Source organism: Dipodomys merriami, unplaced genomic scaffold (genome assembly GCF_024711535.1).
Source record: "Dipodomys merriami isolate MVZ:Mamm:240054 unplaced genomic scaffold, mDipMer1.0.p SCAF_47, whole genome shotgun sequence".
NCBI lineage: Eukaryota > Metazoa > Chordata > Mammalia > Rodentia > Heteromyidae > Dipodomys > Dipodomys merriami.
Window position 1 is genome coordinate 89,149 of NW_027206035.1, and position 72,089 is coordinate 161,237.

General features: G+C 40.4%; 1 long non-coding RNA gene across 1 annotated transcript; it reads right to left on the minus strand.

The window, feature by feature from the left end:
- Positions 1-4,137: 4,137 nt before the first annotated feature.
- On the minus strand, positions 4,138-36,353 carry LOC138808700 (uncharacterized). Its single transcript, XR_011366579.1, has 3 exons — positions 35,984-36,353; positions 29,301-29,420; positions 4,138-4,324 (listed from the first exon to the last, which is right to left on the minus strand). It is a non-coding gene; the product is annotated as an uncharacterized lncRNA (long non-coding RNA).
- Between the last annotated feature and the right edge of the window lie 35,736 nt (positions 36,354-72,089).

The following is a 72,089-nucleotide window of genomic DNA, read 5'->3' on the forward strand; positions in this document are numbered from 1 at the left end:
TATTTATTTTATTATTGTGAAAATATCATACAGTGGGGTTACAATTACATGGGCAAGATAGTGAGTACATTTCTTATCAAGCATTTCTGCCTCCTCCTGTGTTTCTCCATACCATCCCTTCCCCTCTCCACCGCCACACTCCCAAACCTCCACACCCCCCTACCACCAGTCCTCGACCTCTCATCCCCCACCGCACCAAAGTCATAAAGTTCATTTTTCAAAATAACGTGTTGTACATCTCATTGTTGTAATAGGTTCACCTGTAACCCTATTCAAACAATTTGTTTTTTCCCTTCACAAATTATATCAACATCAAATACAGAGATATCAGGGCTTATAACATGGGGGAGGTACATACAAAGCAACACATAAATCATCTTATAAAAATGTTAGAAAAACTAGCAAGAAATAAAAATCATTTGGGTCCTTATCTTGGGGTTCATTTCACCTAACATCAACTTATCTGACCATTTCTGCTTGTCTCAAACATATACTAGTTATTGCAATTAAGGGAAACCATGGGACCTGTGTTTCTTTGGGCCTGGCTTACTTCACTTAATATAATTTATTCCAAGTCTTTCCATGTACTAACAAATGGGGCACTGCATTCTTTCTGATGGAGGCATAGAATTCCATTGTATAACGGGAAACAAAGGAGGAGGCAATAATGCTTGTTAAGAAATGTACTCATTACCTTGCCCATGTACTTGTAACCCCTCTGTACGGTATTTTCACAATAAAAAAATAAAAAGAATAAAAAAAATAAATAAATAAAAAAAGACTTACAGAGAAACTTGTCTGAAGAGGAAAGTAGGATGGCCAATAGACACATTTAGAAATGCTCAACATCCCTAGCCATAAAAGAAATGAAAATCAAAACAACATTGACAATCCACCTAACCCCAATCACAATGGCTATAATCAAGAACTCAAAAACAATAGATGCTGGAGGGGATTTGGACCAAAGAAACCCTACTGCATTGTTGGTGGGAGTGTAAACTTGTTCAACCACTTTGGAAAGCAGTATGGAGGTTCCTCCAAAGACTTCACATAGAGCTACCCTATGACCCAGCAATCCCACTTTTGGGCATTTACCCAAATGATCACATCCAAGACCATACTAAAGCTACCAGCACAGCTATGTTTATTGCACCATTATTTACCATATCTAAGATATGGAACCAACCTAGATGCCCTTCAGTAGATGAATGGATAAATCACACTTTTGCATGTAATTTATCATCTTAAGGAGAGTCTGCTTCTACATCTTTCATCCTATATGACAAACCCTTATTTTTTGTTTCTCTGTTTGCTGAATAAACGTATTCCTGGAAATAGGATACTCACAGCAAATCTGGGTTTAAATTTCACTTTTTACATTTCAAATATAATAAAAACTTTGTTTTTACTAGTCGTTTTCTAAAACTGAGTGATGTTCGTGCACACTGATATTTTGGTGCCTTTAAGTAAATTGAGACTTGATGTAGTTTTCGGGTCTATCCATTAGATTATTCATTTATAAACATGTGCATTGCAGTTTTTATTCATTTATTTATTTATTTTGTTGGTCTTGGGGCTGGAACTATGGGCTTGGGTGCTATCCCTCACCTCTTCAGCTCAATGAGAACTCACTGCTGCTTGAGCCACAGCACGATTTCCGGCTTTCTAGTGGTTTATTGGAGATAAGCGTCTCACAGACTCTCCTACCCAGGATGGCTTTGATCTCAGCCTATTGAGTACCTAAGATTACAGGCGTGATCAACTTACACTCGGCTTTTTAAAATTTATTTGTATAAAATAGTCCCCAAGGATTTACTTCAAATTGATAATGGGAGAGTTTTTCTTCCTGTTCCAAACTTTATATTTATTTCAGGAAAAGCACTAGAAATACATGTTGTTTACTTGAGCAACATAAAAGATGGAAACATATTTCTAAAGAGAATGGATTTATTGATTAAAACATAGAAAAGAGTTAAATTATCAGGTTTCAAGCTTGGTACTACATAAGTTTCATGAGAATGTAGCTCATGATGAGAATCAGAGATAAATTCATATTAATATTACAGAGATTTACATCACAATATGAGCAATATAGGTATATTAAGGAATTGGTCATTCAAAGCCCTAGATACCTAATGGATGAAGAATGGAATTCAAACAAGTAGAGGTAAGCAATTTAACATGCAGCTATTATGACTGTATAATACAAATATGAAAGAAATGGAGCTTTTTCCTTTCTGAGGAAGAAAGTTTAGCAAGTAAGTTCAATGTAAGGCATCAGTTGAAATGAATCTAAAGTCTTTTACTCCAAGATATCCAGAGTACTCTACTCATCTTCTGAAAAGTAAATAAGTAATTATATTAATTTCCTTTGCTTAATATTAATTTACTTGTAGCAAATAGGTTAAAATGTCTGTTCTCTTTCTTTCAATGTAGTAACGTACATTTCATATTCTTTCTCTCTTCATACAAGCCTGACATCACTATTTCAAAGTAACACAAACAGAAAAACAAAAATCACCTGGCACAATAATCACAAATCCTAAATTATGTGAAAAAACCTATAATATAAAAATTAAGGGGCTGGGAAGGTGGCTCAGTGGTAGAGTGCTTATCTTGCATTCCTGAGGCCCTGAGTTTGAATACTCAGCACCACATAAGCAAAAAGAAAAAAGCCAGAAGTGGCAATGTGGCTCAAGTTATAGAGCACTAGCCTTGAGCTGAAGAGCTGCTGGACAGTGCCCAGGCCTAGAGTTCAGGCCCCACGACTGGAACCCCCCCCCAAAAAAATGAAACCTGTTGGTTCCGCGAAGATGGATGAAAAGCTGGAGGCTAAACAAGCTCTCACATAGAAAGCAGTTTTAGTGTTCCCGTGAACAGTCCTAGGCCAAAGAATTACACTAAGTGTGCCACCATAGTACAGAGAGTTTGGCTAGAGAGGGAAAATGCAGGCAAGGAGACAGATCTGAGCACTTGCCAGCAGTCAGGGGTGAAGCAGCAGTGGTGGCAACCATACTCGTCATACCTACAATACAGAAAGTCCCGGACAAAGGTGCCAGATAGAGCGAGCAAGTGCATTCTACACAATATCAGCAAGAACTGACAAGGAGCAGATATCTTCATCCTGCAGATAGCAGACCAGAGATTACCCAGGAACCAAGACTCCGGGTGTGAGTAGAACCCTGACATCCTTACTCCTTCTCAGGGAGCAGAAGAGGGAAGGCCACTCCTCCAACGCCACAACTTAAGATTTCCATCATTTTGTGTGTGTGAGAATACCATACAGAGGAGTTACAATTACATGGGCAAGATAATGAGTACATTTCTTATCAAGCATTGTTGTCTCCTTTTGTTTCCCCTTACCATCCCTTCCCATACTCTCCCCCCCCAATGTTCCCCTTAACACCTACCGAAGTTGTTAAGTTCGTTTTTTGACATAACAACTTGTACATCTCATTGTTGCAATGGGTCCACCTGCATGCATAGCTAAACAATTTGTTTTTACCCTTCCCCTCCACAAATTATACCAACATCAAATACAGTGAAAGCATAGGTTATAGTATGGGGGACTGACATACAAAACAACAAAGAAATCATCTTATAAATATGTTAGAAACATTTGCATGAAAGAAAAAAAACATTTGAATAGTTATCTTGGGGTTCATTTCTGTAACATCAACTTATCTGAACTTTTCTGCTTGACTAAGACATATACTAGATATTGCAAATAAGGGAAACCATGGGACCTATGTTTCTTTGGGCCTGGCTTACTTCACATAATATAATTTTTTCCATATCTTTCCATTTCCTAACAAATGGGGTAATATCATTCATTCTGATGGAGGCATAGAATTCCATTATGGATATATAACACATTTTCTAGATCCATTCATCTACTGAGGTGCATCTAGGTTGGTTTCATACCTTAGCTGTGGTAAATAATGCTGCAATAAACACAGTCATGCTGGTAGCTTTACTGTGGTCTTGTTTGTGATCATTTGGGTAAATGCCCAAAAGAGGGATTGCTGGATCATAGGGGAGCTCTATGTGGAGTCTTCTGAGGAACCTCAATACTACTTTCCAAAGTGGTTGACCAAGTTTACACTCCCACCCACAATGGAGTATGGTTCCCTTCTGTCCACATCCCCTTCAGCATCTGTTGTTATTAGAGTTCTTGATTATAGCCATTCTAACTGGGGTGAGGTGGTATCTCAATGTTGTTTTGATTTGCATTTCTTTTTTGGCTAGAGAGGTTGAATATTTCTTCATGTGTCTACTGGCCATCCTTCTTTCTTCTTCAGAGAAGTTTCTCTTTAAGTCTTTTCTGTATGCCAAAAATGAGAGAAATGTTGCTGAAATCAGGAAAACAATTACATTCAGAATAGCAACAAAAAATAAAATACCAAGGAATTAACTTAACCAAAGAAGTGAAGGACCTCTATGATGAAAACTTTAAAAACCTGAAAAAGGCATTCAAAACAGAACTTAGGAAGTGGCAAAAACTCCCATGCTTGTTCCTGGATTGGAAAAATCAACATTGTGAAAATGGCAATACTTCCCAAGGCTATCTACAAATTCAGTGCAATACCTGTCAATATTCCAACCTCATTCTTCAAGGAAATAGAAGAAGCGATCCAAAAATTCATATGTTACAATAAAAGACCCTGAATAGCAAAAACAATCCTTAACAGAAAAACAGTGCTGGAGGAATATCAATACCAAATATCAAACTCGAACAATGGAATAGAATTGAAAACCTAAAAATGAACCTAAAGACCTATAGCTATCTAATCTTCAATAAGGGAGCTAAAAAAAAAATAGAATAGAAGAAAGACAGCCTCATCAGTAAATTGTGCTTGCAAAATTGGTTAACTACTTTTAGAAAACTAAAGCTAGATCCTTATATATCACCCTGCACCAGAATCAACTCCAAATGGATCAATGTCAAAGCAGATACTCTGAAAACATTACAGAATGGAATTGGAGAAACCCTAGGTCTCCTTGGCACAGGCTGAAATTTTCTTAATAGAGACCCAGAAACACAACAAATCAAAGAAAGGTTGGACAAATGGGATTGTTTCATATGTAAAACATACCTGGAACTTAAAAAACTAAACCCCCCAAAAACAAATCTTCAAAGAAACAAGATCTCCATCTTGATGGAAATCTAGCTAGCTGTCCGGCTGAGCAGCTAGCTTCAACTCAGGCCTTGGAAGAAAACAAAAGAGTCATTTAGCAAATCACAGGAACCTGACCTGACCTGCCATAATCAGCTCCACCTAGGGGAAAGTAACCAAGCCCAGGCAGTAGAAGCTCCTCCCCCTCAGGAGTCGCTTTCTTCACTGTGTAAACAGAGCCAGAGGCTGCCCCTCCCTACAGCATATTAGACAATTAAAGGAAATTCAGTAAACATAAACCCTGACAATGGCTCCAGGCTGGACTCTGTGAGTGTCTCAGAAGCTAGGCCCCCAAGGAAAACCTATAGATTGCTGAAAGGCCTCAACTCTACCCAGAACCAAGCCTAATCACAGCATCTCCCAACTAGAGGAGAGAGCCATCTTCCTGTTTTGTGATACTCAAAGCAGATCTCCCTCCCACTGAACTAGCCTGGGAGGAGGATTACAAAATCCTGGGTAAAGCAGAGCATTTTTCTGCCTGCTCAGACAAACTGACTTAAGAAACCAATCAAAGCACGTGAAAACCAAACACCATAGCAGACCAGAGACTCAACCAAGAGAGTTGATACAGACAAAAGTGAGAAACAGGATCTTCCCCTCCACCTCCCCCGATAAAAAAACAAATCAAAGAACTATTTTTTACCTATTTTTTATTTTTAATTTTTTAAAAATTGTTTTCTATTAATCTTTTATTTTTCCTCTTAAAATTTTTATTTAGGTGTATATGTATGTGTGCTGTTTTTGTCTCTACTGACCTTTCAGTTCTTTTTTTTCTTTCTCATTTTCTTCATTTTTCTTCTCTTTTGTCCTTTTGTGCGCGACTTAATTGCTGTTCTGCTCATCCTCAGATATATCCGTCGTCAATTATTACACCTTATCTACCATACTGTACACACTTAATACAGAAATTTATTACTCAATTCAAATACTCTCAGGCTTAAATTCCTTAGTAGCAGTATTATATCTTTATGCCTATATAATTTTTTAAGAATGAGATGTACAAGTCATTATGTGGAAAAAGGAACTTTAGAATTTTGGTGGGTGGAAGGTTTGGGTGGGGGGGTGGGAGGAGGATGGGAAGGGATGGGAATGGGAAACAAAGGAGGAGGCTACAATGCTTGATAAGAAATGTACTCATTATCTTGCCCATGTAATTGTAACCCCTCTGTACAGTATTTTCACAATAAAAAAAATAAAAAAAAGAATTTTTATTTTTTAGTTTTTCAAGTGTCCTTTTAATCCCACTCCTCCTCTCATCCTATCCTCATTCTCTCAATTTCACCTTTAAAATTAGATAATCTTCAAGTTTCAATTTTTAAATTAATTTTTTGTTTTTCCATTTTTTCTCGTCTCTTTTTTTTCTCTCTCCTATCATTCGGTCCAGCATATTTCACTCTTTGAGATTTGGACTTGGTTAATTTCACTCTCTTTGGCATTTCCCGATCGATTTAATCCTAATTTTCACCATATTTCTCCCTAAACATAATAATTTCTGGTTTGCCAAATTTTCCTTGCTGCTCTTAGCCCATTAATCCATAGTTGTTTGATGTTGAACAGATTTTATCTGTTAAACTAGATTGTATCTGCAGCCTTTTCCCTGTGCAACTATAGGACTCTGGTTGATGCTTGCCTTAAAATAGTTTTCTAGCACAAAGTTGGTGTTACTTTCATACCAAATGGGCAGAAAAATCCGGAAAAATGGCAAATCCCGGTATCTCCACTCCCACTCATGGTAATCAGGTGACAGAACAAATAATGAATAATCCAGAGGAGAGTTCCCAAAAAGCTGTACAAACAATACTGGTAAAAATGGTGAATGTAAAGATCAAAAACCTTCAAAGACTGAGTGTGAGCCTGATAGGGAGAGAGAGGATGCAAACCAAAGATCAAAACAGCAATCTCTTAAGTGTGAGGAAGCTACTCAATGAGTGATTCAGGAATTGCATGAGCAGGTTGAGAACACTCAAAGAGAAATAAATGAATTGTGTAAGCAGGCTGAGAACAGTCAAAGTGATAGATAAGGATTGCGTGAGCAGGCTGAGAACAGTCAAAAAGAACTATAGGAATTGCTTGAACATGAGGAAGCTAATCAAAGAGTAATACAGGAATTGCGAGAGCGGGATGAGAATAGACAAAGATCGATAGAGGAATTCATGTAATACATAAGCAGACAACTGAAAAAATTCAGGGAGACCACAAAAAGAATGATTAATGGAACCACACAGAAGGAATAAAAGTCCAAGGAAACCATAAACAATCAACTAAGTGATTTGAGAATAAACACGGAACACCAAAGTAAAGAAGTAAAAAAATTATACAAGATCTAAAAAAAGCTCCAACAAAGAATTGGAAGCCATCAAAACTAAAGCCATTTCCTCTTAACTCTGGAACAAAACAAGGATGTCTACTCTCTCCACTTCTCTTCAATGAAGTATTAGAATGTCTAGCTACAACAATAAGACAAGATGCAAACATAAAGAGTATCCAAATAGAGAAAGAAGAAGTAAAACTCTCCCTCTTTGCAGATGACATGATCTTGTATTTAAAAAATCCCATAGACTCCACTCCCAAATTACTCAAGCTGATTCAAAATTTGGCAAAGTAGCAGAGTGTAAAATTTACCTCCAAAAATCAATGGCTTTTCTGTATGCCAACAATGAGAAAAGTGGGGCTGAAATTAGGAAAGCACCTCCATTTGTAATAGCCCCACAAAAAATAAAATACCTAGTAATTAACTTAACTAAAGAAGTGAAGGACCTCTATGATGAAAACTTTAAAAGCTTGAAAAAGGATATCAAACCTGAACTAAGAAAATGGCAAAAACTCCTATGCTCCTGGATTAGAAAGATCAACATAGTGAAAATGGAAATACTTCCCAAGGCTATCTACAAATTCAATGCGATACCTATCAAAATTCCAAACTCATTCTTCAAGGAAATAGTAGAGACAATCCAAAAATTCATATGGAACAGTAAAAGACCCAGAATAGCAAAAATGCTCCTCAACGGAAAGAACACTGCTGGAGGAATATCAATACCAAATTTCAAACTCTACTATAAAGCCATAGAAACCAAAATAGCTTGGTACTGGCACAAGAACAGACCTCGGGACCAATGGAATAGAATTGAAAACCCAGAAATGAACCTACAGACATATAGCCATCTAATCTTCGATAAGGGAGCTCAAAAAATAGAATGGAAGAAAGACAGCCTGTTCAGTAAATGGTTCTGGCAAAATTGGTTAATTACTTGTAGAAAACTAAAGCTAGATCCTTATATATCACCCTGCACCAAAATCAACTCCAAAATGGATCAAAGACCCCAGAGTCAAAGCAGACACTCTGAGAACATTACAGGATGGAATAGGAGAAACCCTAGGTCTTGTTGGCACAGGCTGAAATTTTCTTAATAAAGACACGGAAACACGACAAATCAAAGAAAGGTTGGACAAATGGGATTGCTTGAAGTTGCAGAGTTTCTGCATGGCAAATGACATAGCTAGAAGATCAATAGAAAGCCCACGTAGAAAATCTTCACTAGCCATAAAACGGACTAGGGTCTCATATCTAAAATGTACTTGGAACTCATAATATTAAATTCCCCAACAGGAAATCCTCAAAGAAACAACTCCCCAATAAATAAGAGGTCTAAAGACTTAAAGAGTTCTTGTTTATAGCTATTCTAACTGGGGTGAGGTGGTATCTCAATGTTGTTTTGTTTTCCATTTCTTTTACAGCTAGGGAGGTTGAGCATTTCTTCATGTGTCTATTGGTCATCCTTCTTTCTTCTTCAGAGAAGTTTCTCTTCAAGTCTTTAGCCCACTTATTTACTGGGCAGTTGTTTCTTTGATGATTTGTTGTTGGGGGATTTAATTTTTTTAGTTGCATGTATATTTTATATATGAGACCCTTGTCCGTTGTATGGCTAGTGAAGATCTTCTCCCTATCTGTGGGCTATCTATTGATCTTGCTAGCTATGTCCTTTGCTATGCAGAAGCTCTGCAACTTCATGCAATCCCATTTGTCCAACCTTTCTTTGATTTGTTGTTTCCGGGACTCAATTAAGAAAATTTCGGATGTGGTTCCGGGAAGATGGCGGAGGAGAAGCTGGAATCTGAACAAGCATTCGCATAGAAAGCAGTTTTAGAGTTCCAGTGAACAGTCCTAAGCCAGAGAATCACACCAAGTGTGCCATCACAGGACAGAGAGTTAGTCAAGAGAGGGGAAGCCAAGGAGACACATCTGAGCGCCTGCAGGGTCGCGGCGGTGACCACCACCGCAGGGTCATACCTGAGACACAGAGATTCCGGGACGAAGGAGCCAGACGCAGCGGACGAGCAGATTCTACTCAACACCAACAAGACCGACAAGGAGCGGACATCTTCATCCTGCAGTTTGCAGACCAGAGACGACCCAGGATCCAAGACTCGGCGTGAGTACAAGCCGGACGTCCTCACTCCTTCTCAGGGAGCAGAGGAGGGAAGGCCACCCCTCTCCCCACAGCACCGGTGATCTCCATCTTGGATACCGACAAAGCTCGGAGGAGCTGCAAGCTCCATCTCAGGCCTTGGAACAAAACGAGTCATTTAGCAGGTCACAAGAACTTAACGGTGAAGTGACCTGCCAGACTCGGCTCCATCCAGGGAAAAGTCACCCAGCTCAGGCGCCAGCCATTGGAGTGGCTTGCCTCACTGGGTAACCAGAGCCAGAGGCTGCCCCTCCCTCTAGCAGCCACCACACTCAATTGAAAAACAGAAACCCTGAGAATGGCTCCAGGCTGGGCGCTGTGAGCTTTATCACAAAATAGCCCCAGGGAAAAGCTATTGTTTATTGAAAGGCCTCACCTCTACCCAGAACCTAGCCTCATCACCGCATCCCCCTCTTTTGCGATTCTCAAAGCAGATCACCCTCCCAGAAAACTAACCTGGGAGGGGGATCTCAAAATCTTAGGTAAAGCAGAGCATTTTTCTGCCTCTTCCAACAAACCGACTTAAGAAACCAATCAAGCCACAGGACCTCAAGCTGACCAGAGTCTCCAACAAGAGACTGGTTACAGACAAAAGGGAGATACAGGATTCTTCCCACCCGTCCTCCCCCCAAAAAATCAAAAGACTTTTTTTTCTTTTTTTTTCTTCTTCTTCTTTTCTTTTTTTGTTTTTTTTTTGTTTTTTGTTACCTTATATATATATATATATATATATATATATATATATACATAAATTTTTTTCTCTTCTAAAACTTTTATTAATCTTTAATTTTTGCCTCTTCTGAAAAAATAATTGTTTTCCAGTAACGTTTTTTTTTCTCCTCTTATAATTTTTATTTTAGGAATATGTGAATGAGCGTTTTCCTTTCTTTTCTTGTCTTCTTTCTTTCTTAATTATCTTTTTGTTTTTTGTCTAGCTCTACTGAACTTCTGATCTTTTCTTCTCCCCTTCCTATCCTTAAATTTTTCACATCTCCTCTATGTCCCTCCCTTTCTCTAAACATATTCACATTCCTCTCTAAATAGACGGTCTTTTAATCTCTATAATAACATTAACTTTTATGTTTCTATTTTTTTTCTGGTCTCTTTTCATTCCTCTTTCCGTCTCTTCTTTTTCTCTCTCTCTCTACTTGCATCCTACCCAACCCATTTCCTGCATTATGATTAGGACATAGTTAACTCTCCCTGTGCCTCCCCACACCAATCTATTCCTATTTTTTACCCACATCTCTCCCTAATCCTAATAATTTCTGGCTTTCCAAATTTTTTACTGCGGTTCGAAGTCCTTTAACATATAGTTGTTTGATGTTGAATAGATCTATCTGTTGAACTAGATTGTATCTGTAGACTATTTACTGTACAAACGCAAACTTTGGTTGATGGTTGCATTCAGATAGTGTTCTAGCACAAAACTGGTGCTATCTTCATCTCAAATGGGCAGAGTAAGCCGGAAAACCACAAGAAAAATGGCAAATTCGGGCATCTAAATTCCCAATCTTGATAATCAGGGATTAGAACAGATAAAGAATAATCCAGAGGAGAGTTCCCAAATAGCTCTACAATCACTACTAGCAAACATGATAAATGAGAAGTTTGACAATGTACAAAGGACTCTGTATGAGCGTGATAGGGAGAGAGAGGAGGCATCCCAGAAGTTTATACAGGAATATCATAAGCGTGAGGAAGCTACTCAAAAACTGTTACAGGATTTGCGTGAACAACTTGAGAATACTCAAAGAGAAAGGGAGGAATGGCGTGAGCAGGCTGAGAACACTCAAAGAGAACTGCAGGCATCCCACGAACGGGAAGAAAGAGAACTGCAGGAATCCCACAGACGGGAGGAAGCTAATCAAAGAGTAATTCAGGAATTGAGAGACCAGGTAGGGAATACACAAAGATGAAGTCAGGGAGACCACAAAAGGAATGCTGAATGGAACCCAACAGAAGGAATGGGAGTCCAAAGAAACCATAACCAATCAACTAAGTGATTTGAGAACAAACACTGAACACCAAATTAAGGAAGTAAAGAAATTCATACAAGACCTAAAACAAAGCTTCAACAAAGAACTTGAAGCCATCAAAGCTGACAAATTAGAAGGAAAAGAGATAAAAAACAAAGTAGAGAGTCTTGACAACAGGTTAGACCATGCAGAAGATCGAATCTCAGGGATTGAAGACAGCCTAGATATTATAGAGAAAGAACATACAACCATCCAAGACAAGTCCAAGAAATATGAGAGGTCTATCCAACACCTGGAAGACACCATCAGAAGGCCCAGTCGAAGGACAATGGGTGTAGAGGAGCACCTAGAAACAGAAGTTAATGGTCTAGGAAATTTGTTTAACAGGATTCTAGCAGAGAACTTCCCAAACATACAAAAAGATAGGCCTATTCAGATACAAGAAGCTTTTAGAACCCCAAATAGACCAGACCAGAATAGGATATCCCACCGTCACATTATAATCCACACAGGATCAACCCAGACCAAGGAAAAGATCCTTAAAACTGTCAGGGAGAAAAGGTTAATCACCTATAAAGGGAAACCAAGTAGAATTACCAAAGATTACTCAGCAGAGACAATCAAAGCAAGAAGAGCCTGGAATGACGTATGCCATGACCTAAAAACAACCAACTATCAACCAAGAATACTGTACCCAGCTAAACTCTCCTTCATAACTGAAGGCCAAATAAAAACCTTCCATAAAAGAAAAATTGAAACAATTCATCTCCACCAAACCAGCCCTGCAAAAGATTCTTAAAGATGTCCTACACATAGAAAACCAACAAGACCGCAACAAAGGCCAAGAAACTGCACCCAAACTGAGAATCCAAGAACCTTAGGAAGAACCCAGGTTTCGCAGCCCCCAAGAAGGTAGATAACATGGCAGGAACTCCCAAATACCTCTCAGTCCTATCTCTTAACGTTAACGGACTGAACTCTCCAATTAAGCGACATAGACTGTCTAGTTGGATTAAAAAACAAGACCCTTCTATCTGCTGCCTTCAGGAGTCACATCTTGCCCGTAAAAACAAACACATTTTCAATGTTAAAGGCTGGAACAAAATCTACCAAGCAAACGGCCCCCATAAACAGGCCGGAGTTGCAATCCTAATATCAGATAAAATAGACTTCAAATTAAAATTCGTGAGAAGAGATACAGAAGGTCGCTACATACTAATGAAAGGATCTCTCGTTCAGGAGGATATTACAATTCTAAATATCTATTCGCCAAACAAAGGAGCACCCAAATTTATCAAAGAAACACTACTTTCCCTCAAATCCCATATAGATCCAAAGGCATTAATTGTTGGGAATTTTAACACACCACTCTCCCCACTAGATAGATCAACTGAGCAAAAACTCAACAGAGAAAACGCAGATCTAAACAGCTGCATAGATCAACTAGACTTAACAGACATTTACCGAACATTTCACCCAGCAGCCTCAGAATACATATTCTTCTCAGCAGCACATGGAAAGTTTTCTAAAATAGAAGATATTTTAGGCCACAAAGCAAACTTGTCTAAATTCAGAAACATTGAAGTTATACCTTGCATTCTCTCTGACCACAAGGGAATAAAATTAGGACTCAACACCAAAAGCCACCAAAGAAAGTCCGGTATCATATGGAGGCTGAACAACACAATGCTGAATCATGAGTGGGTCATGGAAGAGATTAGAAAGGAAATTCAAATGTTCATGGTATTCAACAAAAATGAACACACAAATTACCAGCTCCTCTGGTACACAGCAAAGGCAGTACTCAGAGGCAAGTTTAGAGCTCTGAGCTCCTACATCAACAAATTGGAGAGATCTGAAACTAGAAATTTATTGACACATCTAAACCTCCTTGAAAAAGAGCAGCAAGATAAACCCCAATCCAGTAGACGGAAAGAAATAATCAAAATTAAATCAGAATTAAATGAACTAGAATCCAAAAAAAACTATAGAAAGAATCAACAAAACAAAGAGTTGGTTCTTTGAAAAAATTAACAAAATTTACAGACCCTTAGCAAATCTTATCAGAAAAAGAAGAGAACACACCCAAATTAATAAACTCAGAGATGAGAATGGAAACATCACCACGGAAACAACCAAGATTCAGAACATTATAAGGGAATACTTCTCAAAACTTTATGCTAATAAGTTCGACAACTTCACAGAAATGGACCTCTTCCTAGCAATTATTGACATGCCAAAACTAAACCAAGATGAGTTAAACTATCTTACCAGGCTCATATCAAGCATTGAAATAGAAAAAGCAATAAGAGACCTCCCAGCTAAGAAAAGTCCAGGACCAGATGATTTTACAGTGGAATTTTACAAGGCCTTCAAAACAGAGCTCACACCAATTTTCCTCCAACTCTTCAATGAAATTGAAAGAGAAAGCTCACTACCGAACACATTCTATGAAGCCATCATAACCCTCATCCCAAAACCAGGCAGGGACTCATCAAAGAAAGAGAACTATAGACCCATTTCTCTGATGAACATTGATGCAAAAATTCTCAACAAAATTTTGGCCAATCGACTTCAACAATTCATCCAAAAAATCATAAACCACGATCAAACAGGATTCATTCCAGGGACGCAAAGCTGGTTCAATATACGCAAATCAATTAATATTATTCATCACATCAACAGGAGCAGAAAAAGCATTGGACAAGCTCCAAGACCCCTTTATGATGAAGGTTTTGGAAAAATTAGGATTCCATGGAACATTCCTCAATACAAGAAAGGCTGTATATGACAAACCTACAGCCAGCATTATACTCAATGGTGAAAAACTAAAGCCATTTCCTCTTAACTCAGGAACAAGACAAGGATGCCCACTCTCTCCACTTCTCTTCAATCTAGTATTAGAATGCCTAGCTACAGCAATAAGACAAGATGCAGACATAAAGGGGATCCAAATAAGGAAAGAAGAAATAAAACTCTCCATCTTTGCAGATGACATGATCTTGTATTTAAAGAATCCCATAGACTCCACTCCCAAATTACTCAAGCTGATTCAAAACTTTGGCAAAGTATCAGGTTATAAAATTAACCCCCCAAAATCAATGGCTTTTCTGTATGCCCACAATGAGAAAAATGTGGCTGAAATTAGGAAAGCAACTCCATTTGTAATAGCCCCACAAAAAATTAAATACCTTGGAATTAACTTAACTAAAGAAGTGAAGGACCTCTACGATGAAAACTTTAAAATCTTGAAAAAGGAAATCAACACAGAACTTAAAAAATGACAAAACCTCCCATGCTCCTTGATTGACAAGATTAACTTCGTGAAAATGGCAATACTTCCCAAGGGTATCTACAAATTCAACACGATACCTATCAATATTCCACCCTCATTCTTCAAGGAAATAGAAGAGGCAATCCAAAAATTCATATGGAACAATAAAAGACCCCGAATAGCAAAAACGCTCCTCAACGGAAAGAACACTGCTGGAGGAATATCAATACCAAATTTCAAACTGTACTATAAAGCCATAGTAATCAAAACAGCTTGGTATTGGCATAAGAACAGACCTCAGGACCAATGGAATAGAATTGAAAACCCAGAAATGAACCTACAGACCTATAGCCATCTAATCTTCAATAAGGAAGCTAAAACAATAGAATGGAAGAAAGACAGCCTCTTCAGTAAATGGTGCTGGCAAAATTGGTTAACTACATGTAGAAAACTAAAGCTAGATCCTTATATATCACCCTGCACCAGAATCAACTCCAAATGGATCAAAGACCTTGAACTCAAAGCAGACACTCTGAAAACATTACAGAATGGAATAGGAGAAACCCTAAGTCTCCTTGGCTCAGGTCGAAATTTTCTGAATAGAGACCCGGAAGCACAACCAATCAAAGAAAGGTTGGACAAATGGGATTGCATAAGGTTGCAGAGCTTCTTCAGGGCAAATGACATAGCTAGCAAGATCAAGAGAAAGCCCACCGATTGGGAGAAGATCTTTACTAGCCATACAACGGACAAGGGTCTCATATCTAAAATATACTTGGAACTCAAAAAATTAAACCACCCAACAACAAATCCTCAAAGAAACAACTGCCCAATAAATAAGTGGGCGAAAGACTTAAAGAGAAGCTTCTCTGAAGAAGAAAGAAGGATGGCCAATAGACACATGATGAAATGTTCAACATCCCTAGCCATAAAAGAAATGCAAATCAAAACAACATTGAGATTTCACCTCACTCCAGTTAGAACAGCAAAAATCAAGAACTATAACAACAACAGATGCTGGAGGGGATGTGGACAGAAGGGAACCTTACTTCATTGTTGGTGGGAATGTAAACTTGTTCAACCACGTTGGAAAGCAGTATGGAGGTTCCTCAAAAGACTTCACATAGATATCCCCTATGATCCAGCAATCCCACTTTTGGGCATTTACCCAAATGTATACAAACAAGACTACACTAAAGCTACCAGCACACCTATGTTTATTGCAGCATTATTTACCATAGCTAAGATATGGAACCAACCCAGATGCCCCTCAGTAGATGAGTGGATCAAGAAAATGTGGTATATATACACAATGGAATTCTATGCCTCCATGAGAAAGAATGACATTTCCCCATTTGTTAGGAAATGGAAAGGTTTGGAAAAAACTATATTAAGTGAAGTAAGCCAGGCCCAAAAAACCTAGGTCCCATGGTTTCCCTTATTTGCAATATCTAGTATAGGTATGAGTCAGCGGAAAATGTCAGATAATGTGATGTTAGGAAAATGAACCCTTAAATATGTATTTTAATGTTTTCGTTTCTTTCATGCATGTGTTTCTAACGCATTTATAAGATTATTTCTTTGTTGCTTTGTATGTCCCTCCCCCACAGTGTAACCCCCGCTTTCACTATATTTGATGTCAGTATAACATGTGGAGGAGATGGGGACAAATAAGTCGTTTAAGGATTCAGGTGGACCTGTTGCAACAATGAGTACAAAATGTCATGTCAAAACCAGGTTTACAATGTCAGTGTGGGGGGGGAGGGGGTATAATTGGCTGGGGGGAGGGGGGAGGCTGGGAAGGGAGGTGAAGGGTAAACAAAGGAGGAGGCTGCAATGCTTGGTAAGAAATGTATGCATTATCCTGCCCATGTAATTGTAACCCCTGTGTACAGTATGTTCACAAATAAAATAAAATAAATTTTAAAAAAAAAAAGAGAAAATTTCGGCCTGAGCCAAGGAGACCTATGGTTTCTCCTTTTCCATCCTGTAATGTTTTCAGAGTGTCTGCTTTGACTCCGAGGTCTTTGATCCATTTGGAGTTGATTCTAGTACAGGGTGATATATAAGGATCTAGCTTTAGTTTTCTACATGTAGTTTACCAATTTTGCCAACACCATTTACTGAACAGGCTGTCTTTCTTCCATTCTATTATTTTAGCTCCCTTATCGAAGTCTACTTGGTTATAGGTCTGTAGGTTCATTTCTTTCTTTCTTTAATTTAATTTTATTTGTGATTATACTGTACAGAGGGGTTACAATTACATGGTCAAAGTAATGCGTACATTTCTTACCAAGCATTGCAGCCTCCTCCTTCGTTTACCCTTCACCTCCCTTCCCAGCCTCCTCCCTCCCTCCAATCCTTCCCTCCCCCCCCCGCTCCCCCCCACCATCATTGTAAAGCTCCTTTTTGACATGACAATTTGTACTCTTCATTGTTGCAACAGGTCCACCTGAATCCTTAAATGACTGTTTTTCCCCATCTCCTCCATAAGTTATACTGACATCAAATATATTGAAAGCAGGGGTTATACTGTGGTGGAGGGACATACAAAGCAACAAAGAAATAAACTTATAAATGCGTTAGAAACACATGCATGAAAGAAAAAAAACATTAAAATACCTAAGGATTCATTTTCCTAACATCACATTATCTGACTTTCCGCTTGACTCATACATATACTAGATATTGCAAATAAGGGAAACCATGGGACCTGTGTTTCTTTGTGCCTGGCTTACTTCACTTAATGTAATTTTTTCCATGTTTTTCCATTTCCTAACAAATGGGGCAATGTCATTCTTTCTGATGGAGGCATAGAATTCCATTGTGTATATATACCACATTTTCTTGATCCATTCATCTACTGAGGGGCATCTGGGTTGGTTCCAGATCTTAGCTATGGTAAATAATGCTGCAATAAACATAGTTGTGCTGGTAGCTTTAGTGTGGTCTTGTTTGTAAACATTTGCGTAAATGCCCAAAAGTGGGATTGCTGGGTCTTGTAATTTTCTAAATAAAAAATAATATGAGATTTGGGAGCCAGTGGCTGCTGCCTCTAATCCTCGCTACTTAGGAGGCTGATTTCTGAGGATTGCAGTTGGAAGCTAGACTGGACAAAGAAGTATGTGAGACTCTTGAGATTCTTATTTCCAATTAACCGTTAAAAAACCAGAGGTGGAGTTGCAGTTCAAGGGGTAGAACTCTAGCTTTGAGTAAAAAGCTCAGGGACAAAACACAATCGCTGAGTTCTAGGCTCAGGATGGAACAAAAAAAGATAATATTATCTGCAAAAAAGATAATTACACTCCTTCCTATCAACACAGATATTGACATTTCTATTGTCAAATTGATTTTCCTTGCAAATCTAGTTCCTACAACTTACAAGTGGTGACAGTAGATATGGTACCCTTGTTGCTGATTTTAGGAGAAAAGTATATGTGGTTTCACCATTAAGTAGGACACACACACACACACACACACATACACACACACACACACACACACACACACACACACACACACACACACACACACACACTAGCCTAAATGTGAAAAAAAACAAGAATGATAAATGATTGGTGAGTTGAGAGATAACAAGGAATATATATTTGGAGGCAAATGAAATTGATATCTGTGATGGTTAATCTTGAGGATGAGCTTCAATGGGATTGATTTGATTTGGTTTAGATGCGCCCAGCTAATAATTAAAGCATAACTCTGGGTGTGTTTGGTGGGTTTCCATAACAGATTAACCAAAGCAGATATCCCTCCTGCACATGGGTGGCACCATCCGGTATGCTGGCTTTCCATACTGAGTTAATGAAGAGAAAAGAGAATCTTCCCAACGAAGCACTCCCTTTCCCTCTCTTACCCCTCCCCATGCTCCATGTCCTCCATGTTCTTCTCTGCCATTAATCCCTGAAATCTATGACACTGAGCAAAATAACTTCCTAGGATATTTCTGTCAAATATTTTGTCATAGCAAGAAAAAAATACATGGCTAACACACAACCGAATCTTCCACTTGTACTCCTTGTTTTATTGATTGACTGATTGATTTAGCCATACCTGGAACTGGAACTCATTGGTTGAGCACTGTCCCTGAGCCAAATTGTGCTCAATCAAGGGTGGTGTTCTACCCCTTGAGCAACAATGCCATTTCCAGCTTTTTTTGAGTACTTTATTAGACTTGAGAGTCTCAGAGACTTCTCTGCCCAGGCTGGGTTGAACCACCATCCACAGATCTTAGCCTTCTAAGTAGCTAGGATTACAGGCTTGAGCTGCTGGTGCCTGGCCACATTCTACCGTTTCTTCTTCCTTCTTCTTGATTCTTCCTCCTGTCCCCTCCCAAACTTCCTCCTCCACACCATGCTAAATAAGTATAGGCTTTACTATTGAGCTGGACACCCAGCCATAGGCTGCCATCTTTACTCAATGAAATAAACAGCTGACATCAATGGGTTGCTGAGTATATGCTAGGCACCAACCCACCTTTTTCTTTGTGAACTTGGTAATAAACCTATGAGATAGGTAATCATTATCTTAGTCTTAAAGACCAGGCTACTGGAACAAAACCAATGATTTGCCAGGGCCAAAAACACAAACCTTTAATCCCGGCCCAACAAACCTCTCAATCCAACTTCAGTAGTGAAGATGAGACTCAAACCCAGGCACTCTCTTCATTAGACAGAGCCTGTACTTAATCACACCTGTGGGTGTTTTTGATTCCTTGCTACAATAATGTGAGGGTAGGGGATAACAAAGGCAACACATTAATGGAGTATTATTTGAGGGTGAGATTTGCCATTGGAAAGACCAGGATAAAAGACCCAGCTCCAGCATTTACTAACGTTTGACATCATAGACAAGTCATTTTAATTTGTTTGCCTCTGTTTCTATATCTGGAAAATGGAGATAATCAGAATGCCTTCCTTCATAAAGGAGCAGGTTCCCAGCAAGGTGTAATTGACTCACACCTGAAATCCTAACTACTAAAGAGACTGAGATCAGAGGATCAGGGTTCATGGCCAGTCTGAGCAGTGAAGTCTGTGATACTTTATTTCCAATTAATCACCAGAAAACCAAAAGTAGTGTAGTAATGAAAACTGGTAGAATGCTAGCCTTAAATAGAAGAACTCAGGTACAGAGCCTGGGACCCAAGTGCAAGCCTGACAACCAAAACCAACAACAACAAAAGAGCAAGTTCCAATCATTCTTTAAGATAGTATAATAAGCTTTAAATCTGATTATTGAAGTTCAAATCCAGCCCAGGCAGCTAAATCTGAGAGTTTTATCTCCAATTAACTTAAAAAGAGCCAGAAGTACAGATGTGGCTCAAATGATAGAGGGCCAATTACAGGTAGCCACCCACTGCCTTTGCTCCAACCTGTCATAAGCCCAGCACAAGTGGCTCAACAGCAGATATTTGTTGGTGGGAAACTGAAGGAGTGAACACTATAAGGGCCCTCGCCTCCTGCTATCTTTTCTTGTCCAGGCCCTCCCTGGCTGTATTGTTATCTATTCTCTCATCCTGGGAAAATAACCATAGCATAAAATGTGTCATCTCAACCAGTTACAATTGTACACTTCAGTGGCTTTAAGTACATTCAAATTTTTATGCACCCTCTCTGATACCAACTTCTAGAACTTTCTCAGAATCCAACCTGAAATTAAGCACTTATTAAAGACCACCTTCCATCCATCCCTTTCCACAGTCTCAGGAAACCCACCATTCTACTTCCTGTCTCACAATTTGACTGTGGCAGATCTCCTGTGACAAGAGTCATGATATTCTAGTGATAGTGGTAGTAATGGTGTGTATGTGCATGTGCTTATATGTGTGCATGTGTGTGTGTGTTTGTGTGTTCATGCTCATGCACACACAGTTTTATTGCTTGTACTAGGTCCTGGGCACCATCCGTGGGTTTTTTTTTGCTTAAGGCTAGCACTCTGCCACTGGTACCATAATTCCACATCAGTTTTTTGAGATAGTTAATTGGAGATGAGTCTCATAAAGCTTCAGTCCTCAGCTCTAAGCTTCCTGAATAGCTAGAATTACAGCCATGAGCGAACAACTCACGGCTAGAGATGGTGAATTTTAACACATTAATTCTGCTAGCATGTAGTGCCTCATGTTTTAGTCAAACATCAATGTAAATGTTGCTGTGAAAAGACTTTTGGAAGCAGGGGTTATACTGTGGGGAAGGGACATACAAAGCAACAAAGTAATCATCTTATAAAGCTGTTAGAAATAATCGCAAGGAAGAAAAAACATTTGAATCTTTATCTTGGGGTTCATTTCGCCTAACATCAATTTATCTGACCGTTTCTGCTTATGTCAGACATATACTATTTGTTGCATATAAGGGAACCCTTGGGACCTATGTTTCTTTGGGTCTGGCTTACTTCACTTAATATAATTTTTTCCAAGTCTTTCCATTTCCTAACAAATAAAAAACAAATTGTTTAAATAGGGATACAGGTGGACCCATTGCAACAATGAGATATAAAAGTCGTTATGGAGAAAAACAAACTTTACATCTTTGGAGGGAGGGGGGATTAAGGGTGGGTGGGTGGGAGATGGGAAGGGATGGTAAGGGGAAACAATGGAAGAGGCAACAATGTTTGATAAGAAATGTATTCATTACCTAGCCCAAGTAATTGTAACCCCTCTGTACAGTATTTTCGCAATAAAAAAGGAAAGAAATTAAAAAATTTTTGGATGTGATTACCATTTTAATCACATGGGTAAATTTCAATAGATAAATTTAAATAATTTTAAACTTGGAGTAAAGAAGATTTATTATGGCCTGGGAATGTGGCTTAGTGTTAGAGTGCTAGCCTAGCATGCATGAATCTCTGGGTTTGATTCCTCAATACCGCATGAACAAAACCTAGAAGTTACTCTGTGGCTCAAGTGGTAGAGCACTGTTCTTGAGCAAAAGCAGCTCACTGACAGTTCGCAGGACCTGAGGTCAAGCCCCAGAACTGGCAAAAAACAAAATCATAACAAAACAAAGCAAAAAAAGATGATTACCCTTCCTAAATAGAATGGGCTTTGTCCAATGATTTGATGAATTTCAAAATTTGAGTATCCTCACTTAACTGCAGTATAGAAATTCTGAGTCTCCATCTACAGGCTGAATGATGGAAAAATTTTCTCTTGCTTGAGATATCAGTCCTGATATCCCCCAATCAACACATACACATATGTGTATACATACATGCATGTTACATATGTGTGGACACATTTTATATATGTGTATATAGATATACGCACATATACATATACACACAAGTTTATAGTGGGGAGGCTTGAACTCAGGGTTTAGACACTTTCCCTTAGCTTATTCTGCTTGAGACTAGTACTTACCTCTTGAGCCACACACACCTTCAGGTCCAGGTTTTTGTTGGTGTGTGGGAGATAGTCTTGGGTGAAGGTTATGAGCCTTTTTTTTTGTTTTTAGTTTTTGGTGCCAGTACCAGAGCTTGAACTCAAGATCTGGGCACTGTCCCTTAGATATTTCACTCAAAACTAACACTCTATAACTTGGGCTACAGCTCCATTGCAGGCATTTTAGTGGTTAATCGGAGATCATGGCTGTAAACCATGATCCTCAGACCTCAGCCTCCTGAGTAACTAAGATTACAAGCATGAGATACCAGCACCTGCCTCAGAAAGTATTCTTATGTTTACTATTTGCATTTTGAGCTGTGTGGCTCTAGTCAGTGGCTTAATTTCTCTGAATACCATTTTCTGATATGTGAATGAAGTTTAAGAAAGAACATCAATAATAATAAATACTCCATGGGGTGGGTATGGACATTTGATGGGGTAAAAATAAAATAAATGAAACCTTCATGTCTCAATACAGGAGTTGTTAGTAATCAATATTTATTATTTGTCATTATTATTTGGCCTGACCTTGATTTGAGAAGCCTTATAAGGTGCAGGGCAGAGAAGAGAAGTCCCACTGCAGCCTCTTCCCTGCCCCATCTCACTGGCTTTCTTTGAGGTCACTAGAGGCCCCCAGCCTTGATAAATGTCCTAGCCCTATATGTTATGACTTGCTGGCAGATTTGAATTTGACTTTAATCACTCGTGTTCTGGCTGTGATTTTGAGGAAAATGGCTAAATACTGTTGGTGCCAATGGGGAGATAGCAGCCCATTCTATACTCTGGTCATTGAAGACTCCCCAAAACAATAGAGGGAGGGAGGGAGAGAGAAGGAGAGGGCTGGCAGAATCTGTGCTGGACCAGGACTGTCAAATGGGATAGAGAGACCCACCCTAAAGCCATTGAGGGGGCTCCCTTTCTTTTCCTGGAGTGCTGGTGATGTAGGTATTTTTTAGATGATAGAATAGAAGGATCAGAGTAGGCATGTCACTGAAAGGATCTGATTTCAAGGAATGGATACCCATGTCTTACTCTTCTTGCCATGAGAGGTCCTTGATGTCCTCGGGTTCCTAGTCTTTACAAATGAAGCAAAGGCTAGATCTTCAGTCCCAAGGCCCAGGGAGGATTCAATAGGCCTGAACTCAAGCACAGCATGGACTCTGTAGGGGGAATCTGACTGTCAGCACCAGCCAAGGATTTGTGGTTAAAAAACTATGCCTCCTGGTTGTCTGTAGGTTCCCGGATACCCAGAAGTTTCTATTTCACTCAACTCTTGAACTAGATCATTCCTTCCTTCCCTTTCTCCTTCTATCCCCTCCCTCTCTTTTTTGTCTTCTTTGGACTTGATCACAGGGCCCGTGTCTGAGCTTTTTCGCTCAAAGCTAACTCTCTACCACTTTGCGACACAGTTCCACTACTGGTTTGCTTTTACATATCTGACCAACTAATGCCATAATTCTTCTCTCCCTCTTTCCTTCTCCTCCTGCCCCTACTCCCTTTCTTTCTTTCTCTTTCTTTCATTTTGTGTTTGTCCTATGGTCTGAAAAGAGGGCTTGGGCACTGTTTCTGAGCTCTTCATTCAACGCTAAAATTCTACCACTTGGGCCACAGCCCCACTTCCAGATTCTTACAGTCTTTCCTGCCCAGGCTGGCTTTGAATAGCAATCCTCAGATCTCAGCCTCTTCACCAGCTAGAATTAAAGATGTGAGTCACCATCACCTGGCTTACTTTTTCTTTTCAAAAACTTTCATCACAGGCAGAGTAGTTAGTGCTGTAATGAAGCAACAGCCAGACTCTGTAATAAGGACATACAAGTCTCAACTGGCCTAGGGTCAAACATTATTAAAACCAATTCACACTGAGGAAACCAGGTAAGACAGATTTACCCAGAAGGGTGAAGAATCTATGCCTGATGCCAATAGTTACATCTAGACTCCTAGTTACTGAGGAGGCTGAGATCTGAGAACCATGCATGATTCAAAGTCAGCCTGGGCAGAAAAGTCTGTGAGAGTCATCTCCAATGAAGAACTAAAGACCAAGAAGTGGAGCTTTGGCTCAAGTGGTACAGTGTGCCAACCTTGAGAATAAAAGCTAAGGGACAGAACCCAGACTCGAAGTTCAAACCCTAGGATTGGTGCACACACACACACACACACACACACACACACACACACACACACACACACACACACACACACACACCACAGAATGGCTGTAACCTGTTTGTCTCTTGGTCCACAGGTTTATTCCCAAAAAAGTACTGGGACAGGGGCATGGATTTGAGGTCTGAGTCCACTGACACACCAGGAATTTTCCTCCTCTGTAATATGGAAATAAGCATACCTGACTTTTATGGTTGTTGGGAGCATTAGATGAGCTAACAAAAAGGAGCGTATGTGTGTTTGAGTGTGTGTGTATGTGTGTGTATTTGTTTGTTGTGTGTGTGTGTGTGTGTGTGTGTGTGTGTGTGTGTGTGTGTGTGTGTGTGTGTGTGTGTGTGTGCCATTCCTAGGGCTGTCCCTGAGCTTTTTTGCTCAAGGCTAGCACTCTACCACTTGGGACACTGGTCCACTTCAAGTTTTTTTGATGTTTAATTGGAGATAAAAGTGTCATGGACTTTTCTACCCAGTGCTGGCATTGAACCACAACCATATATTGCTAGCCTCCTGAGTAGTTAGGATTACACATGTGAACCACTGGCTTCAACTATAATGAGGTTTTAATGAAGGGGAGCTGGTGATATTCTTCAGTTCCTATTTGATGGTGACCTCCCCTGAGATCCCTAACATGGAATCAAAAGATGGGGCTCTGCCTTCAAGGAACCAGGATGAGTCAAAAACAGCCAAGCAATGTTGCATTGACATACAGCCCGGTCTTATTTCTACTCACAACATGAGATTAAGGTGAGTCATTAGGAGCTTCTTTTCTTCCTGTGAGGGACACTGCTCAGACACACTTACAAGAGCACTGACAAAGAAAATGAACGTAGACTTCAAACTGATTGCAGCTTCTACATATATTGCAATCATGTGATTGTACCTAGCCTTGAAATGAACAGAAATGTATAAGTCTATCATGTTGCATGTGCCGATGTTGTAGGTTGGCAGACATGTATGTCAGCAACTGCTCACAAGTGTTTTAGACCCATGGATGATGACTTGCTTTATCATTAAAAAAAGTTTTAAACTGGTAGTGCAGAGTAGGACGTGAATTCAGGGGCTGGGCCCTGTCCCTTTGCTATTTTTACTTAAGGCTAGTGCTTTACCACTTGAGCCACAGCTCCATTTACCTGCTCAGGCTGGCTTTGAACCGCAATCCCCACCTCTTAGCCTCCTGAGTAGCTAGTATTACAAGTGTCAGCCAACAGTGCCCAGCTGACACATAAATGTCTTTTGTTTAGTGACCTAGGAAGATGGCTCAGTGATAGAGTATTTGCTTCTCATGCATGAAGCCCTGGGTTTGATTCCTCAACACCACATGAACAGAAAAAGATAGAAATGGTGCTGTGGCACAAGTGGTGGAGCATTGCCTTGAGCTTAAAGAGCTGAAGGACAGTGCCAGAGTTCAATCCCCATCACTAACAAAAAATATTTTGTTTACATATGGTGGAGTTCCTTTCAATGTATATACTATTTTAGATAAATATGAAGAAGCACTTAAGCACCTTACATTGTATAAAGATAAGCGTTATGTATTTCTGGGAAGAAAGTCATTAACTTACATTATGTAATGGTGTGTGTGAGGCACCAAACGGTCTCTACATCTTTGTCATTCTCCTGAAATTTGCCTTGGGTGCAGTGCAATGTTCAATGCTCAGACCATCTCAATAGACACATTTGGCATTTGTCAAAAATGACAAATCCCAGAGTGGTACTGGTGGCTCACAGTTATAATCCAATCATGAGGTTTGCAATGCGAGGATTGCGTTTAAAAGCCAGCCTGGGCAGGCAAATCTGAGTCTCTTACGATTAATTAACAATGAAAAACTTGAAAAACAAAAAATGGAAGAAGCCAAATCACCAGTGGCTCACGCCTGTAATCCTAACTACTCAAGTGGGAGATCTAAGGACCACAGTTCAAAGCCAGACCAGGCAGGAAAGTCCATGAGACTCTTTTGTTATTGTTGTTGTTGGGTCTGGTCCTGGGGCCTGAACTCTGGTTCTGAGCACTGTTCCTTATCTCTTCAGCTCAAGGCTATCTCTCTACCACTTGAGCCACATTGCCACTTCTGCCTTTTTTTCTTTTTGCTTATGTGGTACTGAGGAATAGAATCCAGGGCCTCTTGCATGCAAGGGAAGCCCTCTACCACTGAGCCACTTTCCAAGCCCTCCATGAGACTCTTATCTCCAATAAATCACTAGAAAACCAGAAATGGCACTGTGGCTCAAGCAGTAAAGTGCTGTCTTTGAACTGAAGACCTCAGGGACAGCGCCGAAGCTCAGAGTTCAAGTCCCATGACCGACCAAAAACAAACAAACAAATAAAGGATCCCTTGTAGGAAAGTCTGTAAGACTCTTATCTCCAATGAATCACCAAAATGCCAGAAGTAGAGATGTGGATCAGGTGGTAGAGCACTGGTCATGAGTGATAAAAACTAAGAGACAGAACCCAGGCCCTGAGTTTAAGACTGAAGATCTGAAAACACACACACACACACACACACACACACACACACACACACACACACACACACACACACACACACATACACACAGGAAGAAAAATTGCTATTTTAGTCCAAATGCACGTACAGATGTGCAGGTACATAAGTTTCAAAGAGGCAGAATCAAATATAATCACAGTTTGGAATACCAAAAAATACCATGTCCCATCAGTTCCTGGCAGAGAAGGAAGGCATGTGGCATTCCACCCTCAGGTAACTGCTCTTGGGGACATTCTGGGAAATCCCTCCACAGGAACACGTCTGGACTACTGGAGAGTCAAAGGTGGCAAATTCCTCAAGAACCAGAAATTCACATTTCACTCCCTCCAAGGGGCCTACAGCTCCAAGAGGGTCTTTGCACTCACTCCCCAATCAACAATACCTAAAATACAGATAGGATGGGGAAGAGTGAATAGGGAGAATTAGTGGGGAGGCCTAGCGTCCCTGTGCAAGTGGTTAAATGGGAAAAGGACTGACCTGAGTAGAGACACAGGATATGCAGGTGGAAGTTAGGGAGGGGAGCAAAGATGATGAGGGCATCAGTCCTACAGGATACAGACATGTGCAGACAGGGTACACTCCAGAAAGAGAATGCTGGAGGAGGTCAGGGGACAGGAGAGGGCAATAGAAAGAACTGATTGTAAAGTATGGTAAGTAGAAATAAGACTTCCATACTGGGGCACCAAGGGCCCTGGGTTCTATTTCTGACTCTACTGAGTGGACAAATCCCTATCCTCGCAGCCTCAATTTACCCCACCTGGGAGAAAAGTAGGAAGAAGCACAGACTGTTCTGGTGCTGCCACTGAGGTCACAGAGGAGGAGAAAGGAGAAGCTGCAGGTTTGAAGTAAACCCAGACAGGGGTGGGAGACTGGGGAGCAGCATTCTCTCAGCACCATACTGAGGCACTCAGTTATCTGCCTCCAAACCCCTCGGGGTGCCATCAGGCTGCCGATTATGGTGCAGAGCCCCAGCCCCACGTTGAGCAGGAAGCATAGGGCTGCCAGTAATAGAGTCACTGCCTGCAGAAGTGACACCTTCTGCTTCTGCACAGCCAGTCAGCCCCACCTGCCCTGTAACCTTGCTCCAAGCCTAGGCATGTCCACATGGTGGCAACAGTAACAACTCAGCAAAAGAGTGTGGCCCAGGCACCAGGCCACTCCACAGCCCACCTTCACTTCTTCTGTTTACAGGCTAGCAACCCAGATGCTACCACTTAGTCACCACCTCAGGGGGGAGTCGCAGCCACCAACCCACAAGTTGGGGACTATGGAGTCCTCACAGTCAAGATCCCCACTTCCACACTTGTTAGACAACGAATATATCTGTTACCTTGGCCTTCTGGAGAGTTCCAGTCTATCTAGGTGTGATGTGTGGGTCTGATATCAGATATATCCCTCCTCAACTGAAATGGTGCATCTTGCTCCTCCATGGCTCCCCCCCTTGCCAAGTGAGGTGAGAAAGAGCCAGAATTGGATTGTTGGGCTATAAGCCGTACGTGCTTGGTGCTAGTGAGCAGGGTGCGTTTTGGTGGTTCAAGTGTACCCCAGGGATCTATCCCTCTTCACAGCCTCCTCTGCGTCTGTGAGCTATCCTTGAGGAGTCGAGCTTCTCAGGCTTTGCAGATACTGCTGGAGCCCTGCCATTGCCCTGCCTCCAAGGTCTCAGACTCCCCACTGCTGTTGGCCAAGGCCTGAGGACACCAAGACCCCAGGATTTCAGTGTCCGCAGCCATGAAATGGGGTCCATGCTGTGATCAGTGTGTACTGTTCCACTAATGGGCCACAGATGTTGGGTGTGCATGCACATATATAAAACAGAGAGCATTGCCTGCTGCCTGTGACATCTGTCTGCCATTTCTACCAAAGTGTTAGGGAGGCAACATGAGACTGTCCTCTGGCCTCTTCCTCATGAAGGTACAGTCCCATGCATGTCCTCTGGACACTAAGTGCACGCCGATCCCTTCCAGAAACCTCCAGTTTAGTGTTTGTCTCTATCCAACCCCATTAGGCAACCATCAGCCAGCACCAATGTGGGCTAGACCCTGTGCCAGGCTCCAGGAGGATGTGCAGGAAGCCCCAAGCCCTAAGAGTTCAAATGACTGAGGGCTGAAACACTAAACAAACATGGAGTGACCCAAGACAGGCTAATGTGGTGAGGGCTCTGAAGAAAGACTTTCTGCACCACAGAGAATCTGGTCCTCCTGATCCACTGCTCATCCCGAAACTGCTTATTCCCTGATGCCTTCCTGTCTGCCATGTTCCACATGTGCCCTCTTGATTCTCTTCTTTCCAGCCTGCCACTAATCCTGGTGATTTACAAGCCACAAACATAGATAACTCTCACCTCCCGTTTCTTTTGGTTCCAGGCTGAACAGTAAGGTCAGTATTTCTGACATCATAGCTTGAGTCAATATCTGTAACAAAACTTTGAAGGCTTGGGTCACCTTGGCTTGAATCCACATTCCTGGGGATGACACACAAGAATTAATCAAAATAGGCAGTTTTGGCTCAAACTTGTAATCCTAGCTACTCAGTGTGATATCTGATTTGCTATTCACTGGAAGAAAGTTTATTCTAGCCTCAATCCTTCCTGCGGTAGCTAATTTTCTCTCCTGAGCCCCTTTCCCTTGGTAAAGAAGGATATACGTGGGAACAAAAATGTAAATTCAGAAACATCTTTGCTAAAAGTAAACTTCTCTCTCTCCCTCAAGCTTCCCAGACTGGCAGCTTTGCAGTTTATCACAAATTTTGCTGAATGCCACTAACAATTATGATGCTTATCACCAGCTGTACTGAGTTCTTTATTACTCAGGAAGTTGTAATAAACATCAGAGGCATTGACTCGTGTGTCCCCATCTGAGCTTCTGTGTGGTGTGAGGGTGCATGCTGACATGCATTCTCTCTGGGAAAAGGATTCCCCTTCTTCAACATCAGGGCAAAGGTCCAATGTCCCAAGGCATGTTTGACTCAAGGCTATGATTTGCTTCTTTAACCTTGCTTGCTTGCTTTGGTAAACATCACCTATGTGAAAGCACTTCCTATAAAAATCCCCCCTGAACAACAAACAGGGCTGTTCTCTAGCTCTGTGAGCTGAGGACAGATGGAATATGGCTAAATAAAGAACTTCCAGCCAAATTGCCTGAGTGCTGTCATATCTTTCTGGGAAATTGGAATACTACAATTTAAATTGGAATACAACACAAGTGGCTAAAATCTGAAGACTAATCTCCATTTGAAGCCAGCCTTACAAGAAGGCCCATGACATGACACTTTTATCTCCAATAAACTACTCAGAAAAACAAGAAGTTCTGTGACTCAAATGATAGAGCACTAGCCCAAAGCATAAAGAGGCTCAGGAACAGCACCCAGGCCCTGAGTCCAGGTGCCAGTACTGGGAAAAACAAATACAACAACAACAACAACAACAAAAAACGGGTAATCAACTCTCCTGTCTTCCTTGTCCTTACTTCTCAGCCTAGTACTGTCTTTGTGTGTTCTGTCTCAGTGCTGTTGACCAAGAAGTCCTTTGCACACAGAAAGCCTGCTCTTTCTTACCTGCACTGGCCACATCATTCATTCTCTATTCTCCATTCGATGTTAAACTTTTTTTGGGGGGGGGAAGGTCCGGTCGTGGGGCCTGAACTCTGGGCCTGGGAGCTGTCCCTCAGCTCTTCAGTTCAAGGCTAGCACTCTACCACTTGAGCCATAGCGCCACTTCCGGCTTTTTTCTTTTCTTTTTTTTTTTTTAATATTTTATTTTATTTGAGAACATACTTACAGAGGGGTTACAATTACATGGGCAGGATAATGCATACATTTCTTACCAAGCATTGCAGCCTCCTCCTTTGTTTACCCTTCAACGGCTTTTTTCTTTTTGCTTATGTGGTGCTGAGCAATCGAACCCAGGGCCTCAGGCATGCAAGGCAAGCTCTCTACCACTGAGCCACTTTCCCAGCCCCTCTATGTTAAACTTACTTGTTCAAGGCTGATGTTCTATGTTGGGTCTTCGTCCGTCCCACGAAAGATGGATGGGGTCTGAGGAAAGGTAAGTGTGGCGCTCGCCCGTTCCCCAGCCCAGGAGACAATCAGACACAGCGGGGAGCCAAATCCAGCAGGTAGAAAACTCATTTATTAACAGAGAGCAGCCCTTATTAAATACAAAAAGGGCGGGTGGCATGGCAAGGGAGGAAGAGGAACCAATCACTGTCAAGGTCACACCCTATCATGCACCTGAGCCTTCATGGGCTGGTTAGGCACTGATCGGAAGATCAATTGGGCTCTGCCCACTCTACTCTCTCCCAGCGCCATCTTGGCTGCCCATGTGCTCTATAGTAAATTGGGCTCTGCCCACTCAACCCCCTCCCAACGCCATCTTTGCTGCCCATGTGCTCCACAGTTCTATTGTTGAGTCTCACCTCTACTGTATCTCACTTTTTGGAGATAAGAGTTTCAGCAACATTTCTTTCTAGTCTGGCTTCAAGCCTCCATCCTCAGTTCTCAGCCTTATAAGTAGCTAGTTTTATAAGTGTGGGCCACTGGTAGCCAGCAAATTTGACTATGTTTTGGTACCTTATATATGTAGAATCATAAATATAGTTTTTATTTTTAATATGGTTTATTTCACAGTATTTTAAAGATTCATTCTTGTTGTAGCATGGTCAGAATGTCATTCCTTTTTAAGATTGAATAATATTCCCTTGGCTGGTTATACCACATTTTGTTTACCCATCAAGAGACATTTGGTTTTCTACCTTTCTACTACTGTGTATAATGTCATGAATAACATTAGTATCTTTTACATTGTGCACACTGTTGTAAAAACACGCCAGAGACATCCTTTTATAATAAACTGAGGTGAATCCCCCTGTGGCTTTCCTTCATATTAACTATCAAAGAGAAAACTTAAAGCCAGTGAGGCTCATATGGAGTGACCAACTTAAATATTTTTCATCCTATTTACAAGGATATTGCTGTATTCCTATATAAATAAATATCCAGCCAGGTACTGGTGGCTCATGCCTGTAATCCTAGCTACTCAGGAGGCTGAGATCTGAGGATTGCCAGGTTGGGCAGGAAAGACTGTGAAACTCTTATCTCAAATTATCCACCAGAAAATCCAAAGTGGTTCTGTGGCTCTAGTGGTAGAGTGCTAGACTTGAGCTGAAGAGCTGAAAGAAAGTGCCCCGGCCCAGTGTTCAAGCCCCATGTTCAAAAATAAATCAATAAACAATATCCAACAAGTTGACAAATCAGGCAAGGCCTTTGCAAATTTGTTCTTCTCTTCTCTGGAAACTTCTTCTACACCTTTGTGTGGACCTGAATGCTTAATAGTTCCTGTCTTTGATCCTAGCTTATCAGGAGGCTGAGATCTAAGGATCCATGTTCAAACCCAGTCTGGAAAGCCAATTCTGACAGACTCCTATCTCCAATACACTAGCAAAAAACTTCAAAGTAGAAGTTTAGCTAAAGTGGTAGAGCATCTGCCTTGCAGGATAAAGCTAAGCAAGTGTATGGGACCCTGAGTTCAAGCCCCAGTACTTGTACACACACACAAAAGGAAAATAAACTTTGTTTAATTCGTTCATCTTTTCAGCAGCTAGATCAGAAGTTCTGCCACAGAAAGGCCTTCCCTGGCCATATGACCTAAAATATTAACTTCCTCTCAGTTCCTTGATTTTTCCTCAGAGCAGGTCTCAGTTTGGGCCTCCCTCTGAAGGGTGTGAGCTCCAAACTCACTCTATTTTATAGCATCCTTTTTTCTAGCAGCACCTAGTCCCCATTATTGAAAACCAGAAAATTGGACCTCCTTCTGAGCAGAGCAGTTTGCAAAAAGGGTCGCCCTCTTCTCTGGGTCAAGTAGCCCAAATAGAGCTGACAGCTGAGGATTTTAGCTCATACAACTCTCAACCACGGGAAGGTAAACTGAGGACCTTCCCAGGATAAGAAGTAATTCCTGCTTGAGCAAAATGTATCAATCAATGTCACAACAGGAAGGAAACTATTCAGAATATATCTTCCCTTCCCCTCTCCTCTTCTAGCTCTCAAGAGGATTTTGAAAAAAATTGGATTTAAGTGTGGTTATTTTTCATATCTTCCCAGAGTCACTTGTTCAAAGCTGCACACCAGCCCAGGTTGCCCACAATAGGAACTCCACCTTAGGAGCCCAGCTTTAATCTTGGACCTCTTTCATCACTCTTACAATATAGGATGCACCCAACAAGGGAAGGGGCTTCAGGGGCTTTATCCTCCTCCCACAGACAAGTTAGTTCCAGAGGGGAAAACTGACCTGGCCATCGACTGAAAGTGAACCAGAATAGGATGAGCTCAGAGTGAGCCCTCCTAATGGGAAAGTCACAACCATTAAGTTAGACAATATATAATAAAGGGTTGCCTGTCTGTGGTGGCTGACACATGTAATCCTAGCTATTCAGAAAGCTGAAGTATGAGGACTGGGGCTTGAACTCAGAGCCTGAGCCCAAGGCTAGTGCTCTACCACTTGAACCGCAGTACCACTTCCAGCTTTTTCAGAGTTGGTTATTGAGATAAGATTCTCATGGACTTTCCTGGTCAGGCTACCTTTGAACCACAATCCTGAATCCTCAGCCTCCTGAGTAGCTTAGATTACAGGTGTGAACCACCAGTGCCCACCTGGCCCCCATTTTTCAGATGTACCTCACCTCATTCTCTTTCTCACTCAGAACCAGCCACACACCACTTCCTCCTGATATGGGGTTTATTCCAGCCCTGAGACTTTCACCCTAGCTATTGCCTCTGTCACATGCCCCCAAAGCTGGCTCCCTCTCAATCTACAGGTCTTGGCTTCAGTGCTACCTCTTCACAGAAACCTTTTCTCTATGTATGTGGATTCTGGGGTTTGAACGGGTTTGAAATCAGGACCTGGTCACTGTTGCTTATCTTTTTAAAATCTTAAATATAGTATTCTACCATTTGAGCCACAGTTCCCAATTATGCTTTATTGCTAGTTCATGGGAGATAAGAATTTCAGAGACATTTTTTTGTTGAGACTGACTTTGAAACATGATCGTCAGATCTTAGCTTCCTGAGTAGTTAAGATTACAGGTGTTAGCCACCAGCACTTGACTCACAAGGACTCTTTCTGGCACTCTCACCTGCACTATTTATCTTTCTATAGTTGTTTCATATATTGGTTTATTGACTTTTTACTTGGTTTCCACAAATAAATGATCAGTTGTGTCTTGGGTAGGTTCCCTGTCTGCTCCTAGCCTACATTTTGGATCATTCACACCTGACATGCATCTGATGAATGGTGAATCTCTCCACCCACTGTCCCCTTTTACTTTCCTTTTTTTATTATTTGTTGTATGGTCTTTGGCCTTGATATCAGGGTCTGGGCATTGTTCCTGAGTGTAATCCTAGGTTGTTAATGTTAGCTTCTTGGGAGGCTGAGATCTGAAGACCGTATGTCAAAGCCAGTCCAGATAGAAAAGTCCCTGAAACTCATCCCCATTTAACCACCAGAAAACTGGAAGTGGCATTGTTGTTCAAGTGGTAGAACACTATCTCCTACTTGTAATTGCTTGCAAACATTAGTTCCTCTGGCTTCAGTAGCCAGCCTTTGGATTGAGACATGATCTCTCTATGCAGCCTTGGCTGTATAGGGATTATCCCTCCTATAATTCGTTTTTGAGTATAATTCTTGCAATCTTTCACATCCCAATAACAGGTCCCTGTGCTCTCAACTGCTATTATCTTTGATGTCTTATAATACTCTCCACCCCTTTCTCGAGAATTGCTCTGCTCCTGGGCCTGAATACTGCAGCATATTCTGAGAAGAGTGGTAGCTATTCGCTAGCCACTCCAATCCTGCCCAAACTCCGCCTAAAATTATACTTTGGTCTAATTATGAGGCTACCCAGAAGGAAGGGAATATTCTGCTAACCGCCCTCCTCCAGCCCTGCTTCTTAGTAGACAGTTTATGATCTCAAATTGTGGCTCCCCAGAGAGGAATCTTTCACTGCTGCTTAAAAAGAAAGACCAGGCAAGGGAAACAACACAGAATCCTGGCCTGGAACTGTGCTAGGACTGGGGTTCTTCTGCAAGAAACAGAAGGGAATGGCAGGCAGAGTGGTACCTAAGCCTCTCTTCAAAGGTGACTGCTTGACATTATAAAGCAATTGAAACTCAGATGACAAGATGTAATGGTTAAGCCAGGTAAGTACACTGGCTCTCCTTCTATAGGGAGAGGTAAGTTGGAAAGATCTGCAAGAGTTGGGCACGGTGGCACTGTTGAAGGTACTCTTTTTACTTGGACAGCCTAAGTTTTCTTTAATTAAAAGGTACATGCCCATGGCATAATTGAATGATCTGTCCTGTATAGATCCCTGGATCTCATATAGGTAGTACCTCATGTCACACATTAAGAATGATGGGTTCCAGCTTGTTGAGTCTTGGCTCATCAGAACACAGGGAATATTGTGCAACTTGTTTAAGCTATGGGTGCTCCATTATTTGTTCAATATTTGTCTCTCCCTCAGGTCCTCAATTACCAGTTGGCAGATTACATTTTGTCCTCAAACAGACAGTTTATATGGACCAACATATTTGGCCCTCAGAACTAGTGACTCTACCTGGATAACATCCTCCCCTCAAAGGGAAATCTTCCTGTTACAACAAAATATAAAAAGACACCTAAGCTCCAGATTTCCACCTTGTAGGCATATTTTCTTTTTCCAATTGTGGGGCTTGAACAGTGTCCTTGAGCAATTCAACTCAAGGCTAGAACTCTACCAATTGAGCCACTGTGCCACTCCCAGTTTTCTAGTGGATAATTGGAGATGAATATCACAGACTTTTCTGACCGGGCTGGCAATGAACCATGATCCTCAGATCTCAGCCTCCTGAGTAGGTAGGATTACAGGTGTGAAGCCAGTTCCAGCCATCATTTCTTTCTTGCAGGAACATTTCAGGGGTATGGAATAGCACAACACCACATAAATTTGTCAGCAGCTGCCCCGGGGAGAACCAGATTAGACCAAAATAACTAACCTTGATATTGCCTTTGCTGTCCAAAAGGATATTGTTGGGCTTAAGGTCTCAATGTGCGATTGTGTTCTGCTGTAATTAGTACAATTTGTTTGAAGAATCTCCTGGCTTCAACTTTATATAAGTGGTGGGATTTTCAGATAGACTTCAGAAGGTAGCCCCTAGTGGCCAATTCCATGAAGAGATATACATACTCTTTTTTCTCCATCACCAGGTACAACTTGATGATGTGTCTGGGCCATCCAGCCTTAAAAATGTCCATCTTATTCTCTATTCAATGCCTGGAGGACTCTCCCATATGACGTATTTTAAATTGCCATCTCGGTGTCTGTGAAGTGGTGATGGGACAGTTTCACTCAGGTAACTTGGTCAAGGAGTTCTCTTGTCTGGTATTGTTTGATGATCTCCTCCTTCAAGCAGCTCGGGGATGATTCTTTGTATTCTGCGATCCTCCTGCTATGAAGGCAGGTAGCAAGTCTCCGAAAAATTAACTCAATAAAATAATGGGAAACCCGGCAAAAAGTAAAAAAGAAATACCAAAATCCAACCAACAAAAACTGCAACCAAACAGATCATCAATCTAGCTTTGAGTTAATCCAGCAGCTTACCAAGCGAGAGCTCCCAGCACTGTTAACTGACAAATGTTGGGGCACAGTGGCTTCCTATATACCCTACATGACCTATCACAATGGAGCAATCACAACTGTGCATAGTGATATCATGGGGGAAATGGACAAATCAGATTCAGACCAAGTGAGGTCAGAGAAAAAGTGGACCAATTACAGCCTGCCACCATTGACACTGTAGCTCTTAGGCCTCCAAGAATGTTGCTAGAGATTCCAGGAGGACTTGAGGTTGCTATGGTTATTTTTGTGGAATTTTTGAAACCACTAATACAGTGGTCAATGTCCTCTGACCTATGAGAGCACTCCTGCATTTTACAAATTGCTTCTGTGGAGACACTAGCCAATAGCCTCCATTCTTGATGGCCACCTTATCCTATGACTTGTTCCAGGAATGACACAGCACAAAGTCCTCCATCCTTCTTAAGGACACCTGTCTCCCACAATTTACTCCTGAAGGGACAAGGTCCAGGCTGGTTCTGAGCCACAATCCTCACAATTCAGCTTCCAGAGTAGTTAGGATTATAGGCCTGAGCCTTCAGTATTTAGCATCTCTCACTTTTAGAAGAAATATATTTTTTGTTTTGTTTTGTTTTAGAAAGGGTAGTTGTAAGGTTGGGGATTTTGCTCAATGGAAGAGTGCCTGCCTGGTGAGTACAAGGCCCTGAATTCGGCCCCTACCTCTGGGGTGGGGGGAATGTTATAAAAGAAAGGTTGGTGTTAGATATGTCCTTTTCTTTTAGCACTTTGAATTTGTTGCCCTTGCTGCCTAATACTCTTTTTTCTAATGAAAAATTGGTCATAATATCATTGAAGATCACTTGTGTGTGAGGAGTTGTGTCTCTGTGCTTTGGGAGGATTGCTGTCTTTGAGTATTTAATTAGAATGTGTTTTAGTGTGGATCTATGGGATTATGCTAATTGACTTTTGTTGAGCTGCTAGATTCCTGCATATAAGGGTTCATGCTTTTAATGAAAATTGGGAAGATTTTGGTAATTATTCCTCCAAATACTATGCAGTTTTTCTCTCCTGTACATTATATATATAGATATATACACATAAATATACATTATACATTATACATACATACATTATATACATATTCACATTGTATATGTGAATACGCTAATATAAATATATATTCCTACATATTTGTATTATATATATATTTACATACATATATTTATTTTTCACATAGCTTCTACTTTTGTGATTGTTTATGGAAGTCTAGATTCGTACAAGTTGCTTTGTCAGAGATAGAGTTAGAAGTTTCCTCTTTATATCTTGGTGAAAATAAACATTTCTTGGCAAGGATATTGAAGCAGGTACAATCTAGCCTGATTTACTGTCTCTGTCAGGTTTCTGAGCACAGGACCATTGCTTGTCAGGTTCTTCTATTGTGCACTGTGATCTTTTGCAGTGTCATGATCTGCTTCAATGGACACCAGGCCTGCAATTAGAAGAGGAGCTGCTCCAAAATCAACCTGCTTGGTGCAAAAGTTCTTCTGGAGTGACCTTAGTAGATGCCCCTGTTCCAGGACTACCGACTGCTGACTGTGGACTGCACAAGCACAGGAACTTTTTTGACCCAAGTCAGAGGTCTGCAGTGGAGCCCGGGAGTGCTGCCCTGATTCTGGTTGTGCTAGGAGCCAGGCTGGGGGCAGAGAGACCTCACTGTGGCCTGACCTCTGGGGCGCAACAGGTTCAAGGGCTCTTTCCAGGAGACATGTGTAGTTGTAGGGAGCAGAAGCCGAGCTCCGAAGGCCCCTAAGCACATGCTGGAAAATGGAGCTGGGAGGGCCAGGCTGTCCAGGTTGTCAGGGGGCAGGCGATGAGCCTATATTAGTAGTCTTCAGGGTTCCAAATGAAGATCTAGACTTGCTTGCTATCTGGAAATGTCCCATGCTGTTGAGGGTAAAACTGCCAAGGCCCACAGTTAAAGGACAGGCTGGTGGCTGGCAATGGAATGTTGAAACTGGAGTGCAAAGACATCACAGTGGGCTCTGTGGGTTCCCTAACATTGCAGAGTAGGGATGCTGGAACCCAAGGAGATACCAGGCTCTGCTGGCTGGGCACTAGATAGACTTCTGGATGAAGCCTTGCTGGATGGACTAGCAGAATCCATGGTTCCACTCACCCACAGGCACATGAAGCTGCCTAGCATCTCCCCAGCAGATATCTTGGGGACAGCAGCTCTCCCAACTTGGACAAGGAGGTTCTGCTTGCTAGAGGATGTGGCCTATGCTGGTCATAGACAGGAAATAAGCCTGCTGCTGGAGGAAGCTTTTGCCCCTTCCAAGGCTCCTGGATCAAGAGGAGCCCTCAGGAATACGCTCATAGAAAGGCTAGTCCCCACACACAATGAGAACATCTCTAGTTGGTTTGAATCTTTGGGGGGGTCACGTCTTGGAATGCAGTGGTATTGTAAGAGGAGTGTTATTGACTCTTGTTCAACCTGAATTGAACCTTGATTCTTACAACAAAGCCTCCTTAGTAGCTAAGATTATACATGTGATCTACTGGTGCCTAACTCCATCAAAGTTTTTAAGCCCATGGCTCTTCAGGGAAATCATAGCCCTGGGTTCCTAGGAATCAAGATACATGCTAGGTACGAAAGACCTTTGAGCCTGGCATAAGTGGAGGAGTAGAGAGGGCCCCCATGTCACTGGGTGTTGAATCAGTACAATTGTTGGCATGAACATCTGGCTTTTCTGAGACCAGAAGAAAGCTCAAACTTGCTAGATAGGCAAAGATCCAGAAGAAGGAAGGATCAGAATGCAGGGTTTTAAGCACAATTTCTGTGAAATGAAGATTCAAAAGGGAGAAGTGACTTCTGAAAGTCCCATTTATGGCAGTGGAATGAAGGAGAAACCTTAGTGCCCTGCACCCCAGGTCATGACATGCCTGCAGTCAGATCGTAAGGAAGCTAGGAGGCCTCCAAGAAGGCAGTGGCATTAAATGAGTCCTGGGATCATTCGTCCAGTGACAGATGTAAGAAGCCGCAGGCTTGGACACCACGCTGTTTATCCCAGGCTTATTCCCTTATGGTTAGTCTAGATGTCATAACAGCCTTGCTATAGATTCCTGGAACCAGAGACTGAATGACGCAGGACACTAAGCTCAATTGAAATCTGAAACGAGGACACCACCAATAATATCAAGGGAGTGAAGAGCAGGGGCCTGAAGCTAGGGACCAAGTGTAGAACCAGGCAGTGGTGGCTCACACTAGCTACTCAGGAGGCTAAGATTTTAGAATCGAGGTAAAATACCACCCAGGTATTAAATTTCATGAGATTTTTCTCGCTAATTAACCAGGGAAAAAAGCCAGGAGTGGAAGTGTGGCTCAAGTGGTAGAGCACTAGTCTTGAACCAAATGGTCAGACACAAACTCTATCTGACCCTGAGTAGTAAGGACTACATAGGAGGCTAAAGATTTGAGGATTAAGGTTTGCAGCCATCCTGTGCGAAAAATCCATGACACATCTCTAATAAAAAGCCAGAAATGTAACTGTGGCTCAACCGGTAGAGCACTAGTCTCGAAAACAAACTCTAAACTCGATTCTCACTCTGAGTGGTAAAGATTACTTAGGAAGATGAGATGTGAGGATTAATTTTTTGTTTGGGTTTTTATTAACTGTATTTTTTTGTCTTTTCTTTTTTGGTTCTGGGGATCAAACTCAGGACGTTGCACTTGCTAGGCTAGCGCTTTGCCACTGAGCTACATCCCAGCCCCGTGAGGATTAATTTTTGCACCCAGCCAGGGCAAAAGAATCCATGACACTTATCCCTAGTAAAAACCAGATGTGGTACTACCTCTGTTATTGAAAATCTTGCAATTTCTCAGTGACTTTTATCTAGAACTTCTCTGTTATTTTCAAAGTTGAATGCTTCTTTTTCCTAATTATGCATTCTGATGAATGTAAAATACACAAGATTTCAATGTCAGGTTTGAAATAACTCTCACATACTTGACTAACATGAAGTGCCAATGAAAGCATTTGAGCTTCATCTTCAATGGGGAAGCAACAGCCTCTGAATCATTTTTATTGATAGACAATTGAAACAGAAAAGGTTGGCTTCTTAAAATATGCTTTTTATTGTAAAAATTCTGTACAGAGGGGTTACAGTTACATGAGCAAGGTAATGAGTATATTTCCTATCAAGCATTGTTGCCTCCTCCTTTGTTTTTACCCTACCATCCCTCCCCTCCCACCTCCACAACTACAATTCCCCACACCCCCCATAAATGGTAAAGTTCAGTTTTCAACATAGTGTCTTGTACATCTCATTGTTACAATGGATCAACCTATATGCCTATTTAAGCATTTTCCCTTCCCAAATTATAGAACTATATATACAAGATGCAGAGTATCGACAAGAAAAACAGTGAATACATGGGTTATACCATGGAGGAGGAACAGACAAAGAAAAAAATCACATGGTACAGAAAGGTTTGGAAAAATTTATAGTAAGGGAAGTAAACAAGCCACAAAGAAACATAGGGTCCACTGTTTCCCTTATTTGCAATGACTAGTATATATCTGGGACAAGCAAAAAAGGTCAAAAGCTATGTACATACAACCAGATAAGATGATGTTAAGCAAAATAAACCCCAAGATAGGGACACAAGTATTTTTTTTTACTTTCTTGTTATTGTTTCTAACGTATTTATAAGAGGTTAACATTTTAATGAACAGTGATATTCTGCAACTTTATCAATCAACTTCATTTCTTTCACATGTGCCCAAATTGGAGGGCTTTTTCAAGAAGATAAAAACAGAAAGAATAGGAAAATTATCGGTAGACTTCTATCTGGAGAATGAACTCATTTTATAATCAAGGAACAAAAGAATATTTCAGTGAGGAGGATATTTTTCAAAAAATCAGGGAAAGCATGAATAAAGGAAAAATGTAACAGAAGACATGTATTCTTTGCATTCTAATGCTATGTTTATTCAATAGAATATCTTTATTGTACCCAGCAAAGCATAAACACAACCTTACTTAAAATGCTACAAAGTTACAAAACACAAAATTTATAATAGTATATGTACACTGCTATGTATATAGTATATATATAGCATATATATAGTATATATATATATATATATAGCATATACTATATACAAGTATATACTATATCTATACTATACAGATATAGTATATACATAGTAGTGTAAATAAAATAAAGGCAAAAGAGAAATGGAGAGATGCAGAGTGAGCGAGCAAGAGAGAGAGAGAGAGAGAGAGAGAGAGAGAGAGAGAGAGAGAGAGAGAGAGAGAGAGAGAGAGAGAGAGAGAGAGAGAGAGAGAGAGAGAGAGAGAGAGAGAGAGGGCAATATACATATTGCCAAGGCAAACCTGCAATACCATGAATGGCAGGCAAAATGGGGTGGGGGCAAGCTTTGATAGGGGCAGCTTTGGCTCAACTTCTCTCCAATTTCAGAGTAAACACAAGGTAAAGGACCTGGTTAACAGACCCATTCATAGCAACAAACACGGTGTGGGATTCTCTCAGGGTAGAAGGGGGTCAAGCAGGGACAAGGGCCAGGCATAACAGGAAGAGCAGCTTTGTCCTTTTTCCCTGAAAGCCTCTGCCTTGAACCACCAGCAAGGGCATCCCTAGATTGCCAGTCTATACCCAGTAATCAGTGGCAAGTTGGGAATCACCAAACACTTTATGAATGGAGAAGGAATGAACTTTCAGAAAATTACAGGCCACCTTTTTCAACAGACCCCCAAATCCACAAAAATTTGGGAGCCAGAACTGGGCTGCAGATGAACTGTCTCATCTGCTGCCTTCCCCAATATGGGATCTTTTCTTACAGCCCCTCCTGGGCTAGTGAAGTGACAAATCTGACCTGAGTTATAGGGGGAGCATCAGGTCCCTTCTTATCCGGTGGAGTTGGAGCTGAAGCTGGGGCGGTAGCCCAGGGAATAGGGGCTTTGTCTGGGGAATACTGGGCTTCAAGGGTATGATCTCCTGCATGTTGTATTTGTAGCGGTGCATGGTCTGCTCTGGTGCCTTAGCAAAGAAGGACTGGGGAGCTGGGGCACTGCTGGAAGCAGACATGCAGCTGCTGGGCTACACTGGAGCTTCATGAGAAATAGCTGGAGTAGCTGCAGAAGACAGAGCTGAAGGCTGCGCCAGACCAAGACCCAGGGTCATGGCTCCCGCTAGAATCACTCCTTCACTCAGCCCTGCTGAGGTACTTCCTGCTTGGCTAATTGTGGACATTTAATCTGTAGAGGGATCCTCTGACTTCTTTTCAGAGCAGCCTTGCCTGTATTAGAAGAAGGAGTCATCTCCCTGCCATCCCCACCTCCTCTCACTCTCCTCAGCCTATGGGGCTGAGACAGTGCTCAATGGAAGAGAATTTTGACCCCATTCCAAAACAGTCCCTCAGAGCACTATTACACAGTAGGAGCATAGATCTGCTGGAAGTGGACAAGCTCCTCATCCAGGAAGAGAACTTGTATTCAAAGAAAATAAGAAGATATTTGAAGTCACAATTGCCATCAGTCACGAATTTCCCTTAGGTAGTGAATTATTGAATGTTACAGAAGTGATAGCTCCCTTCAAGCCCTTTATCGAGCTTAGAGAATGTGTTCAAATGAAGATTTCTCCAGGCTTTCCTGTAAACTTAGATAGACCTCTGCTTCCCAGGATCACAGCCACTGTGACTTTCAACAGTTTTGAGATGATGTAGTTGATGGCTCTATCTTTACCATATCAGATAACTACAAAGACCCCCCAACCATTGTCCTGACCTTTAACATAAAAAAGATGCTATTCACCAAGAACAAGGAACGTAGAGACTCCTAGAATTAAATTCAAAAAGAAGGGACAAATGCTTTCAATAAATGGATTCACATATTGAAGTGACACATCAGTAATAGAATTGGAAGAAATGGGCCTCTAATATGAATTTCATCAAGTATTCTGATGAGTCATTTTCAGTCTTTTAAAAAAAGAATTCTTTATGTGTAATTGTTTGATCTGCAGCTACCAGTGGCGTGATTTATTTTTAAAGATTTTTATTGTACTTGTTGAAATATACATGCATATGTGTGTATGTATGTATGTGTGTGTGTATGTATGTAATCTACTTATCCATTTATCTTAAATACTCCCAGACCATTCATGTAAGTCAAATGTCTTAAGATATATGAAACCCTTTAAAACTCATCATCTCACATTCATTGGGCACCAATATTGTTTCACTTCATTTTCATAAAATGTAAACTTTGAAACATTGTGTATAGTTTAGTAATTTGAATGTTTGTTCAATATAAAGAACTAGACCGAATGAGATTTCCTGTAGATGAATAAACCAAATGGTAATCATTAATAATAGTATTTATCTGTCGCTATACATTTCAGAATGCTTGTTCACAATCCAGGGAATTAGGTACCTTTTTTAGCCCCTAAGAGCACTCAATTGGGGTGCTATTTGTGTTTACCTGAATTATTTTTTCAATGGTAAATATTACTAATCTTCCTTTCAGAGAACCACTATTTTTTTGCTTTCTACATTAAGTGTTCCTGTTCATAATAAGGTATATTGAGAATGTAGAAAATCCTCCAAGTCTCAGTTCTTCAAATAATTTCCAAGTTTTAAATTTGCTTCTTCAAAGGTGCATATAAGTTTGATTAGTATGTTATTCAAAGAATATGGGTTCATTGGTATCAATTATATTTTAAAACACATATATTAGATAGCATGTAATATAGGTTTTCAATTTTTAAACAAATCTAATTTGCTAAAATTATATTTTACAAGTTATAAAGTTCAGAAGTGCATACAAGATTAAGAGTTCCCATTTTATTCTAGTCCTGTTTGTTTTTGCCAGTCCAAGGGCTTGACCTTAGATCATGGGCACTGCTCCTGCGCTTCTTTTGCTCAAGGCTAGTGCTCTACCATTTGAGGCACAGCACCATTTCTGGCTTTTTTGTGGTACTGAGGAATCAAATTCAAGGCTTCATGCATACTAAGCAAGCACTCTATCACTAAGCCACATTCCCAACCCAAGGTTCTATTTTCTTAAGTCACAGGTCAAAATCATGCACTCGCTTTTACACATACAAATGTTCATATTTATTAGAAGTTGGTTTGAAGATCCAAGAATGAGATAAATTGGGAGTATTATATGTAAGGGTTATACAATGTTGCGTCATATTATGGAGATTAGCTCAATGTTTTCTTTTGTAGTAATGAGTGTGTCAAGAATTATTTTCTTAGTGATTAGTAGTTAACATTGGTCTGGTCAGAACATGCTAGAAAATCTTTCCAAAGATAGGTGGAGGTATATAATGGATACTCCTATTATTTAGTTTCTAGCTGTGCACTGGTGTCTCATGCCTATGAACCTAGGTACTCAGGAGTTGAAATCTATGGATTGCAGTTCAAGGCCAACACAGGCAGATTCTTATGTCTAGTTATTCCCAGAAAAAGCCAGCAGTGGCACTTTGGCTCAAGTGGTAGAGTGCTAGCCTTAAGCAAAATGTAGGTCAGGAACAGTGCCCTGGTGAGAATTAGAGACGCAGGACTATAAAAATAAAATAAAATAAAATAGTTTTTTTGAATCTTTAGCTGGATTACTACAATAGAAGACCCGTGGTTAGAGAAAGCTGAGCTCAATATCTACCTTAAAGTTGATGGTGAGAGAAACATCCTCTGTCTATGCCTCATAGCCTATCAGCTGTTGTCACCTCAGGCCATGCACAAGGGTAACAAGACTGAAGACTGTTGATAAGGCTCATGTCTCTCACTTTCCAATACCCAGATAACACTCAAATGTACTATATATGTATAAGTTTACATCTGCACACACATGCACACACAAACACAGATATCCCACTCATCCATCACAGAGCACGATAGACTACAGTTTGTAACAACATGGAAAGACTGGGAAAACATTACATTAAGGGAAGTAATCCAGACCCAGAGAACACTGGCTGCATATTTTCCCTTGTTTGTGGCAGCTAGAATGCTCCAATAAATCCAGAAGCAAATATACTGGATTGTGTGCTAAAGGTTACAGATGAATTACCTGAAGCATAGTGGACTCTATGAAGATAAGATAGTGTGATTTTTATTTTCTCTAAAGGAAGTTTTAATGGTCTGCCAAGAAAACAAAAACAAAATCTCCAAATTTTGTCAGGCAATCCATTCACTTGTTAATAACTTAGTAAAGAAGGATGCTCTCACTGGAGTGGACCAGACTGAACACAATCACACACATTTTAGTGACTAAAAATCCAAAGCCTACTGAAATCACAAATAAATGAATTTTGTTTAAAGTTTTAGTCTATTTCTATTTCCTAACTTTCCAAAAACCAAGAATTATTGTCTTACAAGGGAATATGAAAAGGAAAACATCCATTTGTGGAAATACACATGAGGTTAGTTGTTTTTTTCTTAGAACTTTGTCTCAAAGAAAACGAAGAACTAAACTTAAATGCTGAGGAAAATAAATGTTATTACTTCATCATACTATTAAAATAATGTAAACTCTGAGCAAGGTAAACATGACAAGCAAAAATATGGCAAATAACAGAAGTTTCAGTGAAGTAAATTTCTTCATTCACATTTCCATCTTAAACCCTCCACCTCCGTGTTCCTCTAGTACACAGCTGAGAATCTGGCAGGCCTCTTAAGGAGCAGAGCAAATTGACAGTCTCCACAGAAGCCAGATGAGCAAAGTGAGTTAACAGTACCCAAGGTAGGTGTTTCAGTATGGGAAGTTGTTGGAATTATGTTCCTTTCCTTATATCCAAAGAGAGACATGTTTATACCAAGGTCAAGAAACATAGATGGAGGCTAGGAAGTAGCCTCAGTGGTAGAGTGCTTGCCTCTCATTAATGAGGCCCTGGGTTCGATTCCTCAGCACCACATAAGCAGAAAAGAAGCCGGAAGTGGTGCTGTGGCTCAAGTGGTAGAGTGCTAGCCTTGAGCTGAAAACTGAGGGACAACGCTCAGGCCCAGAGTTCAGACCCCATGACCAGACCCCCCCCCTCCCCTCCATAAAAAAAGAAATGTAGATGCAAGACTATCAAAGTCAAAGGTGGAAAATCAATAATTATCATGAAAGATAATGTTTCAAAGAGGAATGTGGTAGTGCATGATAGTGATACCACAACTTAGGAAACTGAGGCAGGAGATTCTTCCCTTTCAGTGCAGATAGGCAATAAAGCCAGGTCTTGCCTTAGGAAGCTGAGGTTTCCTATCATCACTTGCCAAAGACTAACTACTTGCACAAGAAGCACCATCTGTGATTTCCATGACACACTCTCCATCTTCACATTCATTGTCTTTACTAGCTTCTTCTCTGTCACTACCCATTTCCCAATCAACTGTAATTCATCTCTTTTGTCCCCCTCTTTTGCACACAAAGTATTTCTGCCTATTCCAGTGTCATTCCCATTCTTTCTTGGTATCTTAGACAGTGTCATTTCTTCATTTTAAAGATCATTTTCACTGGAACTCCATGCTATCCTTGTGAGCTCAATGTACTAGATGTGGTTGTTTCTTTGGTGGTGGAGCTAATTCAATATACTGTTCGGTAATAGCTGCCTTTAGGCAACTAATGGCAAGGTTTTAGAGGTGTTCTGAAATCCTCTCCAGATGTGAGCCATACTTTAGAGAGGGAGGCAGCCTCTGTGCCCACTCTCCTAAGATTTGCATTTCTGACCTGCGGTGGACTCTTCTGGTAAGGAGGGATTTTCTAGGTCCCATATCCTTTACCTCTTGGTTCTTCTCACCAGAGACATGGCACCAGTCTGTGATAGCATAATTCTTTGGAAATAGTAAGACAAAACCCAATAAAGGAAGCAGAAGGAAAATATATTGGGTTCTGTGGGAAAATAAAAAATTTATAGTGATGCAAAACTTATGGGGATAAAGCTTCCATTATCAGAGGCCATGAAGGTCAATCCATCATAGTAGTTCTTCATGTTTCTGTGTAACATTTATCTTTATGTCATTCTAATGGACATGTGGTCCTACTGACTACCAGGAGTCACTGGAAGTCCAGAGGACATTTGGTGCATGGGTGGAGGGGTGATCATGGAGGCCCTTATTGGCACTGACAGGCGAGGAATGAGGGCAAGTGGCCAAAAAGGAGGCAGCAGTAGGTGCAGGGGAAGCTTCAGTAGTGGCTACAGTTGCAGAATGAAATCCGATGGGCTGTAGCATGGTCACTGCAATCATTGGAACTCATGCTCTCATGGGGAGCTCCATGAGAATGCACAGAGCAGGGAAAAGTGGGGCCTCCTGAGGCCAACCTCCAGACAGCTGTGGCCCTGCAAACTGAGGGCTGAGGGTGGTAAGTGCAGAGCCCAGTTGATTCTTTTCCCCATCTGGGCTGCCTTCCTACCATCACCCACACACCTCACTTCCTCTATAGCAAGATCACAGGTAAGAAGAACCCCACTCAGTTTAGACGAGATTTTGCAGTGGGCCCTTATTTACCTCTCCCTCTTCAAGAGGCTATAGCTGGAGCAGTCCTTGGAAAGTCACATGCAAAACCAATAGGCACACGAAAGGACGCAAGTGCTGCTAGAGAGAAGCATGAGAGTCTGATACCATCAGAATGTGGTGATGGAGGTGTGGTCCTGTTGGTAGACAGATAGCCAATGAACCAAAGTGTCAGGTCCTGAGTTCGAGTCCCCGTCTAGCAAGAAGAAAGAGAAAGAAAGATACCTTTATGGCATTTTTTACATTTGATATTCCTTCTGTATTCTCACTAAATAAATTTCTATATACCAGTGTGTAATAAATTTATTCTTTTTTGTTTGGATTAGGCTATATTTTTACATTACTGGATTTAGTAACCCAGGACCTCATCAGTTCTATTCCCACCCATTTTTCTGTTGTTTTTTTCTTCGTTCGTTTTTGTTTTTGTCTATTCTGAGAGCTTAAAGTCCAGACTAGAGTTCTGTCCATGGTCTCTTTTGCCCACATCTTTACTTTTTGCATTTGTGGCTTTATTGTAGTCTTAGAACCTCATGCACTTTCCTGCCAGGACTGACCTCAAAAGGTGGTCCTCAGATCTCACCCTACAGACTTGCTTGAATTATAGCGATGAGCCAGCAGCATTTAAATTCTACTAAAATTTATGTTGGTGATCTTCATATTATTTCCCCAAAACTTGGCTGCTCCTGCTGCTTTGTAAGCAATGTCCTTCTGTTCTCACCTTAAAAACAGGGATTTTAGGTTCCAGCCACCAGCCTGCTGCTTAAGATATGTTTCATTTTCTTTTCCTTTTTCCTTGTTTGTTGTTGATTGGTTAGAAATTAAACTTATTCTTTGCTTAGTTTTAAAGTACCTTAATTGACCTTTATTATTATATGATATAATGCTATAAATTATATGTAAATTTTAATATGTTGATGAATTCCCATAGATTCACAGGCATCTAAAACCAGATACAAAGTATTTCCTTCACCCTTAAAAAAGAAGGCAGCCTCTGTTTCCTTAGAAGTTGTGCAGAGACTCTTTCTGGAGAATATCCTGTACTTGTATCCAATATCATGCGACAGAACAGACAAGAGCAATGTCTTGTTACTCTGTTATTCTCAGAGAATAAAATGCTATTCAAAAAGCTTTGAAAATTTGTTTCCTCATGTTATTTATAATGTGTGGGAGCTTAATGACAGATATTACTATTTCCTGTAGACAATTATATGCTATAGCTTGTTTTATTTTTGTTGTGGGGGGTCCTTGTACTAGGGTTTCAACTCAGGACCTGGTAATGTCCCTTATGTTTATTGCTCAGGGCTAGGACTCTTCCACTTGTGCTACCTCTCTTGTTTCTAGCTGTTTAGTGGTTAACTGGAAATAAGACTGGGTAGGTGATGGAGGAGGATATGACTATGATACATTGTATCCATGTGTGGATATATAATAATTAATATTTTTATAATTTATATAATTAATATTTGCTAATAAAAAGAAAGATAATTGGAGGTCTAATTACTCAAAGGAATCCTCTTGCATTTGACTTCCTAGAAAAAAATATCATTTTCCTTGCTTTGCCTTTCTCTTTGTTTTTGTTGCTAACATTGGGGGATTGAACAAAGGGCTTCGGTGCTGACCCTTATCTCTTTGCTTTATGGACAGTGCTCTACCACTTCAGCCACAGCTCTAGTCCGAGACTTCTGCTAGCTAATTGGAAGAAAAGGGTCTCTCAGATTTTTCTGCCTAGTCTTGCTCTGAACCCCAATACTCAGATCACAGCATCCTGAGTGGCTAGGTTTACAGGTGAGAACTCCTACTCGGAAGTCTTGGTGTAACATTTCATTTTTATTTTTGAGAATGTGAAGGTCTCTGACTTACTAGTTTGTTATTCAAAAACTTGTTTTGTGCAAGATATTATGGTGCATGCTTGTAATCACAACATGCATAAAATGAAGCCAGGGAGATTTAGTTTGAAGCCAGCCTAAGGGAAAGTGTGAGAGACACTTTTTTCCAAAAATAAAATAAAAAACAAATAATTTTGCAATTAGGCAAATTTTCTCCATTTAAGGATCACAAATTCTAAGTTTCATTTCATGCCTAAAATACTAGATACTCAGGAAGTTGAGATCTGTTGATCCCTCAATATTCAAAGCCATCTGGGGCAGAAAAGCCAAGCAGATTCTTTCTCCAAATAACAACTAAGAGCCTCAAGTGGTAGAATGCCAGTGTTGTGGGGATAGGCAATGAGAGCTTGAAGTCAAGTGGCTAAGCACTACTAATAAACACAGAAAAATTAAATAAATGAGAGAAATTCACAAGAATTCTCTCCAGCTCCTCAGAGAAAAACAGAATGAAATTTGTAAAAACAAGAGACGTCTCTAGAGAAGAAATCAGAATGGCCAATAGACAGTTGAAGAAATGTTCAACATTGCTGGTCATAAAAGAAATGCAAATCAACAGAATAAGCTTTCTGATGGTGTCTTCTAAATGTTGAATAAATCTATCACATTTCTTGGATTTGTCTTGAAAAGTTGTCTGTTCTTTCTCTATAATATCTAGGCTGTCTTCAATCCCAGGGTTCTATCTTCTGTATGCTCTAACCTATTGTCAAGACTTTCTACTTTGTTTACTTTTTTATTTCTTATCATTCTAATTGGTCGGCTTTGGTGGCTTCAAATTCTTTGTTGGAGTTTTGTTTTAGATCTTGTACAAACTTCTTTACTTCCTTAATTTGGCTTTCAGAGTTCATTCTCAAATCCCTTACTTGATTAACTATGATTTCATTGGACTCCCTTTCCTTCTGTTGAGTTTCATGCAGCATTTCCTTTGTGGCCTCCCTAGATTCCTTTTCCTGTCTGTTTATGGATTCTATGAATTTCAATTGATCTTTGTCTATTCCCATCCCACTCATGCAATTCCTGCATTAATGTTTTATTAGTTTCCTCATGCTCATGAAATTCCTGTATTAATCTTTGTTCATTCTCAGTGTGCACTGGCAATTCCTGTCAGAAATGACACCATCCCTTTGTTAGGAAATGGAAAGACATGGAAAAAATTAATTAAGTGAAGTAAGACAAAGAAACATAGGTCCCATGGTTTTCTTAATTTGTAATAACTAGTATAAGTCTAGGGCAAGTAGAAAAGTTCAAAAGCTATGTACATATGACAATAAAAGATGATATTAAACGAAATGAAGCCAAAGACAGGGACACAAGTGGTTTATTTTTTCTTGCTATGGTTTTAACGTATTTATAATGTACTATGTGATTTTTTTTTCTTTGATGACTTCCTTCCCCACTGTTTAACCCCTGTTTTAATTGTGTTTTATTTCAGTGCCCTGTGTCTTGTATATACATTTTTGTAATTTGAGGAAGGGAAGGGAAAAAATAAAATGTTTAAATAGGGATACCAATTGACCCATTGTAAAAATGAGATGGTGATAACGAACTTTACAACTTTGGCAAGGGGGAGGAGGGGAGTAGTATGGGAAGTGAGGAAGGAAGGGATGGTAGGACAAAAACAAAGGAGGCAACAATGCTCAATAGGAAATGTGCTCATGACCTTAATCATGTAACTGTTACTCCCTGTACAATATTTTTACAATAAAAAGCGTATTTTTTAAAAAAGAAATGCAAATCAAAACCAAAACCACCTTTAGATTCCACCTCATCTCAGTTAGAATGACCATTATCCAGAGACTAATAATAATAACAGATGCTGACAGAGTTGTGGCTAGATGGGAACACTACTATAATGTTGGTGGGAATGTAAGCTGTTTCAACCATTCTGGAAGACTGTATGGAGGTTCCTAAAAAGACTAAATATAGAACTCCCCTAAGATGCAATAATCCCACTCCTCAGTATTTATCCCAATGATCTCAAACTAGGCCACACTAATGCTACGAGCACAACTATGTTCGTAGCAGAATTGTTTACCAAAGCTAAGATAGGGAACCAACTCACATGCCCCTCAACAGATGAATGAGAGCTGGAAAGGTGGCTCAGTGGTAGGGCGTTTGCCTTGCATGCATGAGGCCCTGGGTGTGATTCCTCAGCACCACATAAGCAAAAAGAAAAAAGCTTGAAGTGGCTCTGTGGCTCAAGTGGTAGAGTGCTAGCCTTGAGCTGAAGAGCTGAGGGACAGCACCCAGGCCCAGAGTTCAGGCCCCATGACCGGACCCCCCCCCAAAAAAAATAGATGAATGATAGAGAAAATATGGTCTATTTACACAATGGAATTTTATGCTTCTATCAGAAAGAATGGCATTGTCCCTTTTGTAAGGAAATGGAAAGTCTTGGAAAAAAATCATATTAAGTGAAGTAAGCCAGGCCCAAAGAAACCTAGGCTCTGTGATTTCTCTCATTTGCAATGATTAGTGTTAGCCTAAGTTAGTCCTAACAGAGGATCATAATAGCCCAAGAAGTATGAACATATGACCACATAAAATGATGCTAAATTAAATGAATGCCAACACTTTGAAACAGTAGTTCTTTATTTGTCAATCTTGATGTAGCCAATGTACTACAGCTAGTTCTTTCTTCTTTTATTATTTCCTTTTTCTTTTTCCATTGGCTGTATCCCTGCAATTTCTGTCTTTGAATCTGGTACTCTCCATCTTGTACATGTATTTGTCTGATTTGGGGAACAGAAGGGAAATAACAAAATGCTGAAAGAAGTACAAAAGATGTCATATTACAGCAATGATACTCACAAGACACTATATTGGAAATGAACTTAATAAGTTTGTGGCGGCGGGCAAGGATGGGGGCTGGAGTGGGAGGAGGGAAGGCATAGAGGGAGAAAATCAATGAATTACTGTCATCTTATATGGTCATATGTACATAGCTTTTGAATTTTTCTGCTTGTCTTAAACATACACTAGTTATTTAGCTAGAGTTTTCATATATTTTTTAATTTTTTTATTTTTTAAAATTGTTTTATTGTAAAGATGCTGTACAGAGGGGTTAATATACAAGAACACGTATTTTTTGTTGCTTGCTACAGTTTTTTAAAATGTATTTATAATGTATTATGTGATTTTTTTTTCCTTTGGTATGTTCCTCCCCCACGGTATAATACATGTTTTCACTGGGTTTGATTCTCGTGCCCTGCATCTTGTATATACATTTTTCTATTTGGGGGAGGGGAAAGGAAAAAAAAAAGTTTGAATAGGGATATGAGGTTGACCCATTGTAACAATGAGATGTACAAGACACTATGTTGAAAAGGAACTTTACAACTTGTGGAGGGAAAGGAGAGAGTATTTGGGGAGATGGAGAGGGAAAGGATGGTAGGGGAAAAACAAAGGATGAGGTAACAGTTCCTGAGAGTATATGTACACATTACCTCACTCATGTAACTGAAACCCCTCTCTACAGATTTTTTCAAATGAAAATGTATTAAAAAAAACTCAAGCTTGGACTTCATTTCACCTAATATCAACTTATCTGACCGTTTCTGCTTGTCTCAGACATATACTAGTTATTGCAAATAAGGGAAACCCTAGGACCTATGTTTCTTTGGGCCTGTCTTACTTCACTTAATATCATTTTTCCAAGATGATTTCTTTGTTGCTTTGTATGTCCCTCCCCCATGGTACAACCCCTGTTTTCACTGTGTTTGATGTTGGTATAATTTTTGGAGGGGAAAGAAAAAACACATTGTTTAAATAGGGATACAGGACCCATTGCAACAATGAGATGTAAAAGACATTATGTTGAAAAATGAACTTTACAATTTTGGCCGGGGGGGGGTCGAGGTGGTGATGGGAAGGGATGGAAAGGGGAAACAAAGGAGGAAGAAACATTGCTTGATAAGAAATGTACTCATGCCGGGTGCCAGTAGCACAAATCTGTAATCCTAGTTACTCAGGAGGCTGTGAACTGAGGAAGTCCGTGAGACTCTTATCTCCAAAAAGTCACCAGGAAACCGGAAGTGGTGTTGTGGCTCAAGCAGTAGAGAGCTTGCCTTGAGCTGAAGATCTGAGGGATAGGGTCAAAGCCCAGAGTTCAAGGCCCACGATTGAAAAAAAAAAGAAAAAAAAAAGAAATGTACTGATTACCATGCCCATATAATTGTAACCCATCTGTATGGTATTTTCACAATAAAAAACAACAACAAAAAACAACAACAGCAACAAAAAATTACCAAGATGAGTTCATGTGAAAGAGTTCTTTAGGACTTTCAAGAAGCTAGTACCAAATACATATAACCACAATTAAGTGATAAAGAGAAATGTAACTTTTTATTTGTATATATTTTTATTGTAAAAATACTGTACAGAGGGATTACAGTTACTTCAGTAATGTAATGAGTACATTTCCCATCAAGTGCTATTACCTCCTCCTTTGTTTTTCTCCTGCCACCTTCCTTCCCCACTTCCCAACTCCTCTCCCACCACCCCTGAAGATGTAAAGTTCGTTTTCAACATAGTGTTGAGTACATTTAATTGTTACAGTGGGTCAACCTATATCCTTTGTTCATCATTTTGTTATTTCCCTTCCCCTCCCCAAATTTGAAAAAATGTATATACTAGATGCCCACAAAAAATGCAGGACTTGGAGTCTTAATATCTGATGAAATAGATTTTAAATTAAAATTATGTAGGAGAGTTAAAGAAGGTCAATACATACTAATAAAATGATCTCTCCTTCAGGAAGATATTACAATTCTAAATATTCACCACACAATGGAGCACCCAAATTTACCCAAGTATATTTTTTATATGAATAAACAAAAATTTCTTTTTGTTTCTGTTAACTTAGAACTCATCTTTTTTTTAAATCTGTGTTGTTCGTTCCCAAGTCAGACTAATCTCTTGTCCTTAGATTTCTTTGGTATAGTTTGGGTGGGTAATCTGAGATATAAGCAGTATTCTTTGTTCAATTTGGAGGTCTAGCACACTGGCACTACTTCCTGAATAAGAGGTCGAACTGAATTGCCCCCGAGAGTTTCTGTGGCTTCTCTTAGCTCATTGAGGAAGTTAGGAATTTGAGAAAGTGACTGTTAAATAAATGTCTCTTAATAATAAGCATTATTGGTAGAATTTGCAAACATATTTGGGTAATAATAGAATAGAAAAAATGTTAAGTTTCTTATCACTACATATCTTTTTGTCTAAGCATAAAACCCTAAGGGTCTAGAATAAGCAAAATGGCTTCTAGAGCCCAGATCATTTATTTCAACAGAAGATGACAGCAGCAGAAGAAAAACGTGCATTACTGGCAGAAAGAAGACTGAATTTGATATCTCCTTAAGTCTTATGTTCGAATGCTCAATGAGGAACCCTTAGGACTGTGGACAGCTTAGGGACCTAACAGTTCCTGTTTCATGCAATCATAGAAAGCAAACACCGGTCTCGCATCCCGATGTGAGTGCCATGCCTGACTGGTGACCTTGGCTGTGTGTACTGAGAAGGTCCATCAGGGCTCTGTCATGGTCACTGGAGAATCAGGATTGCTAAGAGAAGGACATAGAGGGAGGTGGTAGAAAAGGCCTGAGTCAAGGTTTTGTCACATCTAAATGATTTGTAACAGGCACTACTGTCTTCTGGGTAAGAATGTGGGTATATCATCAGGGTGTGGCACACAAATTTATCATGACAAGTTTTAGCTTGCACCATTTCCTATGAAATCCAACAAGATATCATTAATGCACTCAAGACATATTCCTATCAATATTTCGTATGTAAAAGCTATAAAATCAAGTTCATCATGAGGAAAAACCAAGATGAAAACCAAATTGCAGGAACATCTACAAAAAAATGTTGTTCTGTACACATTAAGTGTGACAAAGTATTAAAACTTAATGAAGCTGGGAAAGTTAATTTCATTTGAACTACTGTTGCAACTTTCTTTTAAATTTCATCTACTTAACATAAAGAAGGTAGGCCAAGCACCACCAGTGGCTTACACCTGTATCTCTAGCTATTTAGAAGCCTGAAATTTGAAGAAAGAGGATTGAAGTAAGGCCAACTAGGAAAATATGTGAAAACTTTATCTCCAATTAACTATTCAAAAATCCAGAAGTGCAAATTTGGTTCAAGTCATAGACTGTTAGCCTTGAGTAAAAAAGCTAGTCAGCTTCTTAGGTTCAAGCTCCAGTACTGACACATACAAACTTACACACACACACACACACACACACACACACACACACACAGAGAGAGAGAGAGAGAGAGAGAGAGAGAGAGAGAGAGAGAGAGAGAGAGAGAGAGAGAGAGAGAGAGAGAGAGAGAGAGAGAGAGAGAGAGAGAGAGAGAGAGAGAGAGAGAGAAAACCTTCTTCAAAAATAACCAGTGACCAGGAACAGAATCAAGATGATTTTTTTCTTTACTTTCTTTCATTTTTGTAATTTTTTTTTTCATTTATCTCTTTGGAAAGGTAAAGGGGACCTAGAAATGAGGGACAAAGGATGAACAGATGCGTAGTGGTACTCAGTTGATATTATGTTCAAAATGAACTATGGAACTTATTGGTAGGAATGGAGGAGAACACTGGAAAAGATGAAGGGAAGGGTGACATTGTTCAAAAAGAAATGTACTTGTGGAAGTACAGCTGTCACTCAATGTGAGTGCCATTTTTCAGTAAAAGAGCTCAGAGACAGTTCCCAGGCCTGAGGTTCAAGGCACAAAGACAAAAGAAATGTAGTCATAACCACACGAATGTAACTAACCCCTCTATATCACCATAATAATAATATTAATAATAATGATAATAAAAACTAAACCAGTGAGTGAGAAAACAGAGAGCAAGGGAAATGGTGACACTTCCAAAAAGAAATATATTCAGAGTTCTGGGAAGTTAGTGGAGGAAAAGCTGGAGGCTAAACAAGCTCTCGCATAGAAAGCAGTTTTAGAGTTCCAGTGAACAGTTCTAAGCCAGAGAATCACACCAAGTGTACCATCACAGTAAAGAGAGTTAGGCCAGAGAGGGAAAATTCAGGCAAGGAGACAGATCTGAGCACTTGCCAGCAGCTGCAGCTGTGGCAGCAGCGGTGGCAGTGGTGGCTGTAGCCGCCATACCTGCAAAACAGAGTCCGGGACGAAGGAGCCACACATGGTGGGCGAGCAAATTCTACTCAACACAGAAAGAACAGACAAGGAGCAGGCATCTTCATCCTGCAGTTCGCAGACCACAGATGACACAGGAACCAAGACTCAGAGTGAGTAGAAGCCTAACAATCCTGACTCCTTCTCAGGGAGCAGAGGAGGGAAGGCCACCCCCCCCCCCCCAGTACCGGAGATCTCCATCTTGGATACTGATAAAGCTCAGTGGAGCTGCTAGCTCCAACTCAGGCCTTGGAAGAAAACTAGAGTCATTTAGCAGGTCACAAGAACCTAACTTGACCTGCCAGACTCAGCTCCACCCAGGGAAAAGTCACCCAGCAAGGGCACCAGCCCCAGGAGTGGATTTCTTCACTGGGTTATCAGAGCCAGAGGCTGCCCCTCCCTTTAGCAGCCTTGACAATCAATTGAAATTCAGTAACATAAACCCTGAGAGTGGCTCCAGGCTCGGCTCTGTGAGTTTCTCACAAACCAGCCCCCGGGAAAAGCTACTGTTTGCTGAAAGGCCTCAACTCTACCCAGAACCTAGCCTCATCACAGCATCTACAAACGTGAGGAAAAACCCATCTCCATCTTTTGTGATACTCAAAGCAGATCTCCCTCCCATTGAACTAACCTGGGAGGAGGATGGCAAAACATTGGAGAAAGCAGAGCATTTTTCTGCCTGTTCAAACAAACTGACTTAAGAAACCAAGCAAGCCACAGGAAAATCAATCACCACAAGCAGACCAGAGACTCCAACAAGAGGCTGGTTATGGACACAAGGGAGATACAGAATTTTCCCCACCCCTCCAAAAAAAATCAAATAACTTTTTTTCTTTTTTTTGTACATTTTATAAAAAAATTTTTTTTCTAAAACTTTTTTAAAAATTTTTAATTTTTACCTTTTTTGAAAAAAATTTTTTCTAGTAACTTTTTTTCCTCTTATAATTTTTATTTTAGGGGTATATGAGTGTGTGCGTTTTTCTTTCTTTCTTTTTTTTTTCTTTAATTTTTTTTGTTTAGCTCTACTAAACTTCAGATCTTTTTTCTTTCTTTCTTATCCTTTTCACCTTTTCTTCTCCTTCATTCTTCTTTATGTGAATTAATTGTTGTTCTGCGCATCCTCAGATAAACCCGTAGTCGATGATTAGGCCTTATCCCCCATTGTGTACACATTTAATCCACAAATTTATTACTCAATTCAAAACCTCTTAGGCTTAAATTCTTTAATAGCAGTACTACCTCATTAAACCTATATGATATTTTAAGTATTTCTATTTTTAAGTTTTTCACATCTCCTTTATATACCTCCTCTTCTCTCATTATATGCACATTCTTCTCTGAATAGTTTGTTTTCAATCCTGCATATTTTTAATTTTTACTTTTCTATTTTGTCGGGTCTCTTTTTTTTCCTTTCTCTTTCTTCTTTATTTTCTCTCTCTCCTTTCATACTATCCAACCTATTTCCTGCTTTGAGTATAGGACTTAGTTAAGTTCACTCTCCCTGTGCCTTGCCACATCACTCTATTCCTATTTTTTACTCACATCTCTCCCTAAACCTAATAATTTCTGGTTTACCAAATTCTTCTTTGCGGTTCGTAGCCCATTAATATATAGTTGTTTGATGTTGAATAGATTTATCTGTTGAATTACATTGTATCTGCAGACTATAGACTGTCCAAATAGAGACTTTGGTTGATGCTTGCCTTAAGATAGTGTTCTAGCACAAAACTGGTGTTATTTTCATCCCAAATGGGCAGAGTAAGCCAAAGAAACACAAGAAACATGGCAACTCCGGGTATTGAACTCCCACTCATGATAATCAGGGACAGAATAGATAATGAATAATCCAGAGTAGAGTTCCCAAATAGCTCTACAAACACTGCTGGCAAACATGATAAATGAAAAGATTGAAAACAAAAAAAGGACTTTGTATGAGCATGATAGTGAGAGAGAGGAGGCAATCCAAAGGTTTATACAGGAATATCATGAGCGTGAGGAACCTACTCAAAAACTGATACAGGATTTGTGTGAGCAGTTTGAGAATACTCAAAAAGAAAGGCAGGAATGGTGTGAGCAGGCTGTGAACACTCAAAGAGAACTACAGGAATGGTGTGAACATGAGGAAGGTAAGCAAAGAGTAATAAAGGAATTGAGAGAGCAAGATGAGAATACTCAAAGATCACTAAAGGCATTCATGGAATCCATTAATAAAAAGCTGAAGGAAGTCAGGGAGACCACAAAGGGAATGCTGAATGGAACCAAACAGAAGGAATGGGAGTCCAAGGAAACCATAACCAATCAACTAAGTGATTTGAGAATAAACACTGAACACCAAATTAAGGAAGTAAAGAAGTTCATACAAGATCTAAAACAAAGCTTCAACAAAGAATTTGAAACCACTAAAGCTGACAAACTAGAAGGAAAAGAAATAAAAAACAAAGTAGAATGTCTGGACAGCAGGTTAGACCATGCAGAATATCAAATCTCAGGGATTGAAGACAGCCTAGATATTATAGAGAAAGAACATACAACCATCCAAGTCAAGTCCAGGAAATATGATAGATCTATCCAACACTTGGAAGACACGATCAGAAGGCCTAATCTAAGGATAATGGGTGTAGAGGAGCACTGAGAAACAGAAGTTAATGGTGTAGGAAATTTGTTTAACAGGTCCTAGGAGATAACTTCCCAAAAATGCAAAAAGATAGACCTGTTCAGATACAAGAAGCTTTTAGAACACCAAATAGACCTGACCAGATTAGGACATCCTACCCTCACATTATAATCCACACAGGATCAATTCAGACCAAGGAAAGATCATTAAAGCAGTCAAGGATAAAGGATTAATCACCTATAAAGGGAAACCAATTAGAATCACCTCAGATTTCTCAGCAACGACAAAGCAAGAAGACCTTGGAGTGATGTATGCCATGCCCTAAAGAAAAACAACTATCAACCAAGAATACTGTACCCAGATAAACTCTCCTTCATAACTGAAGGCCAAATAAAAGCCTTCCATAGCAAAGAAAAATTGAAAGAATACATCTCCACCTAACCAGCACTACAAAAGTTTCTTAAAGATGTCCTACACATAGAAAACCAACAGAACCACAATAAATGCCAAGAAACTGCACCCAAACTGAGAATCCAAGAATCATAGGAAAGACACAGTTGTCACAGCCCCCAAAAAGGTGGATAACATGGCAAATACATCTCAGTCCTATCTCTCAAACTTAACGGACTTAATTCTCCAATTGAGCGACATAGACTGTCTAGTGGGATTAAAAAGCAAGATCGTTCTATCTGCTGCCTTCAGGAGTCACATCTTGCCCGTAAAAAGAAACACATTTTCAATGTTAAAGGCTGGAACACAATCTACCAAGCAAACGGCCCTAAATATACACGGCAGTTGCAATCCTAATATCAGATATAATAGACTTCAAATTAAAATTTGTGAGAAGAGATAAAGTACGTCACTACTTACCAATTATGGGATCTCTCCTTCAGGAGGATATTACAATTCTAAATATCTATTCCCCAAACAAAGGAGCACCCAAATTTATCCAAGAAACACTATATTCCCTCAACTCCCACATAGATCCAAAGACATTAATAGTTGAGAATTTTAACACACCACTCTCCCCACTAGATAGATCAACTCCGCAAAAACTCAACAAAGAAACTGCAGATCTAAACAACTGCATAAATCAACTAGATTTAACAGACATCTACCAAATATTTAACCCAGCAGCATCAGAATACACGTTTTTCTCAGGAACACATGGAAGATTTTCTAAAATAGACCACATTTTAGGCCACAAAGCAAACTTGTGCAAATTCAGAAACATTGAAGTTTTACATTGCATTCGCTCAGACCACAAGGGAATAAAATTAGAACTCAACACCAAAAGCCACCAAAGAAAGTCTGGGAACACATGGAGGCTGAACAACACACTGCTGAATCACCAGTGGGTCAGGGAAGAGATTAGAAAGGAAATTCAAATGTTCATGATGTAGAACAAAAACGAGCACACAAATTACCAGCTCCTCTGAGACACAGCAAAGGCAGAACTCAGAGGTAAGTTTATAGCTCTGAGTTCCTACATCAACAAATTGGAGAGATCTGAAACCAACAATTTAATGAGGCATCTGAACCCTCTTGAAAGAGAGCAGCAAAATAAACCCCAATCCAGTAGACGGAAAGAAATAATTAAAATTAAATCAGAATTAAATGAATTAGAATCCAAAAAAAAAACTATACAAAGAATCAACAAAACAAAGAGTTGGTTCTTCAAAAATATTAACAAAATTGACAGATCCTTAGCAAATCTTATCAGAAAAAGAAGAGAACACACCCAAATAAATAAACTCAAAGAAGAGAATGAAAATATCACCACGGAAAAAACCAAGATTCAGAACATTTTAAGGGAATACTTCTCAAAACTTTATGCTGGGCTGGGAAGGTGGCTCAGTGGTAGAGTGCTTGCCTTGCATGCATGAGGCCCTGGGTTCGATTCCTCAGCACCACATAAGAAAAAAAGCCGGAAGTGGTGCTGTGGCTCAAGTGGTAGAGCGCTAGCCTTGAGCTGAAGAGCTAAGGAACAGTGCCCAGGCCCAGAGTTCAGGCCCACGACCAACCAAAAAAAAAAAAAAAAAAACTTTATGCTAATAATTTTGAGAACTTGGCAGAAATGGACTTTTTCCTAGCAAATATTGACACGCCAATACTAAAATAAGAGGAGTTAAACCATCTTAACAGGTCCATATTTAGCATTGAAATAGAAACAGCAATAAGAGATCTCCCAGCTAAGAAAAGTAGAGAAATAGAGGGTTTTACAGCGGAATTCTACAAGGCCTTCAAAGCTGAGCTCACACCAATACTCCTCCAACTCTTCAATGTAATCGAAAGAGAAAGTTCACTACCGAACACATTCTATGAAGCCATCATGACCCTTATCCCAAAACCAGGCAGGGACTCATCAAAGAAAGAGAACTATAGACCCATTTCTTTGATGAACATTGATGCAAAACTTCTCAACAAAATTTTGGCCAATTGACGTCAACAATTCATCCAAAAATCATACACCATGATCAAACAGGATTCATTTCAGGGATGCAAACCTGGTTCAATATACACAAATCAATTAATATTATTCATCACATCAACAGGAGCAAGAATAAGAACCACATGGTTATTTTAATAGATGCAGAAAAAGCGTTCGACAAGATCCAACACCCCTGTATGATGAAGGATTTGGAAAAATTAGGAAACCATGGAACATGCCTCAATACAATAAATGCTGTATATGACAAACCTACAGCCAGCATTATAATCAATGGTGAAAAACTAAAGCCATTTCCTCTTAAGGCAGGAACAAGACAAGGATGTCTATTCTCTCCACTTCTTTCCCACCTAGTATTAGAATGCCTAGCTACAGCAATAAGGCAAGATGCACACATAAAGGTGATCCAAATAGTGAAAAAAAAAACAAAACTCTCCTACTTTGCAGATGACATGATCATGTATTTAAAGAATCCCATAGACTCCACTCCCAAATTACTCAAGCTGATTGAAAACTTTGGCAAAGTAGCAGGGTATAAAATTAACCCTCAAAAATCAATGGCTTTTCTGTATGCCAACAATGAGAAAAGTGGGGCTGAAGTTAGGAAAGCAACTCCATTTGTAATAGCCCCAGAAAAAATAAAATACTTAGGAATTAACTTAACCAAAGAAGTGAACGACCTCTATGATGAAAAGTTTAAAAACTCGAAAAATGAAATCAAAACAGAACTTAGAAAATGGGAAAAACTCCCATGCTCCAGGATTGGAAAGATTAACATCGTGAAAATGGCAATACTTCCCAAGGCTATCTACAAATTTAAGGAGATACCTACCAAAATTCCTACCTCATTCCTCAAGGAAATAGAAGAGGCAATCCAAAAATTCATACGGAACAATAAGACCCCGAATAGCAAAAACAATCCTCAATGGAAAGAACACTGCTGGAGGAATATCAATACCAAAATTCAAACTCTACTATAAAGCCAAATGAATAAACAGTTTGGTAATGGCACAAGAACAGACCTCAGGACCAATGGAATAGAATTGAAAACCCAGAAATGAACCTACAGACTTATAGCTATCTAATCTTTGATAAGGGAGCTAAAAAAAAATAGAATTGAAGAAAGACAGCTTCTTCAGTAAATGGTGCTGGAAAAATTGGTTAACTACTTGTAGAAAACTAAAGCTAGATCCTTATATATCACCCTGCTCCAGAATCAACTCCAAATGGATCAAAAACCTCGGATTCAAAGCAGACACTCTGAAAACATTACAGGATGGAATAGGAGAAATCCTAGGTCTCCTTGGCACAGGCCAAAATGTTCTTAATAGAGACCCGGAAGCACAACAAATCAAATAAAGGTTGGACAAATGGGATTGCATGAAGTTTCAGAGCTTCTGCATGGCAGAGGACATAGCTAGCAAGATCAATAGAAAGCCCACAGATTGGGAGAAGAACTTCACTAGCCATACAATGGACAGGGGTCTCATATCTAAAATATACTTGTAACACAAAAAATTAAATCCCCCAACAACAAATCCTCAAAGAAACAACTGCCCAATAAATAAGTGAGTTAATGACTTAAAGAGAAACTTCTCTGAAGAAGAAAAAAGGATGGCCAATAGACACATGAAGAAATGCTCAACCTCCCTAGCCATAAAAGAAATGCAAATCAAAACAACATTGATATTCCAACTCCCCCCAGTTAGAATTGCAAAAATCAATAACTCTAATAACAACAGATGCTGGAGGGCATATTGACAAAAGGGAACCTTACTGCATTGTTGTTGGGAGTATAAACTTGTTCAACCACTTTGGAAAGTAGTATCGAAGATCCTCAAAATACTCCACATTGAGCTCCCCTATGACCCAGCAGTCCCACTTTTTGGCATTTACCCAAATATTTACAAACAAGACCACACTAAAGCTACCAACACAACCATGTTTATTGCAGCATTATTTACCATATCTAAGATCTGGAACCAACACAGATGCCCCTCAGTAGATGAATGGATCAAGAAAATGTGTTATATATACACAATGGAATTCTATGCCTCCATCAGAAAGAATGACATTGCCCCATTTGTTAGGAAATGGAATGACTCGGAAAAAATTAAATTAAGTGAAGTAAGCCAAGCCCAAAGAAACATAGGTCCCATGATTTCCCTTATTTGCAATATCTAGTATATATATGAGTCAAGCTGAACAGGTCAGATAAGGTGATGTTAGGAAAATGAACCCTAAAATATGTATTTTAAATGTTTTTTTTATTTCATGCATTTGTTTCTAATGCAATTTTACAATTATTTCCTTGTTGCTTTGTATGTCTCTCCCCTACAATATAAACTCTGCTTTCACTGTATTTGATATCGGTATAATTTGTGGAGGGGAAGGGGAAAAACAAGTCGTTTAAATAAGGATACACGTGGACCCGTTGCAACAGTGCAAATACAAGTTGTCATGTCCAAAACGAACTTTACAACTTTGGTGGGGGGGAGAGGATTGGGAGGGGCGAGTAGGGGGAGGCTGGAAAGTGATGGGAAGGGGAAACAAAGGAGGAGACTACAATGCTTGATAAGAAATGTACTCATTATATTGCCCATGTAATTTTCACCCCTCTGTACATTATTTTCACAATAAAAAATAAATAAAAATTAAAAAAGAAATATATCCATTACCTGAATTATATGATTACAATCTCTGTATAAATTACATTTATAATAACAATACAAAAGAAAATCAGACAAATATAATACTGGAGGCTTGAGTCAAATGAAAGAAAATCATATGTATGTGATACCAAGCTCAAACCCCATTATCAGTTTCCTGTTCAAAATGGCTCTTCTCATCACTTGTACTTTACCTAGCTTATGAGAGTGGTGCAAAGTTAAAGAGTGAGGAATAAGTCATACATACAGGAGAAAGTTCATCTATCAGGCAGAAAATAGTACTTACAAAGAGCAGCACTTGCTAGAACACATGCTGACTAGAATACATGCTGGTTCAATGTTTTCTGAAATAAACAAACCTAATTGAGCTTTAATACAGGCTCCACTATATACAAACTGGGGACTCAAATTTAACTAAACTCTCTGGACCTCAAATTCTTCATAAGTAAAGTTAGCATAACAAAACTTATCTCATCGTATTATGAGATCTGGATGTCATCAGATATGGAGTGGGTTGTGTCTTAGGTCTGTGTGAAACACTCAACCTCTGCTTGAAAGAGTATAAACTGGCATGATGTTTACCATATTACTTAATAGTAATACAACACCCACTACAGGCTCACTTCTCTAATCCTACTTAGAAAAGAGGCTGAGACCTCAGGATCTAGGTGCTAAGTCAGCCTGGAGAAGAAAGTAAATGAGATTCATCTCCTATGACCTCCAAAAAGGTGAGGGGGAGGTTTTCTTCAAGTGGTAGAGGGCTAGACTTGAGCATAAACTGCAGGAATAGTGCCCAGGCACTGATTTCAAGTCCTAGGATCAGCACACACACACACACACACACACACACACACACACACACACACACACACACACACACACACACACACACTAAATTTTTTATGCTGGTATCACTGCTATTAATAACACTTTCCCCTCCTCCAAACTCACCAGCTCTTTGTGTGTGTGTGTGTGTGTGTGTGTGTGTGTGTGTGTGTGTGTGTGTGTGTGTGTGTGTGTGTGTGTGTGTGTGTGTGTTTGGCAGGGACTTGCCATGTAGCTCAGGCTGCTCTTGAAGTTACAATGCTCCTATTATCTTTTCTGGTTTTTTGAAAAACCTGAAATTAGAGGTTAAATGGATAGCTCACGTGGTAAGGGACTAGTTAATGAGCAACAGAATCAATTACCGAGTTCAAGTTCCAGTCTTAGACTTTAAATAAAATCAGAAATGATTTTTCTTAAATGAAAAAATGACCATAGGAATCATCTGACACCTAAATGTATGATTCAAAAGAGAAATCCTGAAAATGTTCAGGAAGTCAGAATTTAATATTCAGTGATTACCATGTAGACAGTTGATCAGAGCATCTGTACCTTGATGCTAAATGAAGTGGGCTACATTAAAAACTTAAAAATTGTACATATTTACACTGCTCAAAAAAACACAACAGGATTTTGTGATCCTCCTCCCAAGAAAATGTGGTATATATACCCAATGGAATTCTATGCCTCCATCAGAAAGAATGACATTGCTCCATTTGTTAGGAAATGGAAAGACTTGGAAAAAATATATTAAGTGAAGTAAGCCAGGCCCAAAGAAACAGATCCCATGGTTTCCCGTATTTGCAATATCTAGCATATGTCTGAGTCAAGCAGAAAAGTTCAGATAAGGTGATGTTAGGGAAATGAACCCTAAGGTATGTATTCACATGTTATTTTTTTCTTTCATGCGATTGTTTTTAACACATTTATAAGATTATTTCTTTGTTGTTTGTATGTCCTTCTCCCACAGTATAACCCCTGCTTTCACTGTATTTGATGTCGGTATAATTTGTGGAGGGGAAGGGGAAAATAAATCGTTTAAATAGGGATACAGGTGGACCCATTGCAACAATGAGATATACAAGTTGTTATGTCGAAAACGAACTTTACAACTTTGGTTGCGGGAGGGGGGGTAGCGGGGAGGATAGGGGGCCAGGAGGAAGGTGGGAAGGGATGGGAAGGGGAAACAAAGGAGGAGGCTGCAATGCTTGATAAGAAATGTACTCATTATCTTGCCCATGTAATTATAACCCCTCTGTACAGTATTTTCACAATAAAAAATAAATTAAAAAAAAAAACCCACAACAGGTCAGCACTGGGAAATAATGCTTGTAATTCTAGCTACTCAGGAGGCTTAGATATGAGGATAGAGGTACAAAGCCAGCCTGAGCAGGGAAGATTTTGAAACTCTTATCTCCAATTAACCACTAAAAAATCAGAAGTGACGCTGTGACGCAAGTGGTAGAGCACCAGCCTTAAGCAGAAGTGTTAGGGGAGAGCACCCAGGCCAAATTCAAACCTCACAACCAACGCCCCCCCCCCCCCACGCACCTTGCTTATTCTCTGTATCTTGATTACTCTGGCTATTTGAATCATTTTTCTCATAATGACCAAATATATGTTGCTTTTCAACAGCTGCATAATTTTTAATTCATCACTTAAATTGAGCATATTATGGGTCATTATTTTTTTTTTGGTTTAGGAAAATCTCAGTTATATCTTGTTTTTTTTTACTATTTATTTTTGGCAGCACTGTTGCACAAATTAATGAGTGGATAACACTCAGCATACCATATGATTTAAATGTAGGTAACACAGCTGGGCGGCAGTGGTTAATGCCTGTAATACTGACTATTCAAGAGCCTGAGAGCTGAGAATTGTAGTTTGAAACTAGACCAGGCAGGAAAGAGAGATATTTCTTTTCTCTTATGCATAATCAAAAGATCTGAAAGTAAAACTATAGCAAATGCTAGAGTCCTAGCCTAGAGAAGAATAACATCAGACTGGCACCCCCATAGACACACCAAAACTAAATGACATACAGTTTTGAGACTTCTTTGCATCATCTCAACTTCCTAACTGCATGGAAAATTGGAAATTTAAAACTGGAAACTTAAAAATCTATTGATTATTTTTTTAAAAAAGTGATGAAAGTTTTAATCATGTCCATTCCCAACCAGTGCTGCACCATATAAAGGCAACACCATGGAGACAACCTGTCATCCTCTTCTTCCCCACCCATCACTCTGCCGCTGGCCCCCTGCTGCAGCCATCCTCATAAACCCTTGTTTCTAGTGAAGTGAGCCCAACCCCTCTTTCTGACCCCTCTCATCTACATTGGAAAGACACCTATCCAACATTGCTTTGTCTACTCCTATCCTCATTCCTTCCCTCACCCCAGGACCACTCTGTTTGCTCCTTCTGTCCTCCTCCCAGGTCACCTTAACATTCATGGATGTGGGAATGTGTGCTCATGCTTATATGAGATGAATGCTTGGCCAGAACATAGGCAATACACTCACCAGAATGGTTCTCCCGGGAAATGTTCCTGGACAACCCAGATTCTAGGTAAGCTCCACCATCCATCAAGTCCCCTCCAAGTCCTCCACTGCTCCTTCTTTACACTATGGAAGCCATCCCAACACAACTCTCTTTCTAGTTGAGTGGGCCCAAACCTCTTCTTGGAACCATATCCTTTTGCTAGGCTCCACTATCCTCCAGTTGACTTCCCCTCCTCACAGCCTGGCCCACACCCACCGTGTTCCTTCCCCCTCCGCCTACCTTGTATCCTGCCACACCCTTTCCCTCTGGACTCAAGGCCACCCCAACATTAGTAGGTGAGGGGAATGTGTGTGCATGTACATCTGAATGCATGTACGTGATGCCCAACTGTCCTGCACATTGGCAATACAGTCACCATAGACAGAGGCTACTGTAGTTTGAGGTTCCTAGGTCTCCTGGCATCTGCTGACAGTTGTAGGGCTGGAGGTGGGGAAGCTGTTGCTACCTCCTGCTTCTGAGATGTGGTACTAGAGGGACTCTAGGGCTTCAAGTGAGGCAGATCTCCACCTTCCTCTTGTGTGGCCCTAGGTGCTGGACACATCCCATGATGACTCTGATTCCAGGTAAGTGGGCCTGTCTCCCTACCTGACCAAATCCTCACCGCCTTTTCTGGGCCAGATCCTTACCCCTACTTTCAGCTCCAACCCTCACCCCACTCTTGGATCCACCACTCACCTCACTTCCTCACCCCCACTGTAACCCCAACCCTCACTTACAGCTTCACCCCTCATTCCCAGTATTGTATCCACCCACACCCCACTTACGACTCCACTATTCACCCCCCATTTCTGACCTCATCCATCACCATATCGGATCCACCCTTCATCCTACTTCTGTTATCAACCTACCCACACTTCTAACCTCACCCCTCACAACCATGCTCTGATGCACCCTTCATCCTACTTCTAGCCCCAACCTCAACACCAATTCTGGTCCCACTCACACATCCAACTTAGGTCCCACACCTCATCCACACTTCTGCTTCCATTCCTCACATTCATTTCTGGCTTCATCCCTCACCCTCACTCTTAGATCCACCTCTCACCCCACATCGGGCCTCAAACTTACTACTACTTCTAGCTCCACTCCTCAGTCCCCTTCCAGCCCAACCCTCACCCTCACTTCTGACCCCAACCTTACCTCCCACTTTGGTACCACACCTTATCTCAACTTTCATCTCCATCCCTCATCCTAGCTCCTCTTCCCCTCCCTTCTCCCAGTTCTACTCATCTTCCCATGGGAACAGATGCATGCATGTGGGCATGTGTGGACATCTGCTCATGCACAAGGCATTCCCATAGCATGCTTGGAAGTGGTGCCAAATTTCTTGAACAAGGTCTGTGAGAGCTGCCAGAGAAGGAAGGCCTAGAGTAAGTCTTCCCCACTTCACCTCCTGGCTTAGGCTTTTTTGTCTAATGTCAGTACTGCACTTATCATTCTTGGAAAACAAAGATTTAGGTGAGTATCTTCCCTCATCCCTCAGCTCCGGTTCCCTGTGGGATCCATCCTGGGAAGACCCTATTTTGAGTTAAGTAGGTTTAGTGGACCTGTCCCTTCTACCCGGTCCTTCCTATTTCCCCACCCCCACCTTCCACAGCCTCCCCAGCTCCCCTGCCACCTTGCCCACTCTCCTCCCACTGCCCTCAGTCCCTCAACCCTGTTCTCCAAGCCTCTGTTCTCTCAACATGCGTGGGTGAAAGGATGTCCATGAAATGCACACTTAAGTATACACATGCACATGCACATGCATGTGGTACAAGGTTGGTCTGGACATAGGCTGTGGCAGTCACCAGAGAAGGAAGGCTGGGGATTAGAGTCCACCTTACTAAAACCTGTAGTGCAGGGCTCACACATTCACTGGTGGTTGTAGTACTGGAGCCATTAACACTGCCACCCACCCCCAAGTGGTCTCTCAACTGCTGGAGGGAACTAGTGTCCAAAGACCTCTTCAGATCTCCATCTTGCTGGAACACATGTGCCCAAGTGCCTTGAGGCCCCATTTTGAGGTAAGATGGCCCTTCCCCTGGTGTGGTTGCTGAGGCACGATGAAGGGTTACGCAGTTGTACACATGTAGCTTCAGATAGGAATGAATGTATGCTTAGGAGTCCACTTGAGAAGGAAGGTGGGGGCTGTTTGACAACCTGGGCTTTCTTCTCAGGCATAACTGGGGATTGCTTGCGTCCAGTGTGTCAACTGAGAGTGGCGATGGGGTTGGAGCCATTGAGTCTACTGCCTTCACCAAACTTTTCATACACTGACTGTAGTGATGTGCTACCCTCAGGAAGCCCCTGTTTTGAGGTAAGGGGTGCTCTATCCTCCAGAGTGTACAGAATCATGCGTGAAGTTTGTGTGTGTGTGTGTGTGTGTGTGTGTGTGTGCGTGTGTGCGTACGCACGCACGCACACACACGCACACAGGTTCTCATTTACCTGTTGCCAGATTTACCTGATAATGTGTTACAGTGGGACTAAGAGAAGGAAGGCTAGGGCTTGGTGTTTGTCCCATGTCCCTTCCTGGCCTCTATAGACTTGGTTATGGGTTTGAATCTGGGGATTGTGCCACCCTCCTCAAATAGCACTTCACCTGCTACAAAGAGGTCTTGTTCAAGGGATTCTTCAGCTTCACCTCCAGATCTCCATCTTCCTGGTCAGTGTCTAACCAAGTTCATAGGTCATTATCTCATGTCCATATTTGAGATAAGTGGGCTCCCATCTAAATTCTCATGAGATCCTAATTATGTGGGAGGATTTGTGTTTAGGTGAGTACACAGTGTGCAAGAACACATATTCATGGTGCCAAATTAGCCTGAGCATGTGCTATAGAGAATCTAAGAAAAGGAAGGCTATGGCTAGGATTCTGCCCTGACTCCCTTTCTGCTGTAGCCTGTGTAGTTGGAAGGTCTGGGTTTGATGTTAGGGATGCTTTCTCCAAAGCCCACCAGTGCTTCAACTGATACAGGGAGATCTTGGTATTTGAATCAGCATTTGATTGTTAGCCCACAAATATTCTAAAATATTTTTTTCCAATTCAACAATTTTTATTGACACTATTTTTCTGTGGCACCACTTAAGCTAGGTCTTAGTTACTTCACTGACCTCAAATGAGAGCTTTCTTAAGGGCAAAATAAGATTTACATTTTTCTCATAGTATCTGGTACTGTGCTACATTATGTAAAAGTTTTATATCATTACTGGGTGTGGGAAGGGCGGGTCATGTATTTTAAGGTTAAATGTTGTGTTGGGTTTGTGGGTAACCTGCATAATTATGGTAGCAAGACCTTTTATCAAATGAGAATTCTTTTGTGATATCCTGACTTGTCAACTGCAGAAATTAAGGGGAAATCATTCTGTTGTTGCAGCTTCTGATGGAGAAATTTCCATCGAGAGTCACAGAAATGATGACCTGGATGAATGACTTGGAAGGTGAAATCACAGAGATGTGGCCTGAGCACTCTCTGAGTTCCGCAGTGCAAATGAAATTCCTCCTGAAGAAACTTGAGGTAATTATCTGAAAGCAGCTGAGCTTTTTTCACAGATCACTTGGAGGAGGCAAATTGAGCCAGTAGACATGGGGTGTGACTTACTTTTTATAAGACTTTCTTATTTAATTGCTTTTACAAAGGACTTTTACTGACAGCATGTCACTTTTTGAATACAATGCATCTTGATCAATGTCATTGCATTCATCCTTCTCCCACATATCTCCCAACCCCATCTCTATGTTCTCAAGTTACCTGGTTTTATATTCACGCATATACATTGACTATTAGGACTGTGTTTGGTTACCCACCTTCTCTCCCTCCAATCACCATCCTCTACCCCTTGACCTCCTCCCACTCTCCACATATGGAACAC